We start from the raw sequence: 72089 nt of genomic DNA on the forward strand, positions 1-72089 counted from the left end.
TGAGTTCCCCAATATACCACATACAACACATACGACACTCGAGGCTACAATACGACCCTCCGGTCCGATGTGTCTCAGCGGGACCCTCCAGTCCCGTAGCTCGTTGGACCCTCTGGTCCGGTCATAGCTCGTTGGACCCTTCGGTCCGGTCTGTATCGTTGGACCCTTCGGTCCGGTCTGTATCGTTGGACCCTTCGGTCCGGTCTATATCGTTGGACCCTTCGGTCCGGTCTATATCGTTGGACCCTCCGGTCCGGTCTATACAAAACATAGCATACATATAACACAATGCACATAATCTCATACATACACATAGCATACAAGACCCTCTGGTCTACACATAAATACCACTCTAGGTAATGTATAGTGAGAAGACTCACCTCGGATGTCTCGGATAATATCCCGCCCGTGTATATACTGATCTAGCCTCTGCCTATACACATAACATAATCATCTCAATCAATCACGACTCTCTAGGCTAGACTAGACTCTCACATGTCCTCTAAGAAGGCTAAAAGGCTATTTTACCCTTCAAACAGTCCACAAGTTCCATTGTTGACCAAACCCAAAAAGTCAACAAAAGTCAACGGTCAACCCTTAACCAGACTCGCCGAGTGCACAAATGTGACTCGGCGAGTTCAGTCGTGAACTCGAGTCCTCTATCCCCCTTCTGACTCACTGAGTCATTCCCCCAATTCGGCAAGTCACTCACAGTGTGATTCACGGGAAACCCTAACCCTACTCGCCGAGTCTGCCCTTGGACTCGGCGAGTTCATGTCATGCACAAACTCAATTGACCTCCTGAGGTCAGATCTGTTCCTTAGAACCATAGATCTGACCTTCCCAAGCCTGATAATCACGTAAAGCTTGGATCTTGACACTCATGTGACGCCTAGGAGGCTTTACTTGGTGATTTAGCCCCAAAAACAACAACCTGAGCTCATTGCCTCCATAGCTCAACATAAAGCAAGCTGGAATAAGCTCTTTAGACCACTATGGGTCCAGATCCGAAGTCTCAAAGTGAATAGGGGCCATATTCTCACAACTCCTTCCAATAAAAGATATAAAAACTCTACATCTATGGATTCCTTCAACAAAACAGATAAAGGGGCGACATAATACCTCAAAGATGAAGTCTTTTGCTCGAAATCCCCAGATGCACAACCTCCTTGGTCCCCTCCAAGCTGGAATCACCTTCTTCTTGTAAGAATCAATCACAAAGATCAAGAAATGGCTCCTTTCCTCTCACAAACGCTCTAGCTCTTTTAGTGTTTCTCTCTGGGGTTTGGTAGCCGCAAGTGACGGCCCTAAGGGCCTTTAAATAGGTCCCAAACCCAAGAAATTAGTGTTTCATTAAACAGCGTGGACTCGTCGAGTCCACGTATGGACTCGCCGAGTCCAGTCATTAATCCAGTCCAACAATGAGCGGCTCTACTCGGCGAGTCTAAGCGCCTACTCGCCGAGTCCCTCTCCAAAACTCAAAAATAATTAGATAAATACAGTACCTAGAAATCCGGATGTTACAATTCTCCCCCACTAGAATCAGACTTCGCCCTCGAAGTCTCTCTCAGCAAATAACTCTGGGTACTGTTCACGCATCTCTAACTCCGGCTCCCAAGTCAGCTCGGACCCCTTCCGATGTTGCCACTGGACCTGAACCAATGACACCTCCTTGTTCCTCAAAACCTTGATCCTACTATCCCGAATCGCGATCGGCCTCTCCACATAGTTCAGGCTCGCATCCACCTGAATGTCCTCAAGGGGAACCACTGCCGACTCATCGGCGATACACTTCCTCAACTGAGATACGTGGAAGGTATCATGAATCTGACTCAACTCCGCAGGTAGTTCCAAACGATACGGTACTCTGCCCACCCTGGCGATCACCCTGAAAGGACCAATATACCGAGGCCCCAACTTGCCTCTCTTCCTGAATCGGATCACTCCTTTCCAAGGAGATACCTTCAGGAGGACGAAGTCACCAACCTGAAATTTGAGCTCGGACCGTCGTCTATCCGCATAACTCTTCTGACAGCTCTGGGCCGTCAGTAACCTCTGCCTGACCTGCTGAATCTGCTCGGTCGTCTGAAGCACAATCTCCGTACTACCCATCACACGTTGCCCGACCTCACCCCAGCAAATGGGAGTCCGACACCTCCTCCCATACAACAGCTCAAAGGGTGGCATACCGATGCTCGAATGATGGCTGTTGTTGTAGGAAAACTCTGCCAAGGGTAAATATGTGTCCCAACTCCCTCCAAAGTCCAATACACATGCCCGAAGCATGTTCTCGAGCGTCTGAATCGTCCGCTCACTCTGCCCGTCTGTCTGTGGGTGGTATGCGGTACTAAAATGCAGTCTCGTACCCAACTCCTCATGAAACGTCTTCCAGAATCTGGAAGTGAAACGCACATCTCAATCTGAGACGATCGAGATCGGCACTCCATGCCGTGATACCACCTCCCTCACGTACAACTCTGCCAACCTCTCAGCGGAAAAGCTCTCACTGATAGCAAGGAAGTGAGCGCTCTTCGTCAACCTGTCCACAATCACCCAAATTGCATCGACGCCCCTAGCAGTCCTCGGCAATTTGGTGATAAAATCCATGGTAATCTGTTCCCATTTCCATTCGGGAACCTCCAACGGCTGTAATTTACCATGCGGTCTCTGGTGCTTGGCCTTAACTCTGCGACAGGTCAATCACCTCTCTACGAACCATGCAACATCCCTCTTCATACAGGGCCACCAATACTCTCTCTTCAGGTCCAAATACATCTTACTGGCCCCAGGATGGATCGAGAACCTCGATCTATGCGCCTCCTCCATCAAGATGGTACGCGTTCCACCCACGAACGGTACCCAAATTCGACCCTGAAAGGTCATAAGTCCTCGACCATCGGTAACGAACTCCGATACCTGTCCGATAACCCGCTCTCTCTTCCGGTTCTCCGGCCTAATGGCCTCAGCCTGCGCCCCTCGAATGGTGTCCAACACCGGAGTCATCACTGTCAATCTCATACAAACATCTCGTATCGGGGCACTCTCCGCCCTGCGACTCAGGGCATCAACTACAACATTAGCTTTCCCCGGGTGGTACAGGATCTCACAATCATAGTCCTTCACCACATCCAACCATCTCCTCTGACGCATGTTCAGGTTGGGCTGATCCATCAAATACTTCACGCTCTTATGGTCCGTGTATATGGTACACCGAACCCCGTACATGTAGTGACGCCAGATCTTGAGGGCGAACACTACTGCCCCTAGCTCTAGATCGTGGGTGGGATACCTCGCCTCGTGAGGATTCAGCTGTCTCGATGCGTATGCTATCACATGCCCTCTCTGCATTAGCACCGCTCCCAGCCCCGATATCGATGTGTCACAATACACCACAAAGTCCTCCATTCCCTCCGGAAGGGCTAACACCGGGGCTTCGCACAGTCTCTGGTGAAGTGTCTCGAAGGAGGCCTGCTGCTCTGGGCCCCATGAAAAAGCAACACCCTTCCGGGTCAATCTGGTGAGTGGCACGGCGATCTTGGAGAAATCCCTGATAAATCTCCTATAATAGCCGGCCAACCCGAGGAAACTCCTGATCTCGGTGGGGGATCTCGGCACCTCCCAACTCATCACTGCCTCAATCTTGGCCGGATCGACCAAAATCCCATTCTGGTTAACGAGGTGCCCTAGGAACCAGACCTCTCGTAACCAGAAATCACACTTGGAGAATTTGGCATAAAGCCTCTCCGATCTCAAAACTCCAAGTAACTCTCTCAAATGCTCCTCATGCTGCTCTCTGGATCTCGAATACACCAATATGTCATCGATGAACACGATCACCGAACGATCCAACATCGGTCTGCATACTCTGTTCATGACATCCATGAATGCCGCCGGTGCATTGGTGAGCCCGAAAGGCATCACCATGAACTCGTAATGCCCGTAACGAGTCATGAATGCTGTCTTCTGGATATCCTCATCTCGTACTCTCATCTGATGATATCCAGACCTCAAGTCGATCTTGGAAAACCAAGACGCTCCCTGCAACTGATCGAATAAATCGTCGATCCTCGGTAAGGGGTAACGGTTTTTGACCGTCAGTTTGTTTAGTTCCCGGTAATCAATGCACATCCGGTGTGAACCATCCTTTTTCTTGACAAAAAGGATCGGCGCTCCCCACGGCGAGCTACTCGGCCGTATAAACCCCTTCCCCAGCAGCTCCTGAAGCTGCGAGGATAACTCCTGCATCTCTGGTGGCGCAAGGCGATAGGGCGCCTTGGCGATAGGCGCTGCCCCCGGAACCAAGTCAATACGGAACTCTACCTGCCTCTCGGGAGGTACACCCGGCAACTCCTCGGGGAAAACATTCGGGAACTCACGCATTATCGGAACCTCATCGACCGACCTCGGTCTCTCTGCATCTTCTCTCGTATCCACCACATAAGCCACAAACCCACTACAGCCCTGTTGTAGACTCTGCCTCGCTCTAGCGGCCGAACAAAATGCTGAGCCAGAACGGGTACCCTCGCCGTACACCGTAAGTACTCCCCCACTGGGGTCTCGTATCGTCACCAACTGTCGCTCGCAGTCTATCACAGCCCCAAATCGGCTCAACCAATCCATGCCTACTATGACACATACGTCCCCCATAGCAATCGGGTGCAGATCTATCGGGATCTCGACACCGAAGATCTCGAGTACACATCCTCGAATCACATCAGTAGCATACACTGCTCGCTTGTCGGCTATAGAAACTCGTAGAGGTCGACTCAACGCCTCTCGCTGAACACTGATGTGTCGACTAAACGCTATCGACACAAATGACCGACTCGCACCCGAGTCAAACAACACCAAAGCAGGTACATAACACACAAGAAATGTACCTATGCATACCTCAAAATAAGCATAATATCACAAACTCAATATAAACCGAGGAAAGAATACATACCAGCTACCACATCGGGTGTTGCGCGGACCTCCTCCGCTGTCAACTGGAAGGCTCTCCCGCGAGCCTTCGGCACCTCGGCCTTCGCCGGCCGACTCTCTGTAGCTCGAACAGCAGGCGCAGATCCCTGTGCTGATCTCTGCAGTAGCTGTGGGCACTCGGCCTTCCGATGGCCGGTCTGGTTGCAATGAAAGCAAACCGTGAATCCCTTGGGGGCAGTCCCTCGCATAATGCCCCTCCTTCCCACACTTATAACACACCCCAGCTCTGCATGTCCCCTCGTGGCTCTTGCCGCACTTTCCACAAGTGCGGCCCTTCGGACCCCCAGATCTCGAATCAGCGGGCTTTGCCCGCTTGGCTGCCGGCTGAGACTATGCCGGTCGCCGATCCACCCTCTGAGACTCGGCCTCCTCCCTGGCCTGCGTCTCCAGCTCAATCTCCCTCTTCCGGGTAACCACAGTAACCGAATCAGTACCCTGTTTGAGGGTCAAGAACTCCTGAGCCAATCGCTCCCTCTCCACCGGAGGAACATACTCATCTCGAAACATCGTGGTGAACCTCTCCCAGGTCACCGCAGTCAGCTCTGCAGTAGTGAAGTCTGCCGTCACAAACTTCCACCAGTCCTTCGCTCCCAAGCGAAGCTGGTTCAGTGCAAACCGAACCCTCAGATGCTCTGGACACGAGCAGGTATAGAAACAACCCTCAACATCGGTAATCCATCTTATAGCAGCAATCGGATCCTGCGTCCCATCAAACTCTGGTGGTTTCGTGTTGCTGAACTCTCTGTACAGCAACGAGTCACCCCCCTGCTGCCTGGCAGCAGCAACGGCTGCGGTGGCCGCAGCAACAGCTGCATCAATAAGAGCGGCGTACCGCTCATCAAAAGCCTCCATCATCGTGGTCTTGATAGACCCGAACATCTCTGGAATCTCAGCGCGGATGGCAGCAGCCACCTCATCATGAATCATCTGGCGGAGCTCCTCATCGCTCACAACCCCCTCGCTAGTCCCTGGCCGGTGGCGCGTCCCAACCATGATGTCTCTCTGAAATACAACACAAGATATCAGAGACTCGCTCGAGTATACTCGCACTCGATAACTCAACCCTACTTGCTCCTTAGTACCCAATGGATTCTTACTTAGGGTGCACACAGCTCCTGTGTCTTTAGTAGTACGGGCCCTATACTACCGTCCACACCGCATCAGCATTCACTCTAAGTCCTCCTCCTTGGATTCCAGATCACAAGTACACTACATCTCACTGGCATAGGCTACCCTTCGGTAGGCCTCCCAACAGCTCCTCACTGCTACCTATTCGCTCTCAAGCATCATATAGCAGCAAAATCATTCCTAAGCTAAGACATCACAGATCAGGCCACTCTAGTCCTAATATGATCACCTAGCCTACTCTAGCATGCATAATATCTCATAATATCTCATAACACATAAGGTAAGGGTATATTGGGAAATCACCGTTCGGGCGCTGGCTGATCGTACACACTGCTTCCTTCTGCCTTTCTCAAAATCTTTTATTCTTTTAGAAAAATTATTTATTTTATGAAAACTTTCTCATCTCCTCAGTTTGAGTTCGGATTCATCCGAAGATGCACCCGAATCCATCAAACCTGGCTTTGATACCAACTTGTAACACCCAATTTTTCAAAACAATTTTTCATTTCAAAACATACTTTCCACCACATAAAAATCACAAAATCATAATAAATCTCTGTATCATCACAAAACATGTCCCAAGATCTCATATAAATAAATCCTCTCTCGTGTGTACGAATCATGCCGGCGCCTTCCCGCGATCCTCACTAGTACCTGAAACACATCACACAACAACTGTAAGCATAAAAGCTTAGTGAGTTCCCCAATATACCACATACAACACATACGCCACTCGAGGCTACAATACGACCCTCCGGTCCGATGTGTCTCAGCGGGACCCTCCAGTCCCGTAGCTCGTTGGACCCTCTGGTCCGGTCATAGCTCGTTGGACCCTTCGGTCTGGTCTGTATCGTTGGACCCTTCGGTCCGGTCTATATCGTTGGACCCTTCGGTCCGGTCTATATCATTGGACCCTTCGGGTCGATCTATATCGTCGGACCCTCCGGTCCGGTCTATACAAAACATAGCATACATATAACACAATGCACATAATCTCATACATACACATAGCATACAAGACCCTCTGGTCTACACATAAATACCACTCTAGGTAATGTATAGTGAGAAGACTCACCTCGGATGTCTCGGATAATATCCCGCCCGTGTATATACTGATCTAGCCTCTGCCTATACACATAACATAATCATCTCAATCAATCACGACTCTCTAGGCTAGACTAGACTCTCACATGTCCTCTAAGAAGGCTAAAAGGCTATTTTACCCTTCAAACAGTCCACAAGTTCCATTGTTGACCAAACCCAAAAAGTCAACAAAAGTCAACGGTCAACCCTTAACCAGACTCGCCGAGTGCACAAATGTGACTCGGCGAGTTTAGTCGTGAACTCGAGTCCTCTATCCCCCTTCTGACTCACTGAGTCATTCCCCCAATTCGGCAAGTCACTCACAGTGTGATTCACGGGAAACCCTAACCCTACTCGCCGAGTCTGCCCTTGGACTCGGCGAGTTCATGTCATGCACAAACTCAATTGACCTCCTGAGGTCAGATCTGTTCCTTAGAACCATAGATCTGACCTTCCCAAGCCTGATAATCACGTAAAGATTGGATCTTGACACTCATGTGACGCCTAGGAGGCTTTACTTGGTGATTTAGCCCCAAAAACAACAACCTGAGCTCATTGCCTCCATAGCTCAACATAAAGCAAGCTGGAATAAGCTCTTTAGACCACTATGGGTCCAGATCCGAAGTCTCAAAGTGAATAGGGGCCATATTCTCACAACTCCTTCCAATAAAAGACATAAAAACTCTACATCTATGGATTCCTTCAACAAAACAGATAAAGGGGCGACATAATACCTCAAAGATGAAGTCTTTTGCTCGAAATCCCCAGATGCACAACCTCCTTGGTCCCCTCCAAGCTGGAATCACCTTCTTCTTGTAAGAATCAATCACAAAGATCAAGAAATGGCTCTTTTCCTCTCACAAACGCTCTAGCTCTTTTAGGGTTTCTCTCTGGGGTTTGGTAGCCGCAAGTGACGGCCCTAAGGGCCTTTAAATAGGTCCCAAACCCAAGAAATTAGGGTTTCATTAAACAGTGTGGACTCGCCGAGTCCACATATGGACTCGCCGAGTCCAGTCATTAATCCAGTCCAACAATGCGCGGCTCTACTCGGCGAGTCTAAGCGCCTACTCGCCGAGTCCCTCTCCAAAACTAAAAAATAATTAGATAAATACAGTACCTAGAAATCCGGATGTTACATCTTGTATATGAAAGTATTTCCTTGATATAGTATTTATAGTATGTAAAATCTCATGAATATCTAGTAAACTATACCTATTATAGTTTTTCCAAAAGTGTGATTCGTTTGTATGATAAACCCTAGTGTAGTGTCGACTTTGTATGTAAAGTATAACATTTGTAATAACATTATTGAACATTTATACTCAAAATATAAGTAAAGTGTTTGATATTTACATAACAACATGTTTCATTCCAAAAAGACAAGTGTTATCGTGATATGTTGTATGAGAACGTTTTCGTACGATAGTTATAAATCACATATGATTGATTTCATAACAAGAAGCATAGCAAAAGATTGATGTTTTTCACACGAGGATAATCGTGTGTTTACTTGTATTTCTCCCCCTTAAAAGTGTATAAAAGCATTTACAAAGCATTTGAAAACTTAGTTGTAGGGGTATGAACTCACTTGATAGATTGAAGAAGGTGAGACAAAAACTGAGTAGAACTTCGACTTGATAAAGTTGATTTCTCAGGATTCTCGGGAATCTCGGGAGTGTAAAACCTTCCTTCGGAAACTTGGATGTGAAGACCGGGGCTTTGGGATGGCTTCGAGGGTTTAAACGCAGAGCTTCGGCACGAGAAAGAAGAGAATTGAGCAATGAAACCCGGAACCCTTTGAGCTCTATTTATAGCCCAATTTTTGGGTCCCACGTCGTGGCAAAAGGGTTGCCCATGTCGTGGAGTCGATCCTATCCTCTTCCATGGACGAGACGTCTGCTGCCAAGCCTGAAAACCCATCAGTCATGATCCCACGTCGTGGCCCTCTGTGCCACGTCGTGGCCAGCCTGACAGCCTCAGATTTTGTGTCTCGAACTTGTAAAATCCGTAACTTCCGCGTACGAGCTCCGTTTTCGACGTTCTATATATGCACGCGTAGGTGAGAATATGCTCTACAGCTCTCGTTTAGATTTCGTCGGATAACTTTGACTTTATTTTTAATTAATTATTTTTAACAGGCCGGGACACGAAAACTCCGTCATATATCCATAACTTCTTCATCCGACGTCCGTTTTCGCCAGACTTTTCACCGTTGCACTACTATTGTTGAGATCTTCGATTCTCATTTAGGTTGTTTCGGCCAAAAGTCTCTCGATCTCTATTTCGAGTTTTTAGTTGTCTACTGCTATATCCGGAACTTGGAAAAATCATAACTTCCTCATACGAAGTCAGATTTGGACGTTCTTTTCACGTACGTTTACGGTTTAATGAAATCTATAACTTTCATTTAGATACCTAAGACTAAAAGTTATTGTATTGAAACTTCGCGTTTTACGTTTAACAGTATTGACGGTTTTGCTGTGTATCTTAGGTTGGTCATAACTTCTTCGTTATAACTCGGATTTTAGTGTTCTTTATATTTCTGAAACCCTTGACACGATATGTATCATTTATGAAATCCAGTAGAGACTTTTGAACATTTTATTTTTGACGATAATTTCATTATATCCAAAGAGATTACAATACTTGACTTTTTAGGTCATTACATTGATTCGAAATATCGGGTTGTCACAGATAACATGGGAATTGAAATCGTGTCCATCCTCTAACTCTCAAGCACGTGAATTTGATGAATTGGCTTAATTTCAAAGTGGAATCATTCCTGCCAAACACCCAACCAGATAGGTGGGTATGTAACATCTCTGGGGACGGGGTTTACCACGTTAATGTGGTAAGGGAACAAATTGATAAGGAGAGCTCGAGTATTGAAGGAGGGAAGATCGATTGGATACCGGAGGTCCCGACTAAGGTGCGGTGTTTCATTTGGAGGGCAATCCTAAATGGTATCCCAACTGCATGTGCTCTCCAAAAGAAGGGAATCAATCTCAATTCAATTAAATGCAGCTACTGTGATCTGGAAAGAGAAGATACTGATCATGCTTTGATCAATTGTTCGATGGCAGCAAAGGTGTGGGAGGCGATGTTCAGGTGGTTTGGCATTTCTCAACCCCAATTTGGGAATTTAAGTGACATGGTGAAGTTTTGTTCTACATGGGGACGATGCTTAAAGAAGAGGAGGAACTTCATTAGCATTTGTTATGGTACTACATGGCTAATCTGGAAAGCAAGGTGCGACTTTATATTTAATAAGATTCGGATATCACCTAACCAATTGGCGGGAAACATTCAGTCCATGGTGTTCACATGGATTAAACATAGGAGAGTTAACTGTTCCTATAAATGGATTGATTGGTGTACTAGTCCTTCCTCTTGTATGTAAATATTTCTTGTCTACTCCTTGTACTTTTGGCCTATAGTTTCTTACAAATTGTATGTATGGTTTTGTTATAAATCCTAAAATTGGGATTATAAGTGATTTGTTTGGATTTAAAATAATGAAAATATTAAATCCACCGGAGAATAATAGTTGGCTATTAAACTTTGATGCAATGTTTTAAAAACCTGTTTGAACCGGCCGGTCGAACCGGGAACTGGGGGAGGTAGCAGTTCAACTATCACCAGTTTTATATTGATTTTTGAACCGACACGTTTTAAAAAAACCCGGTAGAACTGGTCAAAATAAATTGGTTGGACCGGTTAAACCGAATAAAAAGAAATGAAAAAGAACCTTTATATAATAAACTTTGGTGATTTTTTTTCAAATATATTTAATTTTCTCTAAATAAAAACATATGATAAATGTTATAAATTTTTTTGGTGTGTTTGTATTCATCTAAAATTATATTTCGTTTCGGTATTATACTTTATTTTCTTTTTGACGTATATGGATTGATGTAAAACATTAATACTTATGACTATGAGTTATTTTAATGTATTTGGATTTAACTACAACTTATTTTATGTGTATCTTTAATGTTTGAATTTGTAAACATCAAATTCATAATTTATATATGTATATATGTGTAGGAAAATAGAAAAAAACATGAAAAATATGGAAACCGGTTCACCCAACGATCGAACCGGTTAAACCGGGAACCGGTCACCAAACCGGTTCAACTAAAAAACCGGTTTTTAAAACATTGATTTGATGAATTAATGTTATTATGCCAACTCTAGTAATAAGAAAGTAAATGATATTGGTGCGCTAATTAAATTGCTAAGATAAACGCTTTAGGGGTAAAATCATGGATTTTTACAATCCAAATTGGTAATATAATGGCATGGATAGGAAGTGAGTTAAAATACATAAATGGAATTTTGTCAATGAGTTTTTAAGTAAAATGATCCTTAGATATACGATAAATTCACCTGGGAGTATTAATAACCATATAAGGCTTATAGTAACGTAAAACCGAATATTATTTGAATAAGATTTGTAAGGCTTTGATTGCTCTACAACCACCATCCACCATGGCATGTTCAAAAAACACCGCCTCACCATGGTGGCATGTCGAGGAAAGAGAAAACTCATATCAATGCACCGTCGATAAGAGATGAGAGAGAGTGCATGTATGTTTTCAATGTCACTTTTGATCCAATCTTTCAAAAATATCATTTTAAACCGTTCCACCACCATGACATGTTGGGCTTATAATGTGGAAAAATTGACGTGACAGTGACCTAACTGTCAAAAAACTAAGATGGTATAGTATCAAATATGACACCACTCATTCGAGCTAAAAAAGATGTAATATCATACAATCAGTGCTATTATTTTATAAATAAGATTTGACAATTAATGATGTAATGTTGAAATCTAGTATTGGGTCATTGAAATAACACATCTATTGTCATCTCATCTAATGTATTATTTATGTTTAAATCATAGACTATTAGGTATGCACAACATGTTCAGCCATGTTATAACATCATTTTGGTGACACCTCACATGCCACATCGTTATTGATGCTATAACACCAATTAAGGAAATGGTTAACATGTTATAACACCCATTAATTATCATTTCTTATTTATTTATTTTTTCGATTTATTTTTAATATATATAAAAACAAATGTAATTTAATAAAACATGTTATTTAAATAAAACCTAATTTTTAAATTAAACATAAAATTTAAAAAATAAAAAAAGATATTACAAGACGAAAAAAAATACATTTTTCCCCTAAATTCAATATTTTTTTTATCTTTGTTACCATCATACATATAATCCGCAAAGTATTCTCGAAGTTGCATTTGTTTTCGTGCGTTTTGATATCAACGACTCTATGTAAATATTCTGTTTTCTTTGGTTGAAATTGCACGGGTATAGGTTCCATAGACATATATTATGCAATATTTCGTCATTTATCTTCGATCATCATGTAATGCATTATGATACATTCATACATAATATCTTGTAGAGTTATTATCTTATATGGTCGTGTCGCATGTTCAACTTGTGTCATTTCGACTTTAGAACTCCAAAAGCACGTTACACATCCTTACGTGCTCCTTCTTGTGTCCTCTTAAAAACTTTGTCTCTTGGTTTTACTGGGTGTCAAAATGCTTTCACAAATGTGGAATATGCAGGATATGTTACATCCGTAAGGTAATACCTAAACGTATATTTACTTTCATTCATTGTGAAAGGAGCATGTGTTGCCTTTCCTGACAAAAGAACATTGAATAATGGTGCCTGATCAAGAACATTGACATCGTTGTTGGAACCCGCAACCCCGAAATATGCATGCCAAATCCATAAATCTTAAGATGCAACAGCCTTTAATACTAACGAAGGCGCTCCATGCTGACCACTTGCATGCTACGCCACGAGACAATTTCTCCATTTTCAGTGTGTGCAATCAATGTTTCCAAGCATATCCAAAAAATCATGTATTTCTTCATATGCCGCATATAGTTGTTGCATATCATTCAATGAAGGTTTCCGTAAATAAACGTCACCAAATGTTTCAACAAAACCTCTTGCCAATCTATACAAACTTTCTCTTGCAGTTTTCTCAGACATTCTCATATAATCGTCAATAGAATCAGACGACTCCCCCATAGCCATCAATTTAATTGCCGCAACACATTTTTGCAACCATGTAAACCTCGCCTACCTCTAGCATCATATCTCGTTTGGAAAAAATCATACCTAAACATATATTTAAGACAAAACTTCATAAATGGTCCTTATAGTTTCACAAAGTCTGATGTTTCATCCCTAACTTTAAAAAACCTCACGAATGGTCCTTGTGGTTTCAAAACTTTTAACAAAATGTCCTTATTGCTAACTCCGTCAACTTTTGCCCTTTAAGTGATGGGCATTTCCGTCATTTCACTACTAGGGACCATTTATGAAGTTTTTCCTTATTTAAAAAATAAAAAATAAAATAGAATTATTCAATATAAAAGATCTCTTTCTTTCTTTCTCTTTCTCTCACTCTCTCCTGATTTAATGGCAGATGAGAGCAAAGACGATCATGGAATCATTGCTAAAAGAAGAAGAACATATCCTAAATCGAGTTGCTCTCAAATAAACTCAGATTAGTGCAGCTAAAAGAGAATCACTCACATCTACTGTTTCTTCTTCTTGTTTCACTAGATCTCACTACTACAATCGATCATGGATCCCATGTCTTTTTTCGCTCCTATATTTTCTGGGGTCGACATATAATCAAACAGCTTGGGGTCGACTTTTATTGGTATGGGACCAGCAAGCACTTCATCTTGTACCATGATGAACTGTTTGCAACGAGAACCTTCTCTATGATCTTGACCCATAGTGGGAAGTTGTATACAAAGAACGGAATATTTTGATGCTACGTGAAGAATGGTATTGAGCCACAAGTCTGAAAATTGAGCCATAAAACTAAACATATCTAAAGTCGACGAGATGGTTCTAAATAGTTTGCAACATACAAGAACTCTAATGAGTTCGTACAGGAATAATCAATGTTCTCGAAGATCTGGTGTGGAATTTTCTTGTTATTACTTGAGCTTCAAAGATTTGGGTTTGTTCTTGCAGATGTGTGTGTTTACTTGTACACACCATGTGTTTATTGAAATGCTTGACCAAGAAATCAAACCCAATGCAATCATACACACACAGTCGATTCTCACATTAGGCTTTGGGGTTTTTAGGAGGGATGTTTAGAAAAGATGAAGAGGATGATTTCTTCCCTGTTAAATTCAAGAACCGGAAAGCTTTCAACTTTCAATGGTTGAGAGATGTGTGAGCATTTAGCTGCGAATCATGTTTTGGCTGAGAGATATATGGAGAGGGATTATTTCGATTTTATTGATTGGTGACTCTTTTGGGAGTGATTCCAGTTTCTTCAGGTGTGCATCTGAAGTCGTATTCCAATCTCCTGGTAATCGTTGAGCAACACTGATGGCACATCAACAACTTCAGATCCAACTTCGACGATTCCGGTGGTGGAGGACGATGCATCGCTAATCAAGCTATCTTCAAAGCATTTGTCAGAGCAGCCCACGTATGTTTGGACTTTGATGATGCTCCTGGATTTCAATTCAAAGGGAAAGGGAAAGGGGATTATGGTGTGTATGAGAGAGAGAGAGAGATAGATAGAGAGAGAGAGAGAGAGAGAGAGAGAAAGGTGTGACCTTTTTCTATAACTATATTAAATAATTATATATATATATATATATATATATATATATATATATATATATATATATATATATATATATATTAAAATAAGAAAAAACCTCATAAATGGTCAATGGGGTAGTGAAATGACGAAAATGCTCTTCACTTAACGGTAGAAAACAAACAGAGTTTGGCATAAGGACCAAACATCAAAAGTTTTGAAACCATAGAGACCATCTGTGATGTTTTTTAAACTTAGGGACTAACCTTCAGATTTTGTGAAACCATAGGGACCATTTATGAAGTTTTGTCTATATTTAATAAGTAAAAAAATGTATTTATTTTATCTAGACAAAATTGAAAAAATGGTCCCTGTGGTATGCATTTTTTTGGGGTTTTAGTCCAAACCCCGACTTTTTGGGTTGGTGGTCCTTTTGAGTTACTTTGCTTGCAGTTTTGGTCCATGTCCAAACTAAAAAGACTATTATACCCTTAATGAATTTATTTTTCATTTTTCTTTCACTTTTTAATATTATTATTATTATTAAATATAAAAGTGGGCCCACTTATCCTCTCTCTCTCTCTCATCCCTTTTACCCCTTCTCTGTAATTATGGCATCCTTTCTTCTCCGGTCTTCCCTTTCTTCTCCTGCTGTCAAAAACTAAATGCTAGAATCCAATTTGAAACCATAGCTCACAATCCCTTCTACACACACACACAAAACATAGACCCACAAGGAGGCTTTTAATTCCCCTTTCTTCTCCTGCTTTGTGTTTCTTTTAAAATCGATCAGATCATGAGAAATTAAATCATTCATAGGAATTTTCAAGGTCATCAAGGGAAAACTAAATCGGATTTTATAGAATTGTAAATATACATAAGAATCAAAGCAAATCTTCACAATAATCAAACCCATTTGAAGATATGATTGCTCTAGATTTCAGTTGTTACGGATATATAAACCTACTTGACAGGTTGTCGGGTAGTCGTCGTTTCGTTGACAAATGTACGCGGTGGTGGTTGGCTTTCTGGGATTAATGTTGATTCTGAAATGGGTTTTGAAGAGTGTGAATATATTGATTTACGAGAGGAATTTGGAGAAGAAGAAGAGGGAGTGTCTACCACCAGGTCGTATGGGTTGGCCGTTCATCGGAATCGGAGAGTCGCTTTTCCGACAGAGCAATGCTTTTCTTACAGTTCAGGGTGTAGATCCAGAAGTAATAGATGTTAGTTGGAGGAGGATTTCTTGTTAAATCTATTGCTGACAACGGAAAATAAAGGATGAAGTGTTACCATGGCTTCAGGGACCACCCAATTTCTTCACAGCCCCTGCATCTATCTGACACCACACCATGAACCACCACCCAACTTGTAATTCGTATATGAAAAATCATGCCCATAACAATCCCAACAATTAAGCCTAGATTCATAAGCAATATTGAAATACAAGTTAAACGTAAGTGTGTAACAGATTTGTGCTTAACCCTGTAAAAAGTTCACCAGAAAATACAAGTTAAGAAGAAAAGTGCAGAGACGATTTGTTGACAGACGGTAGATGTAATTGATGAGAGTGAAATCTTCTTCAACTGTACATCGGCCTCTTCTAAGATCTTCAATCGTGCTTATTTGATCATCTTCTTCACTGCCACCCATTTCTACATAATTGTTGTTCATTTGATCGTCATATTCTTGATCTATGTGTGTTATAGATTTTCAGAGAGAGAAAAAGAGTAAGAAAGATAAGCTGGGGATGCTTTTTTGAGAGAGAGAGAGAGAGAGAGAGAGAGAGAGAGAGAGAGAGAGGTCCTCTATTATTTTTTAATTGTTAAAATAAATAAATAAAAATTAAATTTAAAAAAATGAAAAATAAATACCCTAAGGTTATTATAGTCATTTCAATTTTCGGAGGGACTATTTTTTCACATACAAACTAGTCCAAAAGGACCACGAAGCCAAAAAAGTCGTGGTTTGGACTAAAATCCTAAAAAAATGCATACCACATGGACCATTTTTGCAATTTTGTCTTTTATCTAAAAGCTACATTTAAAAAATACAAAATTGATACCTGCTTTCCAAGGCATTGGCTATCCGTAGAAACACACATTTACGCAAACGAAATCTTATTTTGAAATCGTTTGGCTGATAGCCACAATTATCCGTAAAATAACCGTAAACTAAGACGTTCATCTCATTCTTCACGATTTTTGTTTAACATCGGACGTCTTGTTAATAAAAAAGTTGGATCTAGATGTATTAACATGTTCGTGCAATACTTGTACATCATACTGACGAAGATATCATCATCATAATCGTTGGACAAATTAAATGAATCCATTTTTTATTTTATTTTAGAAAAGTATTAAAATTTTATAAAATATAAAGAAAAAAAGAATGGTGAGAATGAATTTAAGGTAAAAGGTATGTATTTATAGGTAAAAAGATTTATTATTATTTTTTAAAAAAGTGACCGTTAATTGGTCTAAGAAAGGGCACAAATTCAATTTTGGATCGGACAAACACATGTTGCAAGCTGTTACCGTGGTAACGTCAGACACCATAACGCCATCTTGGAGTGGTGTTTCAGGTGTTACTACGCCGTTAAGAGCCTCAATGTCCGTAATAACTCCCCAAAACCGCCTGTACCCAACACTGTTAATGAATATACTAGATTAATAGTACAAAAATGATATCGATTTCAATATTATTTACATAAATGATATGTATGTCGCCGCCCTTTGTATTAAAAGAAAACACACATTTTTGTATGAAAGTTGTGTTTTATGCAAGAACTATTTTTGGTTTATGTTATGCCTTGTGAACAAAAGATATTAGATTGTTATCATCTAAAGTTCTAAACGTGAATACATTACTTGTTTTTGTAATACGTTATTACTTCTTGTATTCAATTCTTACCGATACGAACTAAACTTTTACCCTAAAATAGTAAAATATCACTTTTCATTTGGGAATTGGGAATTAGGGTTTGAAAGGTTTGTTTTTTGATCCGCTTAGCAATAGAGTACTTTAAGTCTAAAGAGTAACCAACTTTCAAAGATCGTGAGGGGTTCGTTATTGTAGATTATCACACTATGCAGAAGCTATTCTCCCTCAAACTAATTACCAGAAACCCAAGAAAAATTGCTTCACAAACCTTACGATCAAACCCATTCCCTCCCCACCGGGCCCCCGATGTGCCCCCACATCACCACCACCTCCACCACCGTGGTTTCTCTCATTATACCACTTCTCCACAGCCATTGCAGCAAGCACCCACCAACTGTTTGATGAAAGTCCTTTCAAACCAAGTTCTTCTAAAGCGGCTCTTGCCTAATGCGCTTTTGAAACTGAAAGCCACAAGCAAAATTTTCGTGGATCATGGTGAACTTGGGTTTGTAAGAGCTCAATTCAGAAGACAAAGCTTCCAATTCGACCAACCTATTAGTTACCAAAAAACATGGTAATTGCTTTTGTCTATCTTCTGTTATCAATATCACCAACGATTTATTCCACAATTGGAGTCTATTTCTTTCTGTCTTATTTTTGTACCCCAAAAATATTCCCATTTCATGTAATTGACGCCATATCCTCAAAACCTTTCTTGGCTCAATTTGGATGGATGAAAGTTAAGGACTCTAGGAAGAACACATTTATTTTATTGTTAAGTGTTGCTACACGACATAAACTGATAAACGTTTCTAGTTTTTTCCCCTTTCTTAATAAAGAGATCAGTCTACAAATCTTCTTATTGACACAGGCAGTCGCAGTTTAGAAGGAGACTCACCAGCGATGGTGTGGTAATAGGTTTAATCGTGACAAATGTAGCTGTGTTTCTGCTATGGAGAGTTGCTGATCGTAAGTTCATGATGCAAAACTTCATGGTGAGTGACTGAGTTCTCTTTATGCTTATTAACATCATAACCTAATTCTTTTATGAGTATTACTTTATTTGAATTATATCATTTGTACAGATACAATTGGACAACTTCAAAAGTGGACGATTCCATACTATGATAACTGCTGCTTTCAGTCATATTGAAGTTGGACATATCATCTCAAATATGATTGGGCTTTATTTCTTTGGCAGGAGTGTGAGTGTGCATGCCTTTAAATGACTGATACGCTTAAAACGTTTTTAAGAAAATAACACCACACTCGAGAAATGGAAGGGCAAATTCGTAAAGAGTTAGGAGCTAATGGGGGAAACCTCCTTTCCTGACTTTCTTTCTGTATTAAGTCAAAAAAAAAAAAAAAACCATAGTTTTGTTAACTTGTCCTTTTTGACAAATAATTGAACAGATTGGACAACAATTTGGGCCTGAATTTCTGCTGAAGTTATACTTAGCTGGGGCTTTTGTTGGTTCAGCCTTCTTTTTGGTGCACCATGCTTTTCTGGCTCCATCATCAAAGGTAAGTTGTTGCATGAATTGGTAAAAGAGTGAAACATTTATTAATCGGTAAAAAAGCGAATGTTTGTTGCATTTTTTGGTAAAAAGGTGAAACATTGTTGCATTAATTAGTTAGATGATGAAAAGTTGTTGCATTAATTAGTAAAAAGGTGAAAATTTGTTGCATAAATTGGTAAAAAGGTGAAAATTTGTTGCATTAGTTGGGAAAAAGGTGAAAGATTGTTGCATTAATTGGCAAAAAGGTGAAACATCGTTGGAACTCATCCGTAAAAGGTGAAAGATTGTTGCATAAATTGGTAAAAAGGTAAAACATTGTTGAATGAATAAGCATTAAACCAAAGCCATGTCATGAGGCCACGGGTGTTACAATTATTTGGTCTCAATGGTTTCATTATTTAGTCTAAAAAATCACTTTGCTGCATAAATTAAGAATAAAAAGGTTAAAACATTATTATTGCATAAATGATAAAGCAAAACATATATTGATATATTTTATCGTTTGTTTGATAAATACAGGACAGACGATTATTCGAATCCGACCCTTCAAAAGTTCCAGGGCTGGTATGCTAACATTCCTATTTAAAAAAAAAAAAAAATAGTAACACTGACACATGATATAAACAATATATGAGTTTGCAAATTCAATTCTGTGATTTTAGGGAGCAAGTGGTGCAGTGAATGCTATTATGCTTCTTGATATATTCCTTTACCCAACAAAAACTATATATCTTGAATTTATCATACCTATTCCTGCAATCTTACTGGTAAATAAATTGACTTTCATTTTTAATGCAACAATCATATAAATTTCGTTTTTGACTTTTCCCATTGTTGCGTGTGATTGTTTCAGGGGATATTTTTAGTTGGGCATGATATGATGAGAATACTAGAGGTACCATAATTTATTTTATATGTTAGGGGTTGTTTGATATGTCTCTTACTCGGTCTGGTAAGAGGTTGAATCTGACTCGATAAAATTCAGACAGTTTGATACCATGCTTGGAAGCTTATGACTCGGTCCTGACTCCTGTAAAATGCCTCTTACTCGGTTAGACTCAGGACCGAGTCTTATCAGAGTCGGGGCTGAGTCTTACTCAGTCAACTTTGACTCAACAACTATCAAACAATCCTTTAGTCTCTTTCTTTTTGGCTTTATACAGAAAGAAAGAAGAACTTAATACAGAAAGTTAGGTAATTACTATTACGATGAATTGTTTCAGGGAAATAGTCAAATCTCTGGGTCTGCACACTTGGGTGGTGCTGCGGTGGCGGCGATAGCTTGGGCACGGCTGAGGAAAGGGCGGTTTTGACTTATGAATTCTTTTAGTTAAACTAGATTTATTTGACTTAAAAAGAGTATATAGATTCTATTCTAAGATAGCCTAAGGGTGTTGTTTTTGCCTAACTTTCACACTCATTTGGGCCTATTTATTAGGGAGTTTAAATATTCAATTCTTAACTATAGACTAGAGAACCCATTTGATTGATCCTTGTATTTAATGGGCCAAGTTAAATAGGGTTTAGTTCATGGGTCTCATTTATACTTTATAAGAGGACTAACAATGGTTTTGAGTTGAAAATAGGTTTGAAGTTGGACCAACTACAAGCTCTATCATATGTACTTGAACGGATTGCTTTTATAGGTAGTGTACCATTAAAAGCATTTTACATAGTTTTCTACCTAGGTATTTATACGTCATATTGAACCTATTAAAATATTTTTCTATGATTCCAAAAGAAACATCATCATGACAAACAACAATAATAACGAACCAAAGTTTTTTCAAATAGAATAAGAGGTAGGCAACCTCTATATGTGGAAATACTATTTTCATCGACGACATTCGACATAAAATAATATGAACCCATACCGGATGATTTCATGCATATTTAACGTCTGTCCACAATAAAGAAAAAAAGAAACAACCATGTATGACTTAAGTTAAAAGCAAATAAGCAACAAAACTAAAAGAGGAACAACAAATTTTGGGATTTAATAATGAGTGATGTAATTTCGATGTAGTTTGTAACGTCGCAACAAAAGTTGGCGAACCATTTGATAAAATGTTTGGCCCAGACTTAGCGTTCAAGTCGATGACAGGGTGAGGAGACGTCCAAATCCCCTCTAACATGACACTGGGGGATGAATTCAATGAAGAAAGCTCACACTTAAGAATTGAAACACACGCCCAGGTTAATAATTTGTTCGGGCCTACAGTGGGAATGTTGAATGTATATATTCTTAATAATTCATTTGATAAAATGTAAGCAGATACATGAGTAAATGAATTACATATATGATCGTGAAGTGTGGTCGCACTTCAGGAAGTTAGGACTTTGCTTTTATACGATCAAGAATGGATTGGGAGACTCGGTTTAATACTAGTGTAAGGATCTTCAGCTATATGATCTATTTAAACATATTTTTCATGTTTACAAATGAGTTGACGGGTTCAATTCTTAGAACACCCAATTCTCGAATATTTAGAATGTGTTATATATTAATATGAAAATTCAATCTATTCGACATTTTTCATGTATGCATAAGTTTGGTTTTTCAAATCTTGTTGTGTAGATTCATGGTTACACTAAAATTGGGGGTGGGGGGATTCTTGGTGATTTTAGTATAACTATATCATTTTAGTACAATTGGAATTTACAATATTATCAATATATTTCAAGTCTTGATTTTAGACAAGTTAGGAGGTGCGGGGTGCAAATTTGTATATAACGAGTTTGTTCTTGTACGACCGTACGACCATATTGACAGAAATAGTGAGTATTAAAACTATTGATGATGACTATTTAATTTTATTAACAATCAGGTAGAAAGCATCATGAAAATAATGAGTATTCAAACTCATGAGTGATCATTTATTGCTCATAAATGGTCGGTTATCAATAGATTTTGAACTCATATAAATAATCTAGTACATGATTTGTTATGAGTGCCATGATTTGAGATTGTTCCTTGAAAGATTATCATCATAATTTAGATTCTGTGATACCAAAACATAGGGTCAAAATATCATATTCGATTAGTGATTTACATGACCCTTTATGTAATCCAGGAAACCTCTCACCCTATATTCCTCCCAAACGCCAACAAACAAACACACACAGGCGGATCCAATGTAGAGCTCGGGGTAGCCCAAGATGGCCCTTAATTTTTTTTTTTCAGTAGTGTAATTTTTTTAGAAAAATTCCGTTTTATGTAGAGTATATATATACATAATATAAATGTGTTTAGCGAAATAATAACAAAAGTTGTAGTTGGTTCAGGTGATTATGATATTAGGTTGTTTTTCTAGAGGTTACAAGTTCGAATTTTCTTCCTAATATATTTTTTTTCGCAGCTATATAAAAGGATTTTGTATAGCATTATACGGATTTTATATCGATTATATTAAGATGTTGTGAAAATTAAACACAAGTACCGAGTTGTTCAAATGGTAAAGCGCTAAACTTTTAACTTGGATGTTCCTATTTCAAATCTCAACCTTGACATATGCATATTTTATTTTGTTTATCAGTTTCTAATCTATATTCCTTCAACTTGTTTCTTATAATTCTAAAATTGTCCCAAACTAGCCATAACATGAAACATAGCTCATATACATCTGTTATATAAGCAACATAAACTTCTCAATTCTCAAAATACTAAACTTTCGAATGAGCTTGGTTTTAAACCCGAAACCGAATTTGAAAAACCGATTCTCAACAGACTAAAATTTCGAATGGGCTTGGTTTTAAACCCAAAATCGAGTTTAAAAACCAAGAAAACGAACCCATCGATTTGGGAGACCCCTTTACTTTGATCCTACCTATACATACATACATACATACATATATACATACATACATCTGTGTCTCATGTTCATTAAACCAATATTTCATAATATATTTGTATGTCTTTTTTGATCTCCACGGTGAACATTGAATATGAGTCCTTCGGAATAAACCAAGTTCACTCTGAGATACTTAAACAAGAAGAATATTTATTGGAACGAAATGTCTCTTACTAAAAGAGGTATGTTAACTTGACGATGAATGTTCTTATTCATCCTCTCCTGTTCAACTCTTAGAGCTTGGACATTAGGTCTTCCTCAATTGTAAACCTTGTGACGAAGTCCTGAATCCTATCTTGGATTTATCCATCCTGAAACGTTTCACAGTTTGATATATGTATGTACTTTTAGTGAGTCCATGATTTTTTGACCCATCTCTGTATATCTTGATTCTCAATATATATGTCGTTTCTCTTAGATATTTTATATAGAAACATTTACACAACAAAAACTTGACACAAAGCATATATTATAGTACCCGTTAATAAATCTAACTAAGAAATATAATCCATAATTAAAGTGAGTTATCCTATTAAGAATTAATCCTTGGTGTACCCTAATTTATACTGGAAACGCTTTGTGTCGTTACTCTTTTTTCAAACACAAGTCATAAACCAACATTATATATCGTGTATAGCCCCGATCTAAATCCTTGGAACCCTTATAGCTTTTAGGTGTTCCTCCATATCGTGTTCTATGGTACGTCATTATACAAATATGAAGCCAAATTATTTTTAAATACAAGTATTTGGTATCTTAATCTAGTGGTTACCATTATTTATCATATGACGTTCATCGAAATCACAAATTCTAAATTATTGAACAAAAATAACTAATACTTAAAAATACCTTCAAATCACAGCCACACACCATATATAATCGTACCATATATAATCGTTTAAATGAATGCTTACATCAAGAATTAATAAAAAAGTGAATATAAATCTACATACACACACCTACAATAGTGGGGGGTAAGGTAACAACACCGTCTTGTTTTTGCCTCTCCTTCCTTTTCGAGTTTATTTCTTCTTTATACCTTCAAAGTTCTTCCTTTCTCCTCCTTTTTTTTTCGAGTTTATTTCTTCTTTATACCTTCAAAGTTCTTCCTTTCTCCTTTTTTTTTTTTTTTTTTTTTTTTTTTTTTTTTCTTTTTCGAAATTTCTATAATAGTAAATATTACACCCGTGATAGTGTTTGTGGTGGGAGGTGGTTCGGAAAAGAGTTTCACTTTGATTATTGTGACAATTATTTCCGTACAGTCTGTAACATGAATACGAAATTGTTTTGCAGGTCGATTACCCCCATCATGTATTTGCTATGAACACGTCTTATCATTGAAACATCAATTATTGTTTCACTTTCATTGATATTGATTTAAATCCAAATCAAAACTCAAAGTATTCAATTATTATTCTTTTTGTCTCTAATTTCAGAGGCAAAGTTTGAAATAATATCTGCTACAAATTTTGTTTAAAGAGAGAATCTTTTGTTTCTTGGTATTTCCACATTAGTATGTGTACCTTCAATTTGTTCCCGTTTTTGGAAAGTTGGGTTTATGCAATAAAGAAGCCATAGGGTTATATTTGACACAAATATTAGCTGACCTTTTTAAAAGTCAAACAAAGTGCATCTTTTTATCATTAAGTTTTCTTTTATATTAGGGAGGTGTTTGTGATTACTTTTTAATCTTTAAAAGTTCTTTTTTTAAAAGTTATTTTTTGACTTTAGCTTTTAAAGAGAAAAAACCAAATGTTGTTTTTAAAAATGTTTGTCTTAGCTTTCATCTTCAAAGTGACTAAAAGTCACAAAAAATAGAATTTCCTGACTTTTAAAAAACCATCATTTTTTTTATTGACAAAAAGTTGTTTTCAAAATCACTTTTCTGGTTGTCAAACATCTTTTTAAATTTTTTGACTTTTTAAAAAATTGAAAAAGCAAAAAATCATTTGAAAACAATCACAAACACCCTCTGTGTTTTTGCTTTTAATATATTTCCATTGAACTCTTCGTAACTAATACTCTTTATTTATAAATAATAGATTACCATAAATAAATAGATATACAACCATTTTTAAATTTTAATATTTGTTAAACAAACATAAAAAAATGTAACTTTTACAATATGTATATATGCACACTTTTTTGGAATATGCACCTGCATATTTTTCAATTAAAACATCACGGATGTATTTTTATGTAAACATCTTGAGAATTCGTAAAAAAAGTAACATTTTTAACGTACACATATCTAATATCTAACATAATAAATGAAAATAATTTTTTAACAAATGTCATGCTCTCAATGAATTTGACACATGTCATTTTTTGAATTAATTTTTTTCCACTTGACATTTCTTTTGTTTTCCATTTTCTTAAATTAAAAAATCCACATTAAGCAAGAGTTTATTACATTATATATGTAATATATTCCTTCTATTAAAATTGACAATAAATGACAATAAATTCTAAGAGACGTTTCTTTCTTTCATGATTCTTATCTCCTACAATTAAACCTAAAATCACTAATATCACGCTTAAATTTATAACAAATTGATTCTGTCATTTCAATTCCACAGCTAATCCTAAAACCTTTCCAAATAATATCGATGATGAATTTTAATCAAGGATTTCGGAAAAATTATATATATTGAAGTTGTAATCGATCAGAATCAATAGTTGTCGTTCGAGTTCCATGTGATGATACACATATCATGTAGATGTAATCGAGATCTGGCGAGATGTGTCTGGTGGAAGAGGTCAGACGCGAGAGATTGATTTGTAAGATCTACATGTGGTCTTGCATTTTAATTTTTTTATGTTGTGAGTCAGAACTTTGCCATGTCAGGTGCGTTTGCATGGAAGGTCAAAAATGTTTAATGAAACTGTTCGTTTTTGTTTTGATGGAAGGAAATGGTATGGGGTTGCCCGACTCTCCTTCTCTGTGTGAATGTTCCTGCGTCTCTCTCTCTCTCTCTCTCACCAAATATCTAAAATCGTATAGCTCGGTACTAATTTTTTCCCAAAATTAAGCACACTGTCAGCACTCATAACACAATCAATACAACATCAAGGCTGTGTTTGGCGCGCCACAGCTAGCTGATAAGCTAGATTTTTTTTTCGAGCTTTTTTATGTTGTCGTGTTTGGTAAGCCAAAAAGTAGCTTATAAGCTAGCTTTTTGAAAAGCTACTTAGACTAGCTTTTTAGGAGCTTTTTTAAAATTTTCCAAATACACCCCTTAATTAATTATAGAAACACATACTCTTACATGTCCTTTTATGCAATTTTATATATTTTAGCTAGCTTTTCAGCTAGTTTTACCAAACGTTATTTTTTATCAGCTAGCTTTTTATTTAACAGCTAGCTTTTCAGCTAACAACTAGCTTTTCAGCTAGTACGCCAAACATAACCCAAACGTTGGGGATCAATACTAAGACTGTATTAAAGGCACAAACAATCCGTTTCTCCCTTTAAATGATTTTTTACGAGCCGGTCGTTCATTCAATTATGATTACGAACAAGCAGTCATGATTCTGCCTTTCTTAATATTCACTTTACACACAGACATGCAATTCAACCAAATCGTTGCAGTTTATTGTTAATCATTGAACAAATTGTTATACTGTTGTTGCCTTTTTTTGCTTTAAGCTATGAACTTTTGAGTTTTGTTTTGTTTACAATCAAGTGAGTTCATAGGTGAGTTTTTTTATGTGTACTACATTGAATCATTTAATGTGGACAACTTAATTTTCAACATCATTATTTAAAGTATGCCAATAATTTTTTTATTAGTATAAATTTGAATTACTTACTTATTTATTATATCGTTTATTTTTATGTAGACATTAATACTTCCTCCGTCCCAAAATAATTGTCCACAAACGAAAAACACACAAATTAAGAAAACATTAATTACCTCTAACATTATTAAATGAAATAACAATTGTACCATTTGTTGCATTTAATCATATCCATTTGTTGCATTTAATTTCATGGTAGGTTAACTGATGGGTATTTTGGTAAAAATGATACTTATTTTTAGAAGTAGACTATTATTTTGGGACAAACAAAAAAGGAAACATGGACTATTAATATGAGACGAAAGGAGTATTAAACTTTTATTTTTAATAAACCTGTGTAGTACATGGGTCTCACACCTAGTGTATATTAAACAAAATACATTTTTATGGCTTGCATTTGTGTACATTTTGGTGTTTTGATTAAGAATTTTAATCGGAAAAAAATTCCTAATTTTAAGAAAAAATCTGAAAAAACCAAAGTTCCTCATTTGGTGAGTTTTTTTCTACCCACTTCGCTTTTTGGCCATAACTTTTTTTTCTTTGATAAAAAAATCTAAAAATACCAAAGTTTTTAAAATTTAGTTCTCTACAAAATGAGCATAATCATGAAAATTTGCAAAAAAAATATATTTTTTTATTTTTATTGTTTTATAAAAAACCCAGAAAAAAAATTCTCCAAAAAAATCATAAAAATTTAAGAGATACTTCTACTCAATATACTAGTGAGTTTGTAAAAAGAATTTTTCAAAAATAAGTTTTTGAAGTATTTATTTTTAATTTTAAGAAATATTAGTTTTTAAAAAAAATGTTGAACATAATATGATCCAAAATGTGATGATTCAAAATATTTATGATTCAAACTTGTTTATGATCTTTAAATTGTTATGATCTAAAAATATATAGAATCAAATATTTTATAATCTTTAATTATATTTTTTTTGATTCAAAATTAAATGATTCAAAATATATAATGACCAATAATTTTTTTGAACGGAAACTTTATTTAATTGAATATATTATTGATCCAAAATCATATGATTCAAAAATGATTTGATTTAAAATACTACTATTGAAAATAATTTGATTCAAAATTTTATTATTCAAAAATAATATGATTCAAGAAAACTAAGAACGAAAGTATTATGATCATTAATATTATTCTTATTTAAAATTTTATAATTGTTAAACATTAAAAACTCAAACCGATATTTAGTTTAAAAAATAAAAAAAAATCAAAAATATAAAAAAAATAAAAAAAATTAAAAATAAAAAAAACTAGTATCTTCAAGTATGTAGTAAAGATATTAAAAAAATATAAAAAAAATGAAAAAAAGATTTTTTTTTAAAACGAAAAAAATACAAAAAACGTTAAAACCGAGCATATATCTATTTAAACGAAGGTATTTGTGCTTGGATGGGGGCTCAAGATCAGCCTCATGAAAACCTTATATTCCCTGAGGAGGTTCTACCCCGTGGGAACGCTCTTTAATGGAACTTTAGCTTTAGCTAGTCGTGACTAAGAAACCACTGGTTTCGCTTGGTGGGTCGGGAATGCCCGACTTATCAATCTATCCGGTAAATTACTAGGGGCTCATGTAGCCCATGCCGGATTAATCGTATTCTGGGCCGGAGTAATGAATATATTTGAAGTGGCTCATTTCGTACCAAAGAAGCTTATGTATGAACAATGATTAATTTTACTTCCCCGCCTAGCTACTCTAGGTTGGTGGGTGGAACCTGGTGGGGAAGTTATGGATACTTTTCCTTATTTTGTATCTGGAATACTTCATATAATTTCCTCTATAGTATTGGGTTTTTGCGGTATTTATCATGCACTTCTAGGGTCTGAGACGCTTGAAAAATCTTTTCCATTCTTTAGTTATGTATGGAAAGATAGAAATAAAATGACCATAATTTTAGGTATTCACTTAATCTTGTTAGGTATAGGTGCTTTTCTTCTAATATTCAAGGTTCTTTATTTTGGGGGCCTATATGATACTTGGGCTCTTGGAGGAGGAGATGTAAGAAAAATCACCAACTTGATGCTTAGCCCAAGCATCATATTTGGTTATTTACTAAAATCGCCCTTTGGGGGAGAAGGATGGATTATTAGTGTAGACGATTTGGAAGATATAATCGGAGGCCATGTATGGTTAGTTTCCATTTGTATACTTGGTGGAATTTTGTAACATCCCGTTATTTTCTGTTTGTAAAGTCAACTCTAGTCAACCAAAGTCAAACGAGGGTCAACTAAGGTCCTTTTTATTGTTTGGGTGTTTATTTAGGTTATAATAATAACCTTTACTTGTTAAAAATCCTTAAAATAATTACAATTGAAATTAGAAGGAAAAGGCTTAAAAACCGAGAAACTTCGCATCTCATTCATTCACTTCAGACCACAAACACTTCGGACCGCAAAGGGGTTTACGACCGTACACTCCTCGGACCGTAAACCCTCGCAGCCGTGAATGGCTTCGGCCGTAATCAGGCTTTGGCCGTAAACTCTCTGAACCTTATCGTCTTGGAAACCAAACCTTATCGTCTCGGAAACCAAACCTTATCGCATTGGAACACGTTCTCGGTCGTAAACTCTAGCCGACCTCGGACCGTAAATGAGGTTCACGGCCGTAAACCCTCGGACCGTGAACCCTCACACACACACACACACACACACACACACACATATATATATATATATATATATATATATATATATATATATATATATATATATATATATATATATATATATTCCAGCTAGTTTTTACTTCATTTCTTCACTTCCACTCGAGATTTCAAGCTTTTTCTCTCAAGTATCATCCACCAAGAACATCATATCTCTTCAAGAACACACCAAGATCATCCTTGTTCATCTTATTCAAGTGATTAAACACTAGTTCATCACAAAATCTAACATGTATCAATTCTTGATCTTGTTATCACTTCAAGAACACCCTTCCATCTTCAATTATGAGGCTAAAATCCATTGATTTTACTAGTTTTCACGAAGAACGCGAAGAACACGTGAAGAACACGAAGAACAAGCACCTCAAAACCTTTGAATCTACTTAGAATCTGGTCTAGGATCATCAAGTGTTCTTCATTCTTCAAGAACACCTGGCCATAAACTCTCCTGACCGTAAACCCATTTCAACCTCCAATCTAGCTTCAAACACTTCAATTTGTAAGTTATACTTACAAATTAGTCTGGTTTCTAATCATTCCTATGATTATTTTAGCTAATTGGATGCATATATGCTATACAAATCATTATATATGACTTGTTTTCTTGCGGGATTTCACTCGTGGAACTAAGCATCCTATATCAAATCATCATTTGAATCACCTCCAAAAGGTGAGTTCATACCCCCGTATTTTCATGGTTTTTACTGTTTTAGGGGGGGGGGGATACAAGTCTAACACAAAGATTTTGTGTTATAACGAAATGGTTTCAAATATCTTATCAAAATTGGATTTCAGTTATCATCAAATCAAATGGTTTTTCAAAGATTGTGTTAAAATGACATCAAGTCACCAAAAGTATTTCAAAATATTAAACTTCTTTTAAATGTTTTTATAAACTTATATTTTTCCCCATAAATCATATATATATATATATATATATATATATATATATATATATATATATATATATATATATATATATACTTATATAAATAAGATTTAAAAGGCTTAGGACTGATAACCCACTTTGGTTCCTTTTTCTTGTTTGGATGTGGGATTATAAGTATCGGTTATTTGTCCGAATGTCGTTTAAATTTTACTTATATATAATTGTATATGTATATAAATATAAAAGCTATTTCATTCAGTCCAAATACCCTTTGTAGCATGTTGAGCAAGGGGTTGCATTCATGAACAGTTAGTATCAATTCAGAAAGTACATATAAATTATAATAGGTATAATTTATGATTCATAGAATATTAATTCACGATTCAAGTATACTAAAGTACACTGTTTTACAAGAACAAAGGTTTGATTCAAAACTAATCAAGAGTATACATTTTTCATATACATGTTAAGAATACTAATTAAAAAACATACTGTCAATCATTTATTTCAGAATGATTGGGTTTTCATAACTATTATATATGTAACGTTTATATGCTTTTTATGAGTCATTTCATATAGGTTGTTTAATTCATTTAAACAATATAGTTAAAGTCCTGACATTATAACCAGAATCTCCAGCCGGGGATCGAAACAATGTGTGTATAGATCTATATTGGGATTGACAACCCCGCACTCAGACTGCTAGCTACAATCAGAGATACACGCCTACGAGTGACAGTTGTTATCAACAGCTTTCAACGCCTTCAATCCGTTTGGTCAGGCCATCTAGTTAGTATAGTTATAATAACTCATTAAAAAGATATTAACGATACGTTAGTGTATAGTTAACTAAACTTAAGTACATTTTCAAAGTACTAGGTTTACAAGATACAATTTACAGTATTACATTACAAATTACAATAACAGCTGGTGGAACCAGGCACACTCACGGTTACAAGTTTTACATAAAGGAATACAAATACAGAACATTAGTTTACAAACAGAACGGTTTTATGAGATTAAAATTACTTTTCATATACAACAGAAAATATAGGATTTTCTGGAACGATTTACATATTCAAGAAACAGAAACATACTTTCAAACATAAATACTTACGCACTCACTCAACTTTATGTTGATACTCTCTTTTCAAATTACTTGTATTCTCAGGGAATCATTAGACAGGTACTCCTCGAGCTTTTGAGAAGATGGAGCTATTTTGAATCTTGTCTTCTTCTTTTGTATAACTATTTTGGTTTCAATATACAATGATGGAACACATGTAAATACTTATACTTTTTAAATACAATGGTTGTTTGTACTTTGATTACTATAATGCATGTGCTGTGATACTACAAATTAATTCATCCACCCCGAGATGTTTCCGCCGTCTGGTTTGGCCGGGGGTGTGACAAATTTGACATACTTAACCAAACCCTTCGCATGGGATCGACGATCACTTGTATGGTCTGGAGAGGCTTACTTATCTTATAGTTTAGCGGCTATATCTGTCTTTGGTTTCATTGCTTGTTGTTTTGTCTGGTTCAATAATATCGCTTATCCTAGTGAGTTTTACGGACCAACTGGACCAGAAGCTTCTCAAGTTCAAGCATTTACTTTTCTAGTTAGAGACCAACGTCTTGGAGCTAACGTTGGATCTGCTCAAGGTCCTACCGGTTTAGGTAAATATTTAATGCGTTCCCCAACTAAAGAAGTCATTTTTTGAGGAGAAACTATGCATTTTTGGGATATGTGTGCTCCTTGGTTAGAACCCCTAAGGGGTCCAATTGGGTTGGCACTATATACTAATAACAAACATATGAAAACAAAAGAACCATTGAGGGTAGAATTATAAATATTAAGGGTATATTACAGTTATATATAATTAAAGTTATATAGACTTAGAATATGTGATCTAGCTTCATTTCCTGTTCCTTGTTTGGTGGTGGATTTAGAGCCGGATCATTTAATCGAAGGTCGATTATACCCAAGTTATATATAACTAGTATACACTTTATAGTTATAGTAATACCTAGAACAAGTCATACAGAATACATTACTGGTTAACTGTAAGTCTCTCTCGTAGAAACTTGTATCCTTAATCTATCATTACTAACTATATTCTATATCTCTTATCCCTATTCTCGCTTAGATATCAATGACTGGATTTCATTTACCCGGAGACCCGTACTTTCCCGGTCAAGGGCAAGATGCAGAGCCAGAAGAGAATCATGAAATTCCCTTAGATGATGATTTTGCAGAAAATTTTCCTGAAGACACTGATTCCGAATCAGAAGCCTATAATCCACCACCAGTTGCCCAAAATCCTAATCCATGACAAAATTTCCAAGGCCCGACGCCTTCGTGGGCTGAGAACTTGGGTAGGGGGAGCCGAGAGCAAGTTCAACCCTTACCCTACAACGGAGACCGGAGTTTCTACAACCTAAGTGAGGGAGGATTTGCAGACAAAATTCTTCCCATCTTGGTTTGCCGTGTGGCTCGAAATTTTGAGCTAGGAGTGACAGCCATTCAACAAACTGTGGAGCTTGATGCAGACACTAATGCCAATATGGATCGTATTCGTAATCTCGAATTTGCTCATGACAGAGCAATGAGAGACAATGAGACTCTGCAGCAAGAGCTAGCTACAACTCGAGCTGAAGTCATCGAGCTTCGAGCACGCCAGACAGTGTATGAAAGACATCTGCTTAATGTGGAGCGTCAACTGGCTGAATTGAGGGTTCGTCCGAGTGATGCCCGTCGCCAGTAGGAGATGCTCTACTTATACTTTCTTTTGGTTTAAGAAATGGATTATACTCTACTCGTTCTCTGCTTACTCTTTTGGTTATAGTTAAGTCTGCGGATATGTTCTAGCATTATTTTTCATATTTTTCAGTACGACCGCGAAAATTTCATTTTCGGTAGGTCGGTTCGATGTCGATGTTTTTCCAGTAATTTGGTGTATTGTAGACCTGTTTAGGGTCACGTTTTCCAGACTTTATGTATTCAATATTCCAATATAATCGACATGCATTTTTATACTCTTTGAAAAATAACCACTCAATTTCTTATAATCCTATTGCAAGTTGTACTTGTAGTAGACTTCTATTTCCAATTCCTTACAAAATTCATATTGAACTAAGTGTTTTTGTTCAGAGATATCATATTCATGTTCATTCTTGATATCTTACCATCTTTTTATCTTTTAACTTTTATAGTAAAAGATGCCACCTCGGAGAAACCCAAGACGTAACACTGTTAATGAAGCACCGACACCACCTCCGCCACCACCTCCTCAATTTGACGCTGCCATGTTTCAGGCGGCGGTCACGACAGCTGTTGCAGCTGCTATGTCTCATATCAACACCCCTGGTGCTAGTGGGTCAGGAGTTGGTGCACATCCTTCTAACCACGACGAGAGTCACGGGCACTCACGAGAGTGTACCTATAAGGATTTCTCGAACGCCAAACCTAGGACCTTTAATGGCACTGGAGGAGTTATGGCGTTAAGACATTGGATTGAGAAGACAGAGGCAATTTTTGAAATCTGCTCCTGCCCGGAGAATAGCAAGGTAAAGTTTGCTGTTAGTACCTTTGCTGATAGAGCCCTAACATGGTGGAACAGACATGTTAAGTCATTGACTCTGGTAGTGGCTAACTCTATAAGCTGGGAGAACTTGAAAACAATACTGATGTGGGAATACTGTCCGCGAGGGGAAATTCAGAAACTCGAGCAAGAGCTCTGGGGTCTTACAATGGTTGGTTCGGACATAACAACCTATACAAACCGATTCTGCGACTTAGCAATACTTTGTCCAGAAATGGTTGCTCTGGAGAGCAAAAAGATCGAGAGGTATATTTGGGGACTGTCGCCCCAGATTCAGTCAAGTGTCTTAGCTTCTAGGCCTGTTACCTTTGACAGTGCCAAAGAGCTGGCACAGTCTCTTATAGACCACGGAGCCCGTCAAAACTCAGTGCTTGCTGCACCAGAACAACCGAAGGGAAACAACAACAACAATAATAATAACAACAACAAGAAGAAGAAAGGTTGGAACAAGAGGAAGGACAAATATTCTCAGGAACCCTTAAAGAAGCAACAACTAGTGGCAGTCAATGCTGCTACTGTACCTGCTGATGTTCCTGCTAACCCTGCACCAGCTAAGCCTTATGCCGGTAATCTCCCCAAGTGCAACAAGTGCAATTTTTCACCATAATGGAAATTGCCGGGAAATGCAGTGTCGTAACTGCAACAGAAAAGGGCATACTGCCCGATTCTGTAAATCACCACCCCAACCGATTAACCAAGTACATGCCGCTGGAGGTCAAGCATGCTACCAATGCTGTGATGTAGGGCATTTCAAGAGAGATTGTCCAAAAGCTGGAAATGCCGGTGGAGTTGGGAGGATTTTAGCTTTGGGTCACGAAGAAGCAGTGGCAGACCCGACAGTGGTCACGGGTACGTTTCTTCTCAACAACACTTATGCATGCATTCTATTTGATTGTGGTGCTGAGAAGAGCTGTGTGAGCCATAATTTCAAACATTTGCTAAATCAAAACTCCCAACCACTAAATGAAACTTTCATAGTCGAAATGGCTAACGGGAAATCCGAATCCACCAACGATATATACATAGGATGTACTCTTACCTTGAATAACCTTTCGTTCCCAATAGACCTTATGTCGGTCTCTATCAAAAGTTTCGACATCATAATAGGTATGGATTGGTTGTGCTCTAACCGTGCAGACATCCTGTGTTACGAAAGAGCCATTCGTCTGAACTTGCCAACTAACGAAACTCTTGTTATCTACAGCGACAAACCCGGAATAAAACTTCAGATCATTTCTTGCATAAAGGCATAGAAGTACCTTCGCAAAGAGTACTGTGCTTTCTTAGCTCACGTGGTAGACAAAAAGCAAGAAGTGAAAGACATTGCGAGCGTTCCTGAGGTCTGCAACTTTCCCGACATTTTTCCCGACGATCTTCCAGGAGTGCCTCCTGAACTACAAGTCGAATTCAGAATTGACTTAATCCCTGGGGCTACCCTTGTTGCCAAATCCCCCTATCGTCTTGCACATTCTGAAATGTAGGAATTATCCAGCCAGCTTAACGAACTACTTAGCAAAGGTTTCATAAGACCAAGCTTCTCACCCTGGGGAGCACCGATTTTGTTCGTGAAGAAGAAGGATGGATCATTCCGTATGTGCATAGACTACCGCGAGCTGAATAAACTTACCATCAAGAATCGATATCCTCTGCCTCGCATTGACGATCTGTTCGACCAACTTCAAGGTGCGAGCTACATATCGAAAATAGACTTAAGATCCGAGTAACATCAATTATGGATTTCGGAGGAGGACATTCCCAAAACTGCGTTCAGAACTCGTTATGGTCATTACGAGTTTGTAGTGATGCCGTTCGGATTGATGAATGCACCTGCTGTGTTCATGGACCTAATGAACAGAGTGTGTCATCCATTCCTGGAAACATTCGTCATAGTCTTCATTGATGACATCCTTATCTACTCAAGAAGTAAAGAGGAACATGGCCAACATCTTCATCAAGTATTGAAAACTCTTAGAACATAGAAACTCTATGCAAAGTTCTCAAAGTGCAAGTTTTGGATCAGGAAGGTTGATTTCCTAGGTCACGTGGTCAGTTTAGAAGGAATACACGTGGACCCTTCCAAAATAAAGGCAATTGAGAAATGGTCAGCACCCAAAACGCCTATAGAAATCCTTCAATTCTTAGGTCTTGCTGACTACTATCGCAAATTCATCCAGAATTTCTCTCGAATTGCTAAACCTCTTACCACCCTGACGCAAAAGGGTGTAACTTTTAGCTGGGGAGAGAAACAAGAAACAACGTTTCAAACGCTGAAGCGAGCTCTGTGTAGTGCACCGATCCTGTCTCTTCCTGAAGGGACATAGGGTTTTGTAGTGTACTGTGATGCTTCTAATCAAGGGCTTGGATGTGTTCTTATGCAAAGAGGAAAGGTTATATCCTACGCCTCAAGACAACTAAAGATACATGAAGTCAACTATACAACACATGACCTTGAACTAGGAGCAATGGTATTTGCTCTGAAAATCTGGAGACATTATTTATATGGCACGAAATGCACAATATTCACAGACCATAAAAGTCTCCAGCATATCTTCAATCAGAAAGAGCTGAACATGAGACAACGACGGTGGGTGGAGCTACTGAACGACTACGAATGTGAGATTCTTTATCACCCTGGTAAAGCTAGCGTAGTAGCTGACACCCTTAGCAGAAAAGAATACTCGGGACGTTGAGTAAAGTCGTTGACCATGACAATCCATTCACATCTGTCCACACAGATCAGAGAGGGTCAACTTGAGGCCTTAAAACCTGAAAACGTGGCAGGTGAAACCCTGAGAGGAATGGATAAAAACTTTAAAGTCAGGGATGATGGATTCTATTGTTTCATGAACCGGATCTGGACACCAAAGTTCGGTGGGTACAGAGACGTGGTTATGAACGAAGCACACAAAACCCGATACTCCATTCAATCAGGTTCAGACAAGATGTATCTGGACCTTAAGAAACTATACTGGTGGCCTAACATGAAGACCGAAATCGCTACCTTTGTGGGCAAGTGCCTTACTTGTGCCAAAGTCAAGGTAGAATATCAGAAACCTTCAGGTTTATTGCAACAACCTGAAATCCCTGAATGGAAGTGGGAGCGGATTACAATGAATTTCATAACTAATTTACCCAAGACATCGGGTGGTTATGATACTATTTGGGTAATCGTCGATAGATTAACCAAATCCGCACATTTCTTACCAATAAAAGAGACCGACAAGATGGAGAAGCTAACAAGAACTTAACTCAAAGAGATCGTTAGACTGCAGGGTGTACCAATATTTATTATTTTAGACCGAGATATTAGATTCACCACTCATTTCTGGCAGTCTTTACAAAAATCTTTGGGAACTAGGCTGGACATGAGTACAACCTACCATCCACAAACCGACGAACAAAGTGAGAGGACGATTCAAACTTTAGAAGACATGTTATGAGCTTACGTGATAGACTTTGGAAAGGCATGGGATACTCATTTACCCCTTGTCGAATTCTATTACAACAACAATTATCACACTAGCATAAAGGTTGCTCCTTTCGAAGCCCTCTATCGCTGCAAGTGCATATCACCTCTGTGCTAGGCTGAAGTGGGTGACAACTGACACGTAGCTAGCTAGAGGTCAAGTTCCTGACAGTACTCTTACTGGTCCGAAAACCATTCGCAAAACTACAGAGAAAATCGTACAAATCCGGGAGCGACTTAAAGCTTCCAAAGATAGACAGAAAAGCTAAGTTGACAAAAGAAGAAAACCTTTGGAATTCCAGGTTGGTGACCGCGTCATGTTGAAGGTCTCACCCTGGAAGGGCATTATACGCTTTGGAAAGCGTGACAAGCTGAATCCAAGGTACATAGGACCATTCGAGATTCTTACTAGAATCGGTCCAGTAGCTTACAAACTCCGACTACCTCAAGAACTAAGTAACATACATCCCGTCTTCCACGTCTCTACCTTGAAAAAGTGTTTATCCGACGAGACTCTTGTTATCCCACTCGATGAGATCGAGGTAAATGAGAATCTCAACTTCGTGGAAGAACCCGTAGAGATTTTAGACAGGGAAGTAAAGAGAACCAAACAAAGCCGTATCCCGATAGTGAAGGTTCGCTGGAAAGCAAAACGGGGACCTGAATTCACTTGGGAGCGGGAGGATCAAATGCAACAGAAGTATCCACATCTTTTTCCCTCGTCTTTCTGTATCTCTTTAATCCAAATTTCGGGACGAAATTCTCTCTAACGGGGGGATAATGTAACATCCCGTTATTTTCTGTTTGTAAAGTCAACTCTAGTCAACCAAAGTCAAACGAGGGTCAACTAAGGTCCTTTTTATTGTTTGGGTTTTTATTTAGGTTATAATAATAACCTTTACTTGTTAAAAATCCTTAAAATAATTACAATTGAAATTAGAAGGAAAAGGCTTAAATACCGAGAAACATCGCATCTTATTCCTTCACTTCGGACCGCAAAGGGGTTTACGGCCGTACACTCCTCGGACCATAAACCCTCGCAGCCATCAACGGCTTCGGCCGTAAACTCTCTGAACCTTATCGTCTCAGAAACTGAACCTTATCGCATTGGAACACGTTCTCGGTCGTAAACTCTAGCCGACCTCGGACGTAAACCCTCGGACCGTGAACCCTCGCATATATATATATATATATATATATATATATATATATATATATATATATATATATATATATATATATATATATATATATATATATATTCCAGCTAGTTTTTACTTCATTTCTTTACTTCCACGCGAGATTTCAAGCTTTTTCTCTCAAGTATCATCCACCAAGAACATCATATCTCCTCAAGAACACACCAAGATCATCATTGTTCATCTTATTCAAGTGATTAAACACTAGTTCATCACATAATCTAACAGGTATCAATTCTTGATCTTGTTATCCCTTCAAGAACACCCTTCCATCTTCAATTATTAGGCTAAGACCCATTGATTTTACTAGTTTTCAAGAAGAACGCGAAGAACACGTGAAGAACAAGCACCTCAAAACCTTTGAATCTTCTTAGAATCTGGTCTAGGATCATCAAGTGTTCTTCATTCTTCAAGAACACCTGGCCGTCAACTCTCCTAGCCGTAAACTCTTGGCCGTAAACCCATTTCAACCTCCAATCTAGCTTCAAACACTTCAATTTGTATGTTATACTTACAAATTAGTCCAGTTTCTAATCATTCCTATGATTATTTTAGCTAATTGGATGCATATATGCTATACAAATCATTATATAGGACTTGTTTTCTTGCGGGATTTCACTCGTGGAACTAAGCATCCTATTTCAAAATATTAAAATTCTTTTAAATGTTTTTATAAACTTATATTTTTCCCCAGAAATCATATTTATATATATATATATATATATATATATATATATATATATATACTTATATAAATAAGATTTAAAAGGCTTAGGACTGATAACCCACTTTGGTTCCTTTTCCTTGTTTGGATGTGGGATTATAAGTATCGGTTATTTGTCCGAATGTCGTTTAAATTTTACTTATGTATAATTGTATATGTATATAAATATAAAAGCTATTTCATTCAGTCCAAATACCCTTTGTAGCATGTTGAGCAAGGGGTTGCATTCATGAACAGTTAATATCAATTCAGAAAGTACATATAAATTATAATAGGTATAATTTATGATTCATAGAATATTAATTCACGATTCAAGTATACTAAAGTACACTGTTTTACAAGAACAAAGGTTGATTCAAAACTAATCAAGAGTATACATTTTTCATATACATGTTAAGAATACTAATTAAAAAACATACTGTTAATCATTTATTTCAGAATGATTGGGTTTTCATAACTATTATACATGTAACGTTTATATGCTTTTTATGAGTGTTTTGATACAGGTTGTTTAATTCATTTAAGCAATATAGTTAAAGTCCTGACATTATAACCAGAATCTCCAGCCGGGGATCGAAACAATGTGTGTATAGATCTATATTGGGATTGACAACCCCGCACTCAGACTGCTAACTACAGTCAGGCATACACTCCTACGAGTGACAGTTGTTATCAACAGCTTTCAACGCCTTCAATGCGTTGGGTCAGGCCATCTAGTCAGTATGGTTATAATAACTCAATAAAAGTATATTAACAATACGTTAGTGTATAATTAACTAAACTTAAGTACATTTTCAAAGTACTAGTTTTACAAGATACAATTTACAGTATTACATTACAAATTACAATAACAACTGGTGGAACCAGGCACACTCACGGTTACAAGTTTTACATAAAGGAATACAAATACAGAACATTAGTTTACAAACAGAATGGTTTTATGAGATTAAAACTACTTTTCATATACAACAGAAAATATAGGATTTTATGTAACGATTTACATATGCAAGAAACAGAAACATACTTTCAAACATAAACACTTATGCACTCACTCAACTTTATGTTGATACTCTTTTTTCAATATACTTGTATTCTCAGGGAATCAGTAGACAGGTACTCCCCGAGCTTTTGAGAAGATGGAGCTATTTTGAGTCTTGTCTTCTTCTTTTGTATAACTATTTTGGTTTCAATATACAATGATGGAACACATGTAAATACTTATACTTTTTAAATACAATGGTTGTTTGTACTTTGATTACTATAATGCATGTGTTGTGATACTACGAATGAAGCCATCCACCCCCAGACGTTTCCGCCGACTGGTTTGGGGGTGTGACAAATTTGACATAGTTAACCAAACCCTTCACATGGGCTTGACGAGCACTTGTATGGTCTGGAGAGGCTTACTTATCTTATAGATTAGCGGCTATATTTGTCTTTGGTTTTATTGCTTGTTGTTTTGTCTGGTTCAATAATACTGCTTATCCTAGTGAGTTTTACGGACCAACTGGACCAGAAGCTTCTCAAGCCCAAGCATTTACTTTTCTAGTTAGAGACCAACGTCTTGGAGCTAACGTTGGATCTGCTCAAGTTCCTACCGGTTTAGGTAAATATTTAATGCGTTCCCCAACTAAAGAAGTCATTTTTTGAGGAGAAACTATGCATTTTTGGGATATGTGCTCCTTGGTTAGAACCCCTAAGGGGTCCAATTGGGTTGGACTTACGTCAGCTAAAAAAGATATACAACCTTGGCAAGAACGTTGTTCCGCAGAATATATGACCCATGGTATTTTAGGTTGTTTAAATTCTGTGGGTGGCGTAGCTACCGAGATCAATGTAGTCAATTATGTCTCTCCTAGAAGTTGGTTAGCTGCTTCTCATTTTGTTCTAGGATTCTTCTTCTTCATAGGGAATTTGTGGCACACAGGAAGAGCTTGTGCAGCTGTAGCAGGATTTGAAAAAGGAATTATCGTGATTTTGAACATGTTCTTTCCATGAACCCTCTTAATTGAGATAGGAGATCAAAGACTTGAACTAGGAGTCACTTCGGTTCCTTCATACATATAGGGATCATGCCATAAAAAAATATTCTTTATTTTCAACTCATTTATATTTAATCCTATTTTCTGGCTTGGCTAGGCGGGATAGCCGAGCCACTCCCCTTTCTTTATGATAATGAAACCATTCGGTCAAAACCAATCCCATAAAGAAACAAATTTATTTAACTAGCAAAAAAGGAGAGAGAGAGAGAGAGATTCAAACCCTCGATAGTAAACTATACCGGTTTTCAAGACCGGTGCTTTCAACCACTCATCCATCTCTTCGAAAGACAATTTTATTTTATTCCTCGGAATAGAACATGGCCATATGAGTGGATATCGCCATTATCAAAGATCTCGGGTGTGATGATCAATCTATCTATCCCGATATATGGATAGATATATGATCCAACATGCCCATTTGTAAAATAAAGAAACCAAAAGCCATTCTCCCCCGACTCCATGTACGAATAAAAAGAAAAAAAACATAAAAAACGTTAAAACCGAGCATATATTTGTTTAATTTTTTTTAAAATTAAAAAAAGTAGATATAAACAAAAATAAATAATAGAACCCACTTAAATGACGTTCCATGAACCTTCGTTGCACGTGATTAAATCCTCGAGTCCATATTAGTTACCATGGACATGGGTCGCATGCGAACGCACCACAACCAAGTATATGTGTTTGACGTTTGTGCCCTTGACGAAATGGGTGATGAAGAATTGTCCTCACCATTTTTTGAGTCATCATCGGAACCGGACCCCTATATATATATATATATATATATATATATATATATATATATATATAGAGAGAGAGAGAGAGAGAAAGAGGTTCAGGTGTTCAAAGTAATTATTGTGTGATTGTATGCATAAATGTGGGCCAATCAAAATTAAATAAAAAATTAAATAATTAATTAAATAAATAAGGGTAATTTAGTAATATGATTAATAACTTCCAAAAATAATCCCTATAATCATGGTATTGACTTTTAACCTAATTTCTCCATGTTTATATCTAGAGTCGTTCCCCTCTTTATCTAAAAACCAAATCTTTGCCGATCTGCAAAATTGGAATAGACTACAAAATCGATCTTGAGTTCTACAAAAATCGATTGCCATCGCCATCTCCGATCGCCATCAACAATTACTCATCGACGTTATCTGCCTGCCATGTCTACTCCGTCGCTCGTCGCTCCCTTCCGATGTCCACACCTCCGACCGATCCCATCAGGTGAAATTGAAGTTTATTTGAGTTTTACCGGTTGCCATCGTAACCCAAATCCTAACAATCTAGGGTTCATCAAGGTTTGTCGATTTTTGCTGGGCTTGATACATACGAACACTGGCTTTTGAGGTAATATTTTTCTTCTTAATAATAAAATAGGATATAATCCTATCTATTAGATTTAGTGTTGATTTATTCCCTGTATCTTGCAATTTAAACTTTTTTGTTATCGACATTTTTTTTTACTTTCATTAGTTCTAGAAGCTTTTATTGTAATCTATATGCCAATTCTAAACTGTTTATGGAGTTTTGGGCTTGTGGCTATTGGAGGATATCGTTTATTTTGAGATTTAAAGTTCAAAATTCAACCATATTTTTAAAACTGAGATATATTATTGAATCGCATGTTATATCTATTTGACTTTCATAGTAAGTTTTCTTTTTATTTGTATTAACTTAATTGTTTTTTTTTATATAAAACAATGATGACAAAAACTTGTTTCCTAGAGCATATATGTTGTATGGAGATTTGATGAGTTTTTTATTTTAATATTCATTAAATGATGGTTTTCAATTTCATGATGGTTGGTCATCTGTAAGAGGCGTCCAAGTTGTCACAAATTTTACTCCTCCTTTCTGTGTATGATTCATATATTTGTCCATCAACTTATGAAACTGCTTTCTAGTAATCCCTTAGTGGTTTGTGTATTTTATAGAATTCCAATTCTATCGGAATGGAATCACGAATTCAAATTCTATCGGAATGGAAACACGAATTCTAATTATGTTGGAATGGAATATGGATATTTTCTCATTGATTATACATGTTCTACAATTTTTGGTTATTGGTTTTGGTGCAGTTAACAAGTCCGCATATTTTTCCAAAGGAATATAGTTTTTTATTTATCATTTGCTAATGCGTTATTGGATTCTAAACTACAATTGGATTTGTTTTCACAGAAGTTGATGCTTGAAGAACGGACAACAAAATTGAAAGTGTTTCTTAGCAACGTTATTCTTTTAGAATGAATTAGTGTATTTGTTAGATTTTGATGTTTTTTTTTCCCGATTTGAAAGTTTTTTAGTTTTATTCTTTAACAATAAATGTAATTCTTTGCAATTGTTACATGTATTCTATAAGAATTAATGTAATTTTTGTTTTAATTCTTCAATTGATGGTTCGAGAATTTTGTTATTCTACAAAATTTTTTTAAAGTCATGATCAAGAAATATGTTCAAGAATATTTTTATTATTTTATGGTTCAAGAATATTTTTATTTTTGAACATACTCAAACATATTCTGTCAGAATGTCCGAATTAAAACCTTATAACTCGTAAAATCAGATTTTTAAAATTAATAGAATCTATGATCCCTTAAAATATGCAAATTTCCTTTATTAAATCTATATTAATTGACTAAAATACCCTTCTAGTTAAATTAGATGATATTTTTCAATTATATTTAATTCAATAATATGTATTAATCACTTTCTTAAAATAAGTAAAATGATTGGCCCACAATCATTCATTCATTCACACAATAATTAGTTAGAATATAATAACCTAAGCATATATATATATATATATATATATATATATATATATATATATATATATATATATATATATATATATATATATAGGGTGAGGTTCAATAGAGAACCATAATTAACCAAGGAACCAATAAACCAATCTTGTTTTCAACTTTTAGAACTTATTTTTTATCAAAAAAAAAACTAAAAATACAGAAATTCATAACTTTTTATCCTTTTTCCAATGATATCAAATTCGATTTTTTTTACGTCAAATTCACAATGTGAATCTTTGAAAATTCACAATGTGAATCCGGATTCACACGGTGAATCCGAAAAATATTTTTCACATTCACAATTTTAATATATGAATTTAGATATTTTTAGATTTTTTTTCGATAAAGAATAAGCTCTAGAAATTGAAAAAAAGATTTGGTTCCTTGAAGAACCAATAATTATGGTTCTCTATTGAACTTTTCCCTATATATATATATATATATATATATATATATATATATATATATATATATATATATATATATATATATATATATATATAGAGAGAGAGAGAGAGAGAGAGAGAGAGGGTAAGTAAGTTCAATTGAGAAAATAAAAAAAAGATTGAGAATGGGGGAATCATTCTCAGCCAATCATTTAACTAACATGTAAACCTTAAAAACGTGCAGATCATTTTTTCATTAAGGGTATATATGTAAATTAGCCACTTTTTAGATCGCCTTCTTTCTTATTCATATTCAGTTTCCGATTTCCTTAGATATTGAATATCAATCCGATTATTCTTTCTTCATTTTCAATCGAAATTCGTTAATCTTTATCTCATTTGAATCGGATATATCGGAATTCATTATCAAGATTCTTTCTTTATATAATTCGTTAGCGATTACATGTATTCATTGAATTTGGGTCGCTTATCCATTTGTCATGAAGTTTTAGATCTGTATTTGATGAATACCTGGGTTCACGAGCTGTCGTCAGTATTGCAATTGCTTCATCAGATTTTTTTTGTAAAGTTTGACATCTGTATTGCGATCGCATCATCGGATCGCAACTGATTTAATTTTGAAGCAGATCGTTTGTACACTCTGAAGTGAGACAGATTCGAAATTGATCAGGTTTTCATATTTACGATTTTTTTGTGTTTTTTGTTTTGATTTTGAATTGATATTAATGTTGTTGTCGTTCAGTTTCTATTTTATTTTATAATTATTTCATCAATATTAAGATTGTTTTTGTTGTTTATTACAGTTCAATTGGTTTATTATGTCAAATTCGAGTGTTATTGATGCCGATTTCTATTTTTCAATGTGTGAGAATGAAGAAGAAGATGTTGAGAACTCATTTATTAAGGGTATCACTAATTGTTCTTATGTTATTTTTAATTTTGGTGATGATCATGTATTTACATATGAATATGTAAATCTGAATAAATTATTGTCTTATTCATATATTAATAAACGTGTGATAATTGTAATTTCGAATTTATTATTATTTTTGTTTTATTCATATATGAATAAATACTGTTTTTTTAGTCATATGAATTTTATGTATTCATATATGATTGTTTTATTCTTGCATTAATAAACATTGTTTTTTGGTTTATTCATATGTGAATAAAGAGTGTCTTTGTGTTTATTGTTTATTAAAATAAAGTGTCACTAGACTGATTTAGATTTTATAATTTTTTATCAGGTGAATTTTCGAGTTCAGTAGATGATGCACAATATTGTAGTAATGTAATTGGAGAACATGTCTATAAGCCAAATGTACCTGTTCAACTTATTCCATTTGAAGGTTTAATCTTCAAATCGTTAAAGTTGGCCATCAAAATGTACTCTGAGTATGCTGAAATTGGTGGTTTTGATGTGAGACCGAGCACAGAAACAAGGTTTGATAACAATATTATAAAGAAGAAACATGTTATATGCAATCGTGGTGGCAAACAAAAAAAATCTTGTGACACATTGGGTACAAGTGGTGTTAGAAGGAAAAGAAATTCGAATTCAAGGGTTATTGGTTGTCAAGCAAAGATTATATTTGAATCTGTGTATGGAACTCCATATTATAAAGTTTTTCAGTTTGATGAACTTCACAACTGTGACAACCCGAAATTTCTATCTTGTAAAGCCATTCAATTCAATCATAAGTCAGACTTGTTTCTGCTATCTTTTAGCATTGTTAAGGGTCTGTTCGAGTGTTCTAAGCCTAGTACATTCAAGGATTTGGTGTTAGGGAGTATCTGCTAGAGTTCACTGTGCAGCATTCGAGCCGAAAAACTCCAAGTCTTGGAGTTTACGGCCGTAAACTAGAGATTACAGCCGTAAACTCTTGGCTGGCCGTAAATTCCTCCCATATACATGATATTCCTTCATTTTTCACCACTTCTCACACTTCCAACTCAAGAAACTCGATTCTCTCTCAACTATCATCAAGAGTTTTCATCTTGATCTTCAAATATGTAAGTGTTTCTTCCATTTGTTAGTTGGTACCTTGCTTAATCTAGTGAAACCCTATGATTTCATCTCTTTTGGTTAGATCTTCAAATCTTCATCACTTACACCAAGAACACCAAGAACACATACTAGTTCTTGGACCGTGAACACCCCCTTCAAGCTTCAAAACGTAAGTAATCTTCCATATACTAGTTATCCTATAGAAGCTCTTAACATACACCCTCGAAAACAAACATTTCCCAAGAAAAATAAGAGTTTACGGCCATGAGCATCTCCCTTGGCCGTACAACCTCCTCAAGATCTTCATTGACCGTAAACTCCCATGGCCGTGAACACTATGGCCGTAAACACCAAGGCCGTGAACACACTTGTGTGGCCGTAAACCCCTTTAATGCAATCATATGTGATTGTAACACTTCAATTCAAGTGTTTCCTAGTCCTTAAGGTGGTTCCCTTCCATGATTAGTTGTTATATACACTATTTATATAAATATATGTGTCATTATATGCTTAATAGGATCCGTTTGTGCTCGAGACTTCACTTGACACTTAGCACCCTATAGCGATCTTTCACTCGAATCACTCACTACAGGTGAGTTCATACCCCTAACTTATCTTTTAAATGATTTTAAATGATTTTATGGGGGGGGGGGGAATACAAGTAGAAAACATTATAGTTATTGTATCAATCACATGTGATTAATAACTATCAAACAAGTGGATTTCTTATATTTCAAAACTGTGTTATCAAACAAACTGCTTCAAATCGTTTTATAAACTCTTTTATATGTTAAACTGTGACAACCCAAAATTTTCATTTGTATAAACTCTACAGTCAAGCACTGCAAATATTAGTCAAATTCATTTCAGTACATTTTTGGCCGGTTTAAAGCCTGTTTGGGTGTTTTTATTTAAAATTCGTCAAAAGGACAAATAAAAGGAAGTATCTTTTATGGGGAAATGTGTAACAAATAAACACTTCAACACCATAACAAGGTGTTTACGGCCAAACTTGGGGAGTTTGGGCCGTAAACTCCTCTTGACCTTGAACTCATGCTTAAGGCATGAGTTTACTCCCCACTTCCTCACTTTACACTTCCAAGCTCAAGAACACCCAACTTTTCTCTCAAGTATCATAACACATTTCTTCCAATCTTCCAAAAATGTAAGTGTTTCTTCTCTTGTTTTGTTGTTATAACACTTCATCTAGTAGTTATACATGATTTCATCCATGAAATCTTGTCTTTTTCATAGATCTTCAAGTGTTCTTCAAAACACCAAGAACACCAAGAACACATACTAGTGTTTTTGGGCCTTAAACACTCTTACAAGCTTCCTATAAGTAAGTACACTCCTCCTAACTAGTTACTTACTTAGAATACTTGTTAAACCATTGACAAACATCAAAAACCCCCAAGAACACATGGGTTTACGGTCAAGGCATCTCCTTGGACCGTAAACACCATCAAGTGGTGTATAAGTGCCACCAACACCTTCTAGGACTTGGATATGGGACTAGAACCTTGAATGTATGAGCTAAAGACCCCAAACCACGAAATGGTAGGAGTTACCATGAGTTTACGGCAGTAAACTCATGGGTTTACGACCGTAAACTCCAAGGGAGTGGTCCATGAACCGTAAACTCCAATGAAGGGCCATTTTGAGCCCTAGTCCCTTCCTAAGCCTTGGATACAAACCTAGATCACTTCCTTGAGGGGTATGAGACCTTAAAACACACAATGGTACAAATTACCATGAGTTTACGGCCGTAAACTCATGGGGGAAAAGACCAAAAACCGTAAACTCATGTATTATTACCAAATGGGAAGTAAACTCCAATGTGAGGCCATACTCTCTTTAGATACAACCCTTTAGTACTCCTAGCACTTGAATCAAAGTGTTATCCTTGTATTAGGGTGTCTTTACTTGATAAATGGGTTGTTAAATGACTAATTGGATACATATATGTATCATTACATGTTAAATAGGATCCGTATGTGAGTTCAAGTCTTCACTTGACACTTAGCATCCTATCCGGCACTTCCATCCAAACCACTCACTGCAGGTGAGTTCATACCCCTTAATCAACATTTGAAATGATTTTAAATTATTTTATGGGGGGGGGGGGGAGAATACAAGTTGAAATATTCTAGTTGTTGCTTTAATCACATGTGATTAATAACTAGAACAAACAGAAAGATTTACTACTACTTTCAAGTTACTATCAAAATTATGGTTTACAAGCGTTTTAAAACCTTTTATTAAACTTTTAGATACAAAAACTGTTTCCAAACTCTTTTAAACTTGCATTGTTATCAAACTCATATCTGCACTAATATATTTATATAAGTAAGATTTGAAGGACTTAGGACTGATAGCTCACCTTATTTCCTGTTCCTTGTTTAGTTGTGGACTTAGGGTATCCCGTTATTTGTCCGAATGTCGTTGAAATCTTAGTTATATATCATATATATATATATATATATATATATATATATATATATATATATATATATATATATATATATATATATATATATATGTGTTGGATATAAAAGCTTTCACTTCAGTTCAGCACCTTTGTGTAACAAAGGCATAACTACAACATTACTATTTAACTATAATAGGTATAGTTAAGGTTTTACTACTCACTACTACTATTACAACGACACATACAAGAGCCAGTACAGTTATGAGTCAATACACGCTATATTCTATACAAGAAAACATACTATACAAGAAAACATACTATACACTATACAAGAGAACATAATATACACTATACAAAAACATACTATATACTAGTAAAGAGAAAACATCACTACACTATGCCATACTATACAAACATTTGATTACTATAAACAGAATGTGACATACTACCTCTCGATACGACACTTTACTATGCTATCACCTTGTAACCAGAGTCTCCTGGAGGGAGAGCGGGCATTATGTGTATAGATCTATACGGGACAGACACTCCCACATCCCGAATGCTAGCTACAGTCCTAGCCGAAAGGCCAAGGGGTGACAAAATGTTACCTCACTATATATGACCTGGAGGGTCATCCGTTATTCAGCCGTCGATCAGCATGGTTACATACGAGTTCACATTCAAACCTTTAATTAACCAATTAAGAATTAAAGGCAAAAATAGACTTTTCGAGGCGTATTGTTCAATTAATACCACCTGGAGTCTACATGTTACTACTTTAGACTCCCCGAGGTGTACTGTACATTTAGTACTACCTGGAGTCTGTATTTCATTACATTGTGATTTTATCACATACACGTTTAAATAAACTATATTTTTATAATGATAGTTTCACTGAGGAAAAACTCTTACACTACATAAGGAACAAATACACAAACAATCGGGTCTTGGTAGAAGACTACATTTTTACTGGAAAATATAGGATTTTCTAGGGAGTATACTATTTACAAACATTTGAAATCAGTTACTACATTAAATTGTTACAAACATTTTCATACAAGCAATGACACTAAATACTTATGAACTCACCAGCTTTATGCTGATAAACTCTTTCAAAATAACTTGTATTCTCAGGTCATCAGTAGACAGGTACAGATGAAGCTTTTGAGAAGATGGAGCACACACAAGACTCATCTTTTATTTTGATTATACTTTTGGTGTCTTACAAACTATACAGAACATGCTTGTATTACAATTATTATATTAATGCAATGAATGTTGTTACTTGTCTTTACTATTATGCATTGTTATGATACTGTACATGACGTCCTCTACCCTAGAATGTTTCCGCCGTTCCGGTTTTGGGGTGTGACATAAACTCTTTATCATTTTACAAAACTTTTTTTTAAACTTATATATTGTCAAAATCATGTCTATATAGATATAGTTATATAAATAAGGTTGAAAGGGCTTAGGACTGATAACTTGCCTTATTTCCTGTTCCTTGTTTGGTTGTGGACTTAGGGTACCGGTTGTTTGTCCGAGTGTCGTTTGAATCTTAGTTATATATTATGTACATGGGTATAGATATAAAAGTTCTTACATCAGTTCAATACCTTTGGTTGGCAAAGGTGTACAAACATGATTCAGTCATACAAACAACATCACTAGTAAACTATAATAGGTATAGTTTAGAAGATTACTACACACTATTTCTAGAACAATGAAACATACAAGAGTCTGTTCATAGATGAGTCAGTTCAAACATACTATAACGAGAAACAGAGAGAACATACTATACACTAGGACGGAGAGAACATACTATACACTAGAGAACATACTATACACTAGAACAGAGAGAACATACGATACAAATACAAGAATACTATAACATTTATGTGAGCCACTACTTCATGACACGACAATATACTGCTGTGTCACGTTTTGTAACCAGAGTCTCTTGGAGGGAGAGCGTGAATTTGTGTATAGATCTATACGGGATTGACCATCCTACACCTTGCTGCTAGCTACAGTGGGACCTGCAGGTCTACGGGTGACGAATGTCATACCATTTCGACGTCTCGAACGTCGTGTTTTACTAGTCAATCAAGTATGGTTATAATCTCATCACATTTTACCTTAATTAAACAAACTGGTTTAAGGTAGTTAGTACATCGGTAGTTACTTATATACAATACTACAATACATCCTTATTTTTCCATTACATTCATATTGTGACCTTCTCATATAACCGGTAATGTAAACTATATTTTGGTAATGATAGTCATACTTGGGAAAAACACTCACTTTACAAAAGAACAAACATACAAAATAGTCGGGTCTTGGTAGAAGACTACTTTAGTAGAAAATATAGGATTTTCTAGGAAGTATACAAACATTTAAATTCAAACACTTACCAACATTTACATTAAACATTTACAAACACTTTCATCAAACTTATACAAACAATGACATTAAGTTACTTATGAACTCACCAGCTTTAATGCTGATCTACGCTTTCAAAATAACTTATATTCTCAGGTCACCAGTAGACAGGTACTGATGACCAGGTTTTGAGAAGACGAAGCACGTTCAAGACTCGTCTTTTATTTTGATTCATATTTTGGTGTCTTATAAACTATACAAAACACACTTGTATTGAATTATATTATTAATGCAATGGATGATGTTGTTGCTTGTTTTACTATTATGCATTGTTATGATAGAGTACATGACGTCCTCCGCCCCCGAACGTTTCTGCCGTTCCGGTTTGGGGGTGTGACAACAACCATCCCCTTGAGAAGAGGAATGATTTAAAAAGTGAGGCAAATATCATATTCAAAAAAAGAGTTTATAGTGCATGCTTCCACATCAAAAATAGGCCCAAATATGGCTCATAAGTTGAGGGAAAGTTTGAGAGGTGGGTATGAGTTTGTAAATCCCTAAGTAGTTGACTATAAAAATTTAAGGAGAGATATCAACATGGTTATAGGTTATAAAGATGCCCATTTGATAGTAAATATAATGAATGACCGTCGAGCTCAATATCCAAATTACTCATTTGAGTTTAATTGTCAAGATGATGTTTTGGCTGATGAAATGGAGAAGGCATATTATGCTGCATTTGGTGATGTTATCTCGTTTGATGCAACTTTCCGAACAAAAAAGTATGTTATTCTATTTAGTTTTCTATAAGTTATTCGTATATGAATATTTTAACTTTATGTTTAATATTCAGTTTTGAATATTGAAATTATTTTAATATTATTATATAATCATGTTTTATTATTATTATTATTACTATAATATATTGTAAATCTATTCATACATGAATACTTTTATATTCACTTATGAATACATCAAAAATTTACATTAATGACCACTTTTTTTGTGTTGTAGGTATCAAATGGTTTTTGTTCCATTTACTACTATTGACCGCCATAAAAACCAGTTATTGTTGGAGCGGGGTTGCTAAGCAATGAAAGTATTGAGTCCTACTCATGGTTGCTTAAAGCGTTTCTTAAAACTCATGGGAAAGAACCAACACTAGTTTTAACCGACCAAGATGCGACAATAAAACAAGTTATTGAGAACGCGTTTCCTAATTCAAAGCACCGATTATGTATGTGGCATATAATGAAGAAGTTGAAAAACAAGGTATTATTTTAATATATTTCAAATATGTTACATAGTATTAGTTATTCATACATTAATATATTAATTTTTTCAATATCAGTATATTTATTTATGAATATTTATTACTATTTTACTTATTAATATTTATTCATAAATAAATATAGAAGTTTGTTTTATTTTTGTTTTTATACAGATATCAAATGATTTATTTACGAACACAGACTTTATAAAAAGATTCACGAAGCTTGTATGGGATATGCATATGAAACCAAATGTCTTTGAGGTGAAGTGGGGTTTTCATATGAATGAATTTAATCTTGAAGACACAAGATGGTTTAAAGACATGTTTACAAAACGTGATTAATTAATACCTGGATATTTTAATGATATTCTAGTGTGTGGGTTTATGAAGACTTTGTCAATATCAGAGAGTATGAATTCATTTTTTTAATACCTACTTAGAAAGTGGGAATTTACTTTTGAATTTCATGATGAAATATGAAACTTCCATTCAAAAGAAAATGAATACTCAACGAGAGCTTGATAAGGCAACAAAGAAAGCATCATATAAAATGGAAACACATCTAGAAATAGAACTACAAGCATCAAAAGTTTATACAAATATATTAGTTTTTGAGGTGCAAAAGGAAATATATAAAACCACTTTTTTTATACATACTCCTATGTTGGTATTGAAGATGGGTGGGAAGTTTATAGTGTGCAACACAACAACAGTAGAAGCGAATTTAACAATGAATTCAAAGTAATTTAATACTTTTTTATGAATAATGTAATATTTATATATAAATATGAGAATATTTATATATAAACATTATTAATATTTATATTTGAAGATGAAATGTTATATATGATTGGAATGTAATATTCATATATTAATACTTATATATGATTGTTCATATATGAGTATTCATATATGAATATGAGTATTTATATATGATTTAAAATGTGTAAATTCTTTTTTTATTTTTTTTATTATGTTTTTGTATCAGGTTGGAATAAAAGTTGAAGAGAAAGAAATAAATTGTAGTTGTGAACATTTCAACTGTATGGGTGTTTTATGCAGACATGCTTTCACAATAATGATGAGATGTGGTGTTAAAGAAATTACTGGAAGATACATTCTGAAAAGATGGAGAAAAGACGTTATATCAAGAAATTATTGTTTTAGTTCTCATCAATCCAATTCAGGGGATCGTGAGAATGTGAAGCTAGTTAATGATTCATATTATAGTTTTAAATCATGTTTGGATATTGTAAGAGATGATAAAAAGAAATTGGTTTCCTTTGTTAAGAATAACAGATGTTGTTGAAGGAATTTAAGAGTGATTGTACATCTGGTGGATTGAAAAGCAAGACAGATGGTGAAGTCGTATGCAAACTTATGATTGTTTCTATTCCCATTATAGAAGAGATTAATACTCATGTTCCCGAAGTTAAAAGCAATAAAGGTTATGTAATCAAGAAAAGAATCCCAAGTGTAGGTGAAGCAACATATGTTAATTCTAGAAAAGAACATAGAATGTGCTTAGGATGTGGAGAACGAGTTCCTCATAATTTACGTACATGTCCAGTAAGAATTGCAGCTGCTCAATCAACAAAAGACATCCAGGTTTTTTATTTAGTTATGAATACAATATTACTTCATATTTTTTTATATGTTATTTCCTTCTATTCATTTGTGAATATATACAGATAATAATCATAAACGATTACTTAGTTAGTGAATATTAAATACATGTATATTCGTATGTGTTTTATAGAGTTATATTCATGTTTTGTCACACCCCAAAACCAGACAGCGGAAACATCCGGGGATGGATGACTTCATTTGTAGTATCACAACACATGCATTATAGTAATCAAAGTACAAACAACCATTGCATTAATAAGTATAAGTTTTTACATGTGTTTAATCAATGTATATTGACACCAAAATAGTTATACAAAAGTGATGAATTGTGGAATCAAGTATTAATCAAAATCAGAGTAAAACGAATGCAGATTGAACAAACGATGTAAATAAGATCTGGTTTCTGCTTATTTATGCTTTCAACGTTTAGAGAGAAAATGTCACACCCCAAAACCAGAACGGCGAAAACGTTCGGGGGTGGAGGACGTCATGTACAGTATCACAACAATGCATAGTAGTAAACAAGCAACAACATCATCCATTGCATTAATAATATAATTTAATACAAGTGTGTTCTGTGAAGTTTAATAGACACCAAAAATATGAAACAAAATAAAAGATGAGTCTTGAACGAGCTCCATCTTCTCAAAACCTGGCACCGGTACCTGTCTACTGGTGACCTGAGAATACAAGTTATTTTGAAAGAGTTTATCAGCTTTAAAGCTGGTGAGATCATAAGTATTTTAGTTTCATTGTTTGTATGAAAGTGTTTGTAAGTACTTGAATGTATAAGTTTGTAAATGTTTGTAAATGTTTGTAAATGTCTGTATCTCCTAGAAAATCCTATATTTTCTACTAAACGTAGCCTTCTACCAAGGCATCAAATGAAATGTATGCTAGTTTCTTGTAAAAGTGTGTATTTTCCCAAATATGACTATCATTAACCAAAAATATAGCTTTTACATTACTGTTCATTGTGTGAAGGTCACAAAGTGAATGCAATGGGGAAATAATAAAGTACTGTAGTGTTGTATTAAGTAACTACTGCTGTACTAATTACCTTAAACCAATTGTTATTTAAAGTAACATGTGATATGCCTGTACCATACTACCGACTAAAAACACGATGATGAAAGACGTCGGAAGAAATGACATTTGGCACCCGTAGACTTGCAAGTCCCACTGTAGCGAGCAGCAAGGTGTAGGATAGTCAATCTAGTATAGATCTATACATAAACTCAACGCTCTCCACTTAAGGAGATTCTGGATACAAAACGAGCCATGACAGGTGATGCCATGCCCCGTTACATAGCTCACATAATTGTTGTAATGTACTTGTATATGTATTGTGTGTACTAGCTGTATTGTATGTTTTCTCTCTCTGTCTAGTATGTATGTATGTTCTCTCTGTTTCTCATAATAGTATGTTCTCTTGTATAATGTATAGTATGTACTAGCTGTATTGTATGTTCTCTCTCTCTGTCTAGTATGTATGTATGTTCTCTCTGTATGTTATCGTTTGTTTCTCGTTATAGTATTCTCTATCTGTTTCTCGTTATAGTATGTGTTGACTCATGTATGAACTGACTCATTGTATGTTTCATTGTTCTATTAATAGTATTAGTAACTTCCTAAACTATACCTATTATAGTTTACTAGCAATGTTGTTTGTATGTATGAACATGTTTGTATACCTTTGCTACCCAAAGGTATTGAAATGAAAGAAGTAACTTTTATATCTATATACATATACATAATATATAACTAGGATTCAAACGACCTTCGGACAAATAACCGATACCCTAAGTCCACAACCAAACGAGGAACAGGAAGCAAGGCGAGGTATCAGTCCCAAGTCCTTTCAATCCTACTTATATAACTATATCTATATAGATACATATTTGACAAAGTATAAGTTTAAAAGAGTTTAATGAAAGTATTTAACATGTAAAAGAGTTTGTAAAACAGTTTTAAGTAGTTTGATTGATAACATAGTTTGAAAAGTAAGACAATCCATATGTTTGATAGTCATTAATCACATGTGGTTGATATAATAACTATAATGTATCTACTTGTATTCCCCCCCATAAAAGCATTTAAAATCATTTAAAAGGTTGATTAAGGGGGTGTGAACTTGTAACAACGTAAATTTCCAAAACAATTTTTCATTTTTAAAACATACTTTCATTCATAAGGTGATATCAAAACATAATGTATCCAATGTTATCATGACAAAACATATCCCAAAATCTCAAGACATAAACTCCATGAGTGTATATGGATCATGCCGGCGCCTTCCCGCGATCCTCGCTAGTACCTGAAACACATAACACAACAACTGTAAGCATAAATGCTTAGTGAGTTCCCCAAAATACCACATACAACACATACGCCTTTCCAGGCCATAACTATGTGGGACCTTCCGGTCCAAGTGTCTCAGGGGACTTCCGTCCCAAATCCCGGTAGACCTTCCGGTCCTACCCGTATCGACCTTCCGGTCCGTAACCTCCCGACCTTCCGGTCCATATCATCTTGACCTTCCGGTCCTTATCATACATAACATTCATAGCACATACATATCACATAACAGCATACAACACATACATCTCATAGCATATAAGACCTTCCGGTCACACATAGGTACCCTTCCAGGTACAGTATAGTGAGAAGACTCACCTCAATGAAGTCGGATAAACTCTCGTGCTCAACTTCCCGACCTAGCCTCCTCCTATTATTCAAATAACATTCACGATCAATAATCTCTCATAGCCCTATTTCTAAAGATTGGGTAGAAGGCCATTCTACCCCTCCCTAAACTCCATTGAATCAGTCTTGACCAAAACCCTAAGGCCAACGGTTAAACTTTGACCCGACTCGTCGAGTGCACATGGGCGACTCGGCGAGTCCATGCGGGTCCTCTAAATCCTTCCAGCCTCTCTTGGCACGTCGAGTCATCCCTCCACTCGACGGGTTCCTCCGGTCACGAATCGCGGGGCAACCCCGACTCGACTCGTCGAGTCCACTTATGAACTCGGCGAGTTGCTTCCATGCTCACACTCAAATAACCTTCTGAGGTCAGATTTACTTCTCTAATCTATAGCTCTGACCTTCCCAAGCATGATAATCACGTAAAGGTTCGAACTTTAGGCCCATTCATCACACTATCACCTCTATATGCCAAAATAACCCTTAATATGATAACCTAAGCCCCAAACTCATAAAAGACTGCATAAAGCTGGAGAATAGGGACTCTATGGACCTCTCAAGGTCCAGATCTGATGATATTGACACAAGGGGACATCACACACACTAGATCTCTTACCAAAAAGGAGAGAAAAAGCCATAGATTCATGAAATCTATTACTCAATGAAAATGTACATGAATCCTTACCTCCCACAGCAGCTCTGCACCAAATGATGGAAGATTTGAGTCCCACAAGACTGCCTAGCTGAAAAACCTCCCTTCCCTTTGCTAAAACACACCAAATAATGATGAATTAGCCCTCCTCTTGCACTACAAACGTACTCTCTGCTCTCTAGGGTTTCTCAGGGGTGTAATGGCCGCAATGGAAGGCCATAAAGGCCTTTAAATAGAGCACAGACCCCGAGATTTAGGGTTTTCGCCGCCAGCGCAGACTCGTCAAGTCACCAAGCCGACTCGTCGAGTCCAATCATTAATCCAGTCATCAAATCGCGATCCTACTCGACGAGTCTATGATCTCTACTGGTTCTTCCACGAAGTTGAGGCTCTCGTTGATTTCGATCTCATCGAGTGGGATCACAAGAGTCTCGTCGGACAGACACTTTTTCAAGTTCGAAACGTGGAAAGTAGAATGTACGTTACTGAGTTCACGAGGTAAGTTAAGTTTGTAATCTACAGGGCCGATTCTAGCGAGAATATCGAAAGGCCCTATGTATCTTGGATTTAGCTTTCCACGCTTTCCGAAGCGTATCAAGCCTCTCCAGCGTGAGACCTTCAGTAGAACACGGTCGCCCACCTGGAATTCCAACGGTTTCCTTCGTTTATCTGCGTAGCTTTTCTGTCGGTCTCTAGAGGCTTTCAATCGTTCATGAATCTGAACGATCTTCTCTGTCGTTTCCCAAATGATCTCCAGACCCGTGAGAGTGCTGTCAGGAACTCGTCCTTTAGCTAACTGGGTATCACCCACCTCAGCCCAGCACAGAGGGGATCTACACTTTCAGCCATAGAGGGCTTCAAATGGAGCCGCTTTTATGCTCGTGTGATAGCTATTATTGTAAGAGAATTCGACAAGGGGTAAATGAGTATCCCATGACTTTCCAAAGTCAATCACGCAGGCTCGCAACATATCTTCCAATGTTTGAATCGTCCTCTCACTTTGTCTGTCGGTTTGTGGATGATAGGCTGTACTCATGTCCAACCTAGTTCCTAGGGAACTTTGTAGCGACTGCCAGAACCTCGAAGTGAATCTACTATCTCTGTCCAAGATAATGGATATGGGAACACCGTGCAGTCGTACAATCTCCCGTATGTAGGTTCTTGTAAGCTTCTCCATCTTGTCTGTTTCTTTGATAGGTAGGAAGTGTGCGGACTTGGTCAATCTGTCGACGATGACCCATATGGTATCAAGTCCACCCGTTGTCTTGGGCAGCTTGGTTATGAAGTCCATAGTGATCCGCTCCCACTTCCATTCCGGTATCTCTGGTTGTTGTAGTAGACCTGAGGGTTTCTGGTATTCGACCTTAACCTTGGCGCAAGTAAGGCATTTACTCATGAAGGTAGCAATCTCTGCTTTCATGTTAGGCCACCAGTATAGCTTTTTAAGATCCAGATACATCTTATCTGAACCTGGGTGGACGGAATAACAAGTGTTGTGTACCTCGGTCATGATCAAGTCTCTGAAACCGCCGTGTTTCGGTGTCCAGATCCGATCCATGAGATATAAGGCTCCGCCACCTTTGACTCCCAAGTTCTTATCCATCCCTCTCAGGGATTCACTCGCCACATTTTCAGGTTTCAACGCGTCGAGCTGAGCCTCCTTAATTTGCGTGGACAAGTGTGAATGGATAGTCAAATGATTTGACTCTACGACCATAGTATTCTTTCCGACTTAGGGCGTCAGGTACTACGTTGGCTTTACCCGGATGGTAACGAATTTCGCATTCGTAATCACTGAGTAGCTCGACCCACCGTCGTTGTCTCATGTTGAGCTCCTTCTGGTCGAATATATGTTGTAGGCTTTTGTGGTATGTAAAGATAGTGCTTTTTGTACCATATAGGTAGTGTCTCCAGATCTTCAGAGCAAACACAACTGCTCCTAGCTCAAGATCGTGAGTGGTGTAGTTGAGCTCGTGTGTCTTCAGCTGTCTCGAGGCATAGGCGATGACCTTACCTCGTTGCATCAGAACACAGCCGAGCCCTTCATTTGACGCATCGCAATAGGCAACGAAGTCTTCTATCCCTTCGGGGAGGGATAGTATTGGTGCGGTACACAAGGCTCGCTTGAGCGTTTGGAACGCTCTCTCCTGCTTCTCTTCCTAGTCAAAGGCCACGCCCTTCTGGGTCAGTGTTGTAAGAGGTTTCACAATTTGGGAGAAGTTCTGAATGAACCTGCGATAGTCGCCAGCGAGGCCTAGAAATTGATGAATTTCGGTAGGCGTCTTCGGTGCTGACCAACTCTCAATGGCTTTGATTTTGGAAGGGTCCACGTGTATTCCCTCTTCGCTAACCACGTGCCCTAAGAATTCGACTTTTTGGATCCAAAATTCGCATTTTGAGAACTTCGCATAGAGCTTCTCCGAACGCAGCGTTTTTAAGACCTGTTGCAGATGTTGACTATGCTCCTCCTTACTACGAGAGTAGATAAGTATGTCATCGATGAAGACGATGACGAACTGATACAAGTAAGGACGACACACCCTATTCATTAAATCCATGAATACCGCGGGCGCGTTGGTTAATCCGAACGGCATCACTACGAATTCGTAGTGCCCATAACGAGTTCGGAAGGCTGTCTTCGGGACATCCTCCCCTAGCACTCGTAGTTGGTGATATCCGGATCTTAGATCGATTTTTGAAAAGAAGTTCGCCCCTTGCAGTTGATCAAATAAATCGTCAATACGAGGCAAAGGATCACAATTTTTGACGGTCAGTTTGTTGAGCTCCCTGTAGTCGATGTACATACGAAACGATCCGTCTTTCTTCTTGACGAACAAGACTGGAGCTCCCCAGGGTGAGAAGCTTGGTCTTATAAAGCCCTTGCTGAGCAGTTCGTTAAGTTGACTGGACAGTTCTTGCATCTCTGTAGGTGCTAGACGATAGGGCGATTTGGCTACGGAGGTAGCCCTTGGAACTAAGTCGATTCTGAACTCGACTTGACGTTGCGGAGGTAATCCTGGGAGTTCTTCTGGAAATATGTCGGGAAAATCACGTACTACTGGAATGTTCTTAATGTCTTTTGTTTCTTGGCTCACATCGACAATATGAGCAAGGAATGCGCGACATTCCTTTCGCAAGAATTTCTGGGCTTGAATGCTTGAGATGATACGAAGATTTGTGCCGGGTTTGTCGCCATAAACTACCAGAGTTTCGCCAGACGACAAATTAAGGCGAACCACCTTTTCGTAACACATGATGTCGGCACGATGAAGACTGAACCAATCCATGCCGATAATGACATCGAAACTTTTAATTGAAACCAGCATGAGGTCGATCGAAAATGAATGGCTATCTAGAGTTAAGTTACACCCTATGCATATGCAGCTAGTACTCTCTGTCTTTCCATTAGCCATTTCTACAGTGAACGGTTCTTTAAGTGCTCGTGATTTTTGCTTAAGTAAATGAGCAAATTTTTGGGTCACGAAACTCCTCTCCGCTCCACTATCAAATAGTATGCATGCATAAGAGTTATCGAGGAGAAACGTACCAGTGACCACTATGGGGTCGGCAACCGCTTCCTCGTGGCCTATGGCCAGAACTCCTCCCACTCCACCGGCGATCCCTGCCTTAGGGCAGTTCCTCTTGTAGTGGCCCGCCTCGCCACAACCGTAGCAAGCTTGGCCCACACCAGCGCCGGGGACTTGGGTGATTGGCTTCGCCGGAGCCTTGCAGAAACGAGCAGTGTGCCCCTTCCTGTTGTAGTTAGAGCACTGCATTTCTCGGCAGGCTCCGATGTGGTGGAAGTTGCATTTGTTGCACTTAGGAAAACTTCCAGCGTACTGCTTTACCGGAGCAGCAGCGGCAGGTGCTATCGCAGCATGAACTGCCACGACCTGTTGCTTTTTGGCAGCTTTCTTCTTCTTCTTGTCATCCTAGAACTTCCTCTTGGAATCAGCAGTTTTGGAGGGTTCCGAGATGGCCAGGGTTGTTGTTGTTGACGACGGGGTAGGGACCCCATGGTCAATAAGCCGCTGTGCCAACCGCTTGGCACTGTCGAATGTAGTAGGGTTTGAAGCCAAAACATTCCCCTGAAATGGAGGCACCAGCCCCCGTATATACCTCTCTATCTTCTTTCCCTCTGTGTGAACCATGTTGGGACAGAGGGCCACTAGCTCGCAGAACCTGGCGGTGTAGGTCACAATGTCGGAGCCCTTCATGGTCAGGCTCCAAAGTTCTTGCTCCAGCTTCTGGATTTCGCCCCTCGAGCAGTATTCTTCAATCATTAGCTCCCTCAGAGCTTCCCAGCCCATAGCATTAGCCACTATGAGAGATAGTGACTTGACATGGCTATTCCACCATGTCAGGGCTTTTGCCTCGAAGGTGCACGCAGTAAATTTGACTTTGCTTCCTTCCCGGCATGAGCAGATCTCGAAGATCGACTCCGTCTTTTCGAACCATTGCGAGAGGGTAATGACTCCGCCAGTCCCTTTAAAGGACAATGGCTTGCAGTTGGTGAAGTCCTTATAGGAGCACTCTCTCAAGCGCACAGGGGCTTCACCATGGGTAGAATGAACAGGTGTACCATCTCCGGTGGCACTCGAAGAATGATATTGAGCCATGGCTGTTGCCACAGCCGTAGCTACTGCAGCATTTAGAGCTGCCGTATCGATTTGAGGAGCAGGTGGTGTTGCAGTTATCGAAGGATCACGCCTCGTTGATCGGCGTGGAGGCATCTTTTAACTATAAGTTTACAAAGATAAAGCTATTGATAAGAATTTAATAGGGAGAATTTGATGAGAATGACTCATGGACTAACTCTCCATAGCCCAACAACACAATTGAATAGTATGATTGAATGTAGATCTAGTACTAACTGATGATAGCATTTGGATAATAATTCCCATGAGATTAGATATCTGTCAATAATACTGGAATTAGAGATGTAACAAGTTCGGAAAAAATGACCTAGAAGTAGGCCTTACATCAATCAAGATGGGAAAATTTTGACAAAACTACGACCTAATCAAGACCTAACAGGTCCAAGTTTTAACAAAGATAGGAAATTAGACTAGAGTTTTACATAACTAAGTTATATCCAAAAGAGAAGGTTGAGTAGGCTCTATCTACGACGAGAACCACTCGAATGAGTCCTTGATTCAGACAGACGGCGCTCTATGTCTCGCATGCGCCTTTCATACATTGACTGCCTAGCCCAAAGTTCCCTAACTTCAGCTTGGGATGCAGCTAGCTGTTGCTGCAGAGTCCCATTGGTTATCCTAGCCCTTTCCATAGCTACCTCAAGTTGGCGAATGCGGACTGTGTTAACGCCAGAGTTGGCGTCAATCTCCATGACTCGGTCAATAGATGCTCGACCTTGCTCGGTGTTCCGAGCAATCCTACGGACCATGATGGGTAGGAATCGATCAGCTGAACCTCCCTCGCTTAAGTCATAGAAGCTTCGGTCTCCGTTGTAAGGTAACGGCTGACCTTGCTCGTGACTCCATCTGTTCAAGTTTGTTGCCCACAGAGGTGTGGGGCCTTGAAATGCTGGACGAGGGTTAGGATTTGGGTTTGGGTTTTGAGCCACTAGGGGTAGGTTGTTGACTACTGGCTCTGAGTCAGAACCATAAGAAAAGCCTTAAGCTTGGTGATCATCCAAAGGGATTGGGTGATCATCTTCTGGCTCTTCTCCCAGCCATCCTGCATTGCCGTTGTTGGGATAGTACGGGTCTCCGGGGATATGGAATCCAGCCATGATATCTACGCGAGAAAAGGGGTATAAGAAATGTGGGACATTGCTCGTGACTCCATCTGTTCAAGTTTGTTGCCCATAGAGGTGTGGGGCCTTGAAATGCTGGACGAGGGTTAGGATTTGGGTTTGGGTTTTGAGCCACTGGGGGTAGGTTGTTGACTTCTGGCTCTGAGTCAGAACCATCAGAAAAGCCTTCAGCTTGGTGATCATCTAAAGGGATTGGGTGATCATCTTCTGGTTCTTCTCCCACCCATCCTGCATTGCCGTTGTTGGGATAGTACGGGTCTCCGGGGATATGGAATCCAGCCATGATATCTACGCGAGAAAAGGGGTATAAGAAATAAGCACATAAGTAATTTATAGTAACACAAAATACTCCTATAGTATTTTAAGTTTATGTTGTGTTCTAATGTTTTCATTGTAGTATTGTTGGTAAGTTTTTAGACTTGTTGCAACCTCACAACCACCCTTAGGCACATGCTAGTCACTCCTCGGATAATATAGTTGATCAGGCTATATCTTCCCAGGGTTGACTATGTCACACCCCAAAACCGAGAACGGCGGAAACGTTCTGGGGCGGAGGACGTCATGTACAGTATCATAACAATGCATAATAGTAAACACAAGCAACAACATCCATTGCATTAATATAATAATTGTAATACAAGTGTGTTCTGTAAAGTTTTTAAGACACCAAAAGTATAATCACAATAAAAGATGAGTCTTGTATGTGCTCCATCTTCTCAAAAGCTTCATCTGTACCTGTTTACTGATGACCTGAGAATACAAGTTATTTTGAAAGTGAGTATCAGCATAAAGCTGGTGAGTTCATAAGTATTTAGTGTCATTGCTTGTATAAAAATGTTAGTAACAATGTAGTGTAGTAATCGGTTTCAAATGTTTGTAAATAGTATACTCCCTGGAAAGCCCTATGTTTTCCAATAAAAAGTAGTCTTCTACCAAGACCCAAGTGTTTGTATAATTGTCCTTTTGTAAATGTAAGGGTTTTTCTCTAGTAAAACTATTAGTATAAAAATATAGTTTACTGAAACGAGTATGTGACCAAGTCACAAAGTAATGAAATACAGACTCCAGGTGGTACTGAATGAACAATACGCCTCGAAAAGTCTATAGTAGTAATATGTAGACTCCAGGCGGTACGCCTCGAAAAGTCCAAAATAGAAATGTGTAGACTCCAGGCGGTACGCCTCGAAAAGTCTATTTTTGCCTTAAATCCTTATTTAGTTAATTTAAGGTTTGAATGTGAACTCGTATGTAACCATACTGATCGACGGCTGAATAACTGATGACCCTCCAAGTCACACGTAGTATGGTGACATTTTGTCACCCCTTGGCCTAGTCGGCTCGGACTGTAGCTAGCAGTCGGGATGTGGGAGTGTCTGTCCCGTATAGATCTATACACATAATGCCCGCTCTCCCTCCAGGAGACTCTGGTTACACGGTGATAGCACAATGAAGTGTCGTATCGAGAAGTAGTATGTCACATTCTGTTTTAGTAATTAGTGTTTGTATAACGTATAGTATATTCTCTTGTATCGTGTATAGTATGTTCTCTTGTATAGTGTATAGTATGTTCTGTTACTTAGTGTAGTACTTATGTAATGACTCACAATGTATTGACTCTTGTATGGATCGTTGCAGTAGTAGTAATGAGTAGTAATCCCTTAACTATACCTATTATAGTTAAATAGTAAGGTTGTTTGGATGCCTTTGTTACACAAAGGAAATGAATTAATGTGAAAGCTTTTATATCCAACACATATATATATATATATGATATATAACTAAGAATTCAACGACATTCAGACAAATAACAAGATACCCTAAGTCCACAACCAAACAAGGAACATGAAATAAGGTGAGCTATCAGTCCTAAGTCCTTCAAGTCTTACTTATATAAATATACTAGTGTAGATATGGATTTGAAAATATTACAAGTATAAAAGAGTTTGAAAACAGTTTTAGCATCAAAAGAGTTATATAAAAAGGTTTGAAAGCTTGAAAATCCATAAGTTTGATCGCATATTGAAAGTAGTAAGAAATCTTTCTATTTATTCTAGTTATTAATCACATGTGATTAAAGCAATAACTAGAAGTGTTCAACTTGTATTCCCCCACATAAAAGCATTTAAAATCATTTAAAAGGTTGATTAAGGGGTATGAACTCACCTGCAGTGAGTGGATTTGATGGAAGTGCCGGGTAGGATGCTAGGTGTCAAGTGAGGACTTGAACACACGCACGGATCCTATGTAACATGTAGTGATACACAAATGTATCTAATTAGTCATTTTACAACTAATTAATCAAGTAAAGACCTCCTAATACATGGAAACACTTTGTTTTAAGTGCTAGGAGTGCTAAAGGGTTGCATCTAAGGAGAGTATGGCCTCACATTGGAGTTTACTCCTCATTTGGTAACCCTAGATGTGTTTACGGTTTCTGGACCATTTCCCCCATGAGTTTACGGCCGTAAACTCATGGTACTTGGTGCATTTGTGTGTTTTAAGGTCTTATACTTCACAAGAAAGTGTTCTAGGTTTGCATCAAAGGCTTAGGAAGTGGTTAGGGCTCGAAATGGACCTTCTTTGGAGTTTACGGTCCTTGGACCACCTTAGAGAGTTTACGGTCATAAACCTTTGAGTTTACGGTCGTAAACCCATGAGTTTACGGCCGTAAACTAATGGTTACTCCAACCATTTCGTGTTTTGGTGTTTCTAGTTCATACATGCAAGGTTCTAGTCTTTTATCCAAGCCATAGAAGGTGTTAGGGGCACCAAAACACCATTTGATGGTGTTTACGGTTCAAGGATCTCCCTTGACCGTAAACACATATGTTCTTGGGGATTTTGATGTTCTTCCAAGGGATTAACAAGTATCCTAAGCAAATAACTAGATAGAAGGAGTGTACTTACTTATAGGAAGCTTGTAAGAGTGTTTAGGACCCAAAAACACTAGTGTGTGTTCTTGGTGTTTTGAAGAACATTTGAAGATCTAAGTAAAAATCAAGAATCCATGGATGAAATGATGTATAAACACTAGATGAAGTGTTGTATGAACGAATCTAGGAAGGAAATACTTACATTTTGGCGGATTTGAAGAAAGTGTGTGATGATACTTGAGAGAAAAGTGGTGGGTGTTCTTGAGGTGGAAAGTGTAAAGTGAGAATAGGGAGTAAACTCATGCTATATGCATGAGTTCAAGTTGAAGAGGAGTTTACGGCCCAAACTCCTCTTGTTTGGCCGTAAACACCTTGTTATGGTGTTAGTTGTTTAATCGTTACACATTACGTCATAGTAAACACTCCCTTTTATTTAATCGCTTCATGAATTTATTTAAAAAAAAAAACACCCAAACGGACTTTAAACCGGCCAAAAATGTACTGAAATGCATTTGACTATTATTTGAAGTGTTTGACTGAAGAGATTATACAAATGAAAATTTCGGGTTGTCACATCATCCCCCCGTTATAGGGAATTTCGTCCGGAAATTAGAATTCAAGCAACTAAGTTATTACAAATAACTAAGTAAAAAGATGAGGATATTTAAGTTTCATCTGATCCTCACGCTCCCAAGTGAACTCCGGTCCTCGCTTGGCGTTCCAGCGAACCTTCACGATTGGGATGCGTCTTTGTTTCGTTCGTTTGACCTCTCGGTCCATGATCTCTACAGGTTCTTCCACGAAGTTGAGGCTCTCATTGATCTCGATCTCGTCGAGTGGGATTACAAGAGTCTCGTCGGATAGACACTTTTTCAAGTTTGAGATGTGGAAGGTAGGATGTACGTTACTAAGCTCTCGGGGTAAGTTGAGTTTGTAAGCTACGGGGCCGATTCTAGCGTGAATCTCAAAAGGCCCTATGTATCTTGGATTTAGCTTTCCACGCTTTCCGAAGCGTATCAACCTCTTCCAGGGTGAGACTTTTAAAAGGACCCGGTCTCCCACCTGGAATTCCAAAGGTTTCCTTCGTTTGTCTGCGTAGCTTTTCTGTCGGTCTCTAGAGGCTTTCAGTCGTTCACGAATCTGAACGATCTTCTCTGTCGTTTCCCGAATGATTTCCGGACCCATCAGAGTGCTGTCAGGAACTCGTCCTTTAGCTAACTGAGTGTCACCCACCTCAGCCCAGCACAGAGGGGATCTGCACTTCCGGCCGTAGACGGCTTCAAATGGAGCAGCCTTTATGCTCGTGTGATAACTGTTGTTGTAAGAGAATTCTATGAGGGGTAAGTGGGTATCCCACGCTTTCCCAAAGTCGATCACACACGCTCGCAACATATCCTCTAGAGTTTGGATAGTTCTCTCACTTTGTCCGTCGGTCTGAGGATGGTAGGCTGTACTCATGTCCAACCTCGTTCCTAAGGAGCTTTGTAGTGATTGCCAGAACCTCGAAGTGAATATACTATCTCTGTCGGAGATAATGGATATAGGAACACCATGCAGTCATACTATCTCCCGAATGTATGTTCTTGTGAGTTTCTCCATCTTGTCGGTTTCCTTGATGGGTAGGAAGTGTGCGGACTTGGTCAATCTGTCGACGATGACCCAAATGGTATCAAGCCCACCCGTTGTCTTGGGTAGCTTGGTTATGAAGTCCATAGTGATCCGCTCCCATTTCCACTCAGGTATCTCTGGTTGCTGAAGTAGACCTGATAGTTTCTGGTATTCGACCTTAACCTTTGCGCAAGTAAGGCATTTACTCACGAAGGTAGCAATCTCTGCTTTCATGTTAGGCCACCAGTATGACTTTTTGAGATCTAGATACATCTTATCTGAACCCGGGTGGATGGAGTATCGAGTGTTGTGCGCTTCCTTCATGACCAGGTCTCTGAAGCCACCATGTTTCGGTGTCCAGATTCGGTTCATGAGATATAAGGCTCCGTCACCCTTGGCTTCCAAGTTCTTATCCATTCCTCGCAGGGATTCTCCCGCTACATTTTCAGGTTTCAAGGCTTCGAGCTGAGCCTCCTTAATCTGTGCGGGTAGATGCGAATGGATAGTCATTGTTAAGGATTTGACTCTTCGACCAGAATATTCTTTCCGACTTAGGGCGTCTGCTACTACATTGGCTTTGCCCGGATGATAACGAATTTCACATTCGTAGTCATTGAGTAGCTCTACCCACCGTCGTTGTCTCATATTGAGCTCCTTCTGGTTGAATATGTGTTGCAGGCTTTTGTGGTCTGTAAAGATAGTACTCTTCGTACCATACAGGTAGTGTCTCCAAATCTTCAGGGAAAACACAACTGCTCCTAATTCGAGGTCGTGTATGGTGTAGTTGACCTCGTGTGTCTTCAGCTGTCTTGAGGTGTAGGCGATGACCTTACCTCGTTGCATCAGAACACAGCCGAACCCCTGGTTGGATGCATCGCAGTATACCACGAAGTCTTCTATCCCCCCGGGGAGGGACAATATCGGTGCGGTGCACAAGGCTCGCTTTAGTGTTTGGAACGCTTTCTCCTGCTTCTCTTCCCAGTCAAAGGCCACGCCTTTCTGGGTCAAAGTTGTAAGGGGTTTTGCGATTCGAGAAAAATTCTGTATGAACCTGCGGTAGTAGCCAGCGAGGCCTAGAAATTGACGAATTTCTGTAGGCGTTTTCGGTGCTGACCAGTTCTCAATAGACTTAATTTTGGATGGGTCCACGTGGATTCCTTCTTTGCTAACCACGTGTCCTAAGAAATCGACTCTTCGGATCCAAAATTCGCACTTAGAGAACTTCGCATAAAGCTTCTCTGATCGTAAGGTTAGGACTTGTCGCAAATGATCGTTATGCTCCTCCTTACTTCGAGAGTAGATAAGTATATCATCGATGAAGACGATGACAAACTGATCCAAGTAAGGACGGCATACTCTATTCATCATGTCCATGAATACTGCGGGCGCATTGGTCAGTCCGAATGGCATCACTACGAACTTGTAGTGTCCGTAACGAGTTCGGAAGGCTGTCTTCGGGACATCCTCTTCTAGCACTTGTAACTGGTGATACCCGGACCTTAGATCAATCTTGGAAAAGTAGCTCGCCCCTTGCAGTTGGTCAAATAAATCGTCTATGCGAGGAAGAGGGTAACGATTCTTGACTGTAAGCTTGTTGAGTTCCCTGTAATCGATGCACATACGGAACGATCCGTCTTTCTTCTTTACGAACAAGACTGGTGCTCCCCAGGGTGAGAAGCTTGGTCTTATAAAGCCCTTGCTGAGCAGTTCGTTAAGTTGACCGGACAGTTCTTGCATCTCAGCAGGTGCTAGACGATAGGGAAATTTGGCTACGGGGGTCGCTCCTGGAATTAAGTCGATTCGGAACTCGACTCGACGTTGCGGAGGTAGACCCGATAGTTTTTCAGGGAATACGTCGGGGAAGTCGCGTACTACGGGGAGGTCTTTTAGGTCTTTCGCTTTCTGGCTCGTGTCGACGACGTGTGCAAGGAATGCACGATATTCCTTACGTAAGTACTTTTGGGCTTGAATACTTGAGATGATACGAAGGCTCGTACTGGGTTTGTCTCCATAGATCATCAAGGTTTTGTTACTTGGTAGGTTTAGACGGATGGCTTTGTCGAAACACAGTATATCAGTACGATGGAGACTCAACCAGTCCATGCCCACGATAACATCGAAACTCTTGATCGATACTGGTATGAGGTCGATTGGGAATGAATGATTATCTAGTGTGAGGGTACAACCTATGAAAATCTCGTTAGAACACTCTGTCTTACCGTTAGCCATTTCTACGACGAAGATTTCTTTTAGTGTTTGCGGTGATTGTTTAAGTAAGTGTTTAAAGTTTTGGTTTACGAAGCTCCTCTCTTCCCCACTATCAAATAGGATACAAGCATAAGAGTTATCGAGAAGGAACGTACCCGTGACTACTGTGGGGTCTGCCACGGCTTCATTGTGGCCAATAGCAAGTAGTCTTCCTGTTCCTCCTGAATTCCCAGCCTTCGGACAGTTTCTTTTGAAGTGCCCTGTCTCGCCGCACCTGTATCAGGCTTGACTCACTCCGGCACTGGGAACCTGAGTGATCGGCTTGGGTTGAGATCTGCAAAACCGGGCGGTATGGCCCTTCCGGTCGCAGTTAGTGCAGTGCATTTCACGGCAGGGGCCGTTGTGATGGAAGGAGCACTTGGTGCACTTGGGTAGGCTTCCTGTATAAGTTTTGGCTGGTACAGGGGCAGCAGGGGTAGTGGCAGCATGGACAGCCATAGTCTGTTGGTTCTTGAAAGAGGGCTGAGCTGATTTGCCCTTCTTTCGGTCTCCTCGCTTCCTTTTGTTGTCAGATGTCTTGGTTGATGTGGGGGTAGTTGTTGTGGTTGTTGATGGAGTAGAAGGAGTTTCGTGATCAATGAGCCTTTGGGCCAATTCCTTGGCACTATCAAAGGTCGCAGGGTGTGAGGCTAGAACATTCCCTCGATATGGGGGTACCAGACCCCAGATGTATCTTTCGATCTTCTTGGTTTCGGTGGGGACCATGTTAGGACACAGAGCCACCAGGTCGCAGAACCTGGCTGTATAAGCCACTATGTCGGAACCTTGCATTTTAAGGTTCCAGAGTTCTTCCTCAAGCTTCTGAATTTTGCCCCTCGGGCAGTACTCCCTTGTCATAAGGTCCTTCAGTGTGTCCCAGCCCATGACGTTAGCAGTTACCAGGGAGAGTGATTTGACATGGCCATTCCACCATGTCAGGGCTCTTTGGGTGAAGGTGCAAGCAACAAATTTTATCTTGCTTCCTTCAGGACATGAGCACATCTCGAAGATGGCTTCTGTCCTTTCGATCCACTGGGATAGCGCAAGGATCCCTCCAGTCCCATTGAAGTATGTAGGTTTGCAGCTGATGAAATCTTTATAGGTGCACTCCCGTGCACGCGGATGGATTTCACCTTGGCTGGAGTTTGTGCCAGTCCCCGTTCCACTAACACCACCAGAGTTTACTTGAGCCATGGCGGCGGTCACAGCTGCGGTTACAGCTGCTTGAAACATCACCGGATCGAACTGCGGTGGGGGTGGTGGTGGTGGAGTTTGATTTGCAGGCGTGTTTCTGGTTGGACGCTTGCGAGGCGGCATCTTTTACTGAAAATTTATGAAAATGATAATAACAGTAAGAATCGATTGCAAGCATGATGAGAGTGTTTCATGGACTAAATCGCCATAGTCTAACTATCAGATAGAGTCATAATGTAACATCCCAAAAATACCAACTAAAAATTTCATTTTTAAATTAGGTTAATACATAAAACATCGTTATAAAACGTTAATAATAAAATATTCAGAGTACATCCCAGAAAATCCACAATGCGGAAAACATGAGAGTGTGTGATATGCCGCTACCGCGCCGGCTCCTTTCCCCTAGCTGAAGAGGTACCTGAAAACAAAACTATAAAACGTAAGCACGAAGCTTAGTGAGTTTCCCCATAATGCCACATACCATGCAATCATATAATGAAGAGCTAAGGGATACAGGCCTCGCCCACACCCATAGAGATATGGGCCTCGCCCACACTCTACTAGCTAGGAGATACGGGCCTC

At 38.0% G+C, this 72089-nt stretch overlaps 2 protein-coding genes across 2 annotated transcripts; both read left to right on the forward strand.

Annotated features, from left to right (window-relative positions):
• The first annotated feature begins 17699 nt into the window (after positions 1-17699).
• On the forward strand, positions 17700-20834 carry LOC145117751 (RHOMBOID-like protein 12, mitochondrial). The gene is made up of 8 exons (XM_079054061.1): positions 17700-18285; positions 18583-18706; positions 18797-18916; positions 19125-19235; positions 19751-19795; positions 19894-19998; positions 20085-20126; positions 20455-20834. Exons 1-8 carry the CDS (start codon positions 17918-17920, stop codon positions 20542-20544), a joined length of 1005 nt encoding a protein of 334 aa, XP_078910187.1. The 5' UTR covers positions 17700-17917; the 3' UTR covers positions 20545-20834.
• A 12848-nt stretch (positions 20835-33682) lies between these two features.
• LOC145111385 (protein FAR1-RELATED SEQUENCE 5-like) lies at positions 33683-54546 on the forward strand. Its single transcript, XM_079047668.1, has 11 exons — positions 33683-33847; positions 45523-45625; positions 45967-46371; positions 52151-52325; positions 52558-52625; positions 52673-52815; positions 52988-53150; positions 53257-53432; positions 53805-54026; positions 54116-54424; positions 54508-54546. Exons 1-11 carry the CDS (start codon positions 33683-33685, stop codon positions 54544-54546), a joined length of 1968 nt encoding a protein of 655 aa, XP_078903794.1.
• Positions 54547-72089: the final 17543 nt, after the last annotated feature.

This window comes from Lactuca virosa, chromosome 5 (genome assembly GCF_052849685.1).
Source record: "Lactuca virosa cultivar CGN04683 chromosome 5, Lactuca_virosa_CGN04683_v6, whole genome shotgun sequence".
In the NCBI taxonomy this organism is placed as follows: domain Eukaryota; kingdom Viridiplantae; phylum Streptophyta; class Magnoliopsida; order Asterales; family Asteraceae; genus Lactuca; species Lactuca virosa.

Excerpts from the sequence above, each read along its gene's own strand:
- LOC145117751 (XM_079054061.1), top strand. The coding sequence starts at position 17,918 with ATGCAGAAGCTATTCTCCCTCAAACTAATTACCAGAAACCCAAGAAAA. Across the intron at positions 18,286-18,582 it reads ATTAGTTACCAAAAAACATG|GCAGTCGCAGTTTAGAAGGA; the intron begins GTAATTGCTTTT and ends TTATTGACACAG. Across the intron at positions 18,917-19,124 it reads TTTATTTCTTTGGCAGGAGT|ATTGGACAACAATTTGGGCC; the intron begins GTGAGTGTGCAT and ends ATAATTGAACAG.
- LOC145111385 (XM_079047668.1), top strand. The coding sequence starts at position 33,683 with ATGCCACCTCGGAGAAACCCAAGACGTAACACTGTTAATGAAGCACCG. Across the intron at positions 52,326-52,557 it reads GCAACTTTCCGAACAAAAAA|GTATCAAATGGTTTTTGTTC; the intron begins GTATGTTATTCT and ends TTTGTGTTGTAG. Across the intron at positions 52,626-52,672 it reads CCAGTTATTGTTGGAGCGGG|CGTTTCTTAAAACTCATGGG; the intron begins GTTGCTAAGCAA and ends GGTTGCTTAAAG.